General features: G+C 46.9%; 3 protein-coding genes across 20 annotated transcripts in view; all 3 read right to left on the bottom strand.

Moving 5' to 3' along the window:
• Window positions 1-3,925: 3,925 nt before the first annotated feature.
• Window positions 3,926-31,146, bottom strand: F10 (coagulation factor X). The gene is made up of 9 exons (XM_029553692.1): window positions 31,125-31,146; window positions 28,822-29,142; window positions 24,116-24,276; window positions 18,948-18,972; window positions 11,932-12,045; window positions 9,805-9,936; window positions 7,022-7,257; window positions 5,902-6,019; window positions 3,926-4,546 (listed from the first exon to the last, which is right to left on the bottom strand). Exons 1-9 carry the CDS (start codon window positions 31,144-31,146, stop codon window positions 3,957-3,959), a joined length of 1,719 nt encoding a protein of 572 aa, XP_029409552.1. The 3' UTR covers window positions 3,926-3,956.
• A 940-nt stretch (window positions 31,147-32,086) lies between these two features.
• F7 (coagulation factor VII) lies at window positions 32,087-42,673 on the bottom strand. Its single transcript, XM_008848419.3, has 8 exons — window positions 42,586-42,673; window positions 39,007-39,167; window positions 37,264-37,288; window positions 37,074-37,187; window positions 35,513-35,653; window positions 34,239-34,348; window positions 33,653-33,776; window positions 32,087-33,166 (listed from the first exon to the last, which is right to left on the bottom strand). The coding sequence occupies exons 1-8, from the start codon at window positions 42,656-42,658 to the stop codon at window positions 32,574-32,576; spliced, it is 1,341 nt and encodes a 446-aa protein (XP_008846641.1). The 5' UTR covers window positions 42,659-42,673; the 3' UTR covers window positions 32,087-32,573.
• A 7,107-nt stretch (window positions 42,674-49,780) lies between these two features.
• Mcf2l (MCF.2 cell line derived transforming sequence like) overlaps window positions 49,781-64,548 on the bottom strand; it is a 173,613-nt gene continuing 158,845 nt past the window's right edge. For 11 of the 18 annotated variants that reach the window (XM_008848407.2, XM_029553699.1, XM_008848414.2 and 8 more), the window contains 16 exons: window positions 64,384-64,499; window positions 63,399-63,468; window positions 61,939-62,031; window positions 61,750-61,842; window positions 60,991-61,116; window positions 59,922-60,143; window positions 59,603-59,695; window positions 58,388-58,466; window positions 58,204-58,270; window positions 57,062-57,177; window positions 56,695-56,787; window positions 55,790-55,864; window positions 52,710-52,828; window positions 51,888-52,000; window positions 51,608-51,711; window positions 49,781-51,468 (listed from right to left, as the gene is read on the bottom strand). In XM_008848407.2, the coding sequence (XP_008846629.1) occupies window positions 51,383-51,468; window positions 51,608-51,711; window positions 51,888-52,000; window positions 52,710-52,828; window positions 55,790-55,864; window positions 56,695-56,787; window positions 57,062-57,177; window positions 58,204-58,270; window positions 58,388-58,466; window positions 59,603-59,695; window positions 59,922-60,143; window positions 60,991-61,116; window positions 61,750-61,842; window positions 61,939-62,031; window positions 63,399-63,468; window positions 64,384-64,499 (1,665 nt within the window). In that variant the 3' untranslated portion in view covers window positions 49,781-51,382. Of the gene's footprint in view, window positions 51,522-51,607; window positions 51,712-51,887; window positions 52,001-52,709; window positions 52,829-55,789; window positions 55,865-56,694; window positions 56,788-57,061; window positions 57,178-58,203; window positions 58,271-58,387; window positions 58,467-59,602; window positions 59,696-59,921; window positions 60,144-60,990; window positions 61,117-61,749; window positions 61,843-61,938; window positions 62,032-63,398; window positions 63,469-64,383; window positions 64,500-64,548 lie in introns of all 18 variants that reach the window. The other 7 variants (XM_008848416.2, XM_008848418.2, XM_029553706.1 and 4 more) reach the window with 4 other exon arrangements.

The raw sequence follows: 64,548 nt of genomic DNA, 5'->3' as shown, positions 1-64,548 counted from the left end.
TCTGAGTTGACCCTCCTCTTTGTAGACTGGACCCTGGTTCAAGTCCATCTTATGGGGTCTCCATGTCCTCCCTGAACAAGATGACAGGTGACTCACCATAGTTACAGGACAGTTTGACAGATGGTCCATAGTCCCCTGGAACTTAGTCGACCTTGGAGGGCAAGTGGCAAATACTGTCCTTTAAGTCCTTCTGACCACATTAGTATAGGCCTCAAACTATGGCTGTTAAACATCCAATAAGGTTAGTTCCACCAGTCTGGTACTTTTAATTATCATGTGCTATGTAGATAAGGCTTGGGTAAAAAATCAAATATTCACACATAAACTTTGACTAAATATATATTTTGTTCCTTAAACTAGTTGACTAAACTATGACAATGGAAAATTTAAGATTGTGTGTATATTATTTTTGTCTCATAACAAATCTAAACAGACCTTTATCACTTGCTTAGGCTTTCTCATTTTTTCTATTTTGGAAAATATCTCCATTCCCATATCCTTTTAACATCTTTTACATTCTCATTTTCTTTTTTTAAAAAAATAATTATGAGTCGTAATAGCATTAACAAATAAATTTTCCATCTGTTGTGAGACTTCTTTTCCTGGGGATGCTAAGCAATGCTGATTCCCGTTTAAGTTTCTAGTGTCAAGCCAATGTTTGATTAAAGTTTTACTGGGCAATAATGAATTTATTGAGCTTACTTACTGAGACAACTGAGGGGTTGCTGAGGTGTATGTATGGCCTGAGGGTATGCACACTGGAGAGCCTTTAGCCAGCATGGGTCATGCCATCTCTTCCTAGCCTTCCCCAGATTGTGTGCTTTAGCCCTCCCCAAATGGTTAGTGTTTTATCCCAGTGAGAGAAACCACTGTTTCTGATTTCCTGGTTCACCCAGGCCTGGGCACCTCCCCTGATGCTGCTCTGAGGACTGGTGAACAACAACACTTCCATCTATGTTCAGCTCCCCGAGTCCACCCAGGATATGAGAAGACACTGAGGACATCTAGGGCCAACTTTCTACAGCACTGGGAGAGGCACGGCCTCTGTGAAAGCTGCCATCTGGAAGAAAGGCCTTTTCTCCCTCTGCCACCTTGGTAGGTCTTATCCTTAGATCAAGAAGGCTTCTTCAGGAACAGAGTCAAATGAGGACTTCGCTCTTTTCTGCACTCAGTCTAGAAACTATCATCACCTGCCCATCACCAGCATCATGAGGAGTCCATGCTTTCATTACCAGCATCATAGGAAGCTTGGGTCCCAATGCCAACAAGAAGAAGAACTTGGGTCCCCATCCTCAGTTCCAGGGGGATCTGGGCCTCTATCAACAGCACCACGTGGAGCAGGGCCCCCATCCCTAGAACCATAGGGAGCCTGGGTCCCCAATCCTGGTGCCACAGGGAGTCTGGGTCCTCATCCCCAGTGTCATAAGGGGGAGATGCCTCACTGAGCTAGAGTTCCCCTTCTTGGTCCCTGACAGGTACTGGGTGCTGGCTTTTCTGTTTGTTTTGAGATTATTGGTGATTTTCTTTGTGTGTGTGTGTGTGTGTGTATTTTTAGATAGTCTCCCTGAAACTCCATTTGGCCTTGAACTCACAGAGATCTGCCTGCCTCTGCCTCCCAAGTTTGCCCCACCAATTTTAAAAATATTTATTATTTTTATTTTATGTATATGTGTGTATTGCCTGCATGTAGGTACGTGCACCTGTGTTGTGCAATGCCTGCGGAGGACAGAAGAGGCTGTTGGATCCCCTGGAACTGGAGTTACGGACAGTTGTTAGCTGCCATGTGGGTGCTGGGATTCGAACCTGGGTCTTCTGCAAGAATAGCCAGTGTTCTTAACTGCTGAGCCATCTCTCCAGCTCTGCCCCACCAAGTTTTAAAGTCTGTTCAGATTCCAGAACTGTGGGCTGCATGTGAACCCAAACAGACTCCATTTGTACTTGTTTTTCTGTTGGTACAGGGGCTTGTGTCAAAGCTGACCTTGTCCTATGCTTGTCGGAGACCAGGGACAGCCACAAAGTCCAGACAGAGAGGCAAGGGAGATCATGATTTTCCTACTCCTGACCCGCTGGCAGGGCCAGTAGGCCACTCTATGGAGAAGGCGTGTTCCAGTGTTCTTACCACTGACTCAGTTGTGGCTGCAGGGGTCAGCTCTCCTGTGGATCCCAGTCTCTATGGTCTTGGCCACCATGGTTCACACACTCCACAAGTAACTCTTACACACTCCCTCTGTGCCAAAGCCCTTGAAGATAGTGGACTCAGTGAAAAGGAGGCTCAGCGGGATAGGGATGCACTGCCTGTGCAGCACCGTGGTTGGGAATGATGGTCCCATTAGAATGGAGATGTGTCCTCAGCTAGGCAGGTCTTTTTTCCCATCACATCCTAGCCACACTGGCCTCCTGCTCACATCTACTCTGCCACACAGCCCCTCTGTAGGGACAGCTTACACCGTTTCTTCTGTGTCCGTTCTTCATCCACATGTGCACCCAGAACCTACGTAGCTGGGTCTTCCTACGGCATGGAGTACCACACGGCTGTGTTTAAACAGCCTCTGTCCTGCTTCAGACCTGTGTAGGACAAATCCCCTCAATGTTCTGGGAAATAGAATGTTGTTCATGTTGACTTTTCCTAATCTTACAAAATCTGTTTACAAAAGGTTCTGTCTAGTTCTTGATTTGGGGGAAATTTTGTACTAGAACTTTTAAACTTTGCTTAGGAAAGTTACGCAAAATGCAAACTATAGGTACTTTTGGGAAATAGGGTAGGCCCTGTTAGGAAAGTAAATATATTTGCTGAAAGTAGGCTTGGTTTCCACAAACATATAACTTGGGGTCTGGAGGTAGTGAAAGACTAGAAGGGAGAGACATGCCCCAAACCCTAGGCAGCTATATCATGTCACTGGCCACCTGCTTTGGTGGAAGAATTTCAGAAACTTCCAGGTCAAGCCCAGTCTAGAGACTTAGAATTTAATAACTGAGATAAGACCAGGACCTTGACTTTGTAAAGACCTATCTGGGGTCTTCTAATCAAAGCCAGAACTGAGACCCATGTGTTTGGGGTGGGGTCACTATCAGCACCTGGTGAGCAGATAACTTGCTCAGGAGGTAGGGCCTGGACATCCAATGTCCAGTCTAGCCTTGAGGAGACTGTGAACACTCACCAGGAAGCCCAGCACAGGGAGACTCCAGGCATACTTACCAGGCAACAAAGCTCAAGGAAACTGTACATCCACACCTCAGCTCAGCATAGGGAGAGTCCAATACACAGTCCCCAGACAGCCCAGCACAGGGAGAGTCCCATGCACATTCACCAGGCAGCACAGCTCAGGAGACACCTGTGCATGCTCAGCCCAACATAGAAGTGGTGCCTGACTTGGGTCTGTGGTTAAGGTCCCTTTGTTTAGATAGTACACATTAGAAGCTCTAACTAACCCTTTCTTCCCTGGATTCTCTATTTTCATAGGATGCCATCTCCAAGAAATAGTGCCAGCAATTCTGTGGCCTCCTCCTAGAGGAGAGTGAGCATTCCTAGGTGAGGCAGAGGAGTATTAGAGTCTGGGCCTCCCCATTTGCAGAGGGGTAATGTTCTTGCCCTGCACTGTGTGTGTGCCTAGGAGCTGTGAACAATTGCCCTCAAGGGAGTCAAGCACAGTCAGCTGAGGGGCAGTTTGACTACTCAAAAACAGAAACAGGCTGTGATGATGGGCAGAGATGACTCTAACCCAGTATGAGCAAAGGCCTCATCCCACAGAGTGAGCAAATCCCTGAGAGACTCCCAGTCTGGCTCAGGAAAAGGAAGCTTTGTTCTAGCGAAGGCTGATTTCTCACATCACTAAGTCAAGGGGAGATCACGTTGGGACCAAGAGATCACACTATTGCAGGTGAGCAGCCACCCTGGAAACATTAAACAACATTAAACAACACCAGATGTGACCCAGCGGGTCTGGAGAGCAATTGCTTTAATGTGGAGGATTTGCTGACCGTGGGGTCTCAGCTGTGGGCAGCCCCCTGGCTCTCATGGACCTCTCAATCCACTTGAGGAAGGCCGTGACCTTGGTGTACACCCCGTACTTCCCTTTCCTTGCACACCCTTCTCCCCAGCTGACAATACCAGTCACAAAGAAAGTGTCTTTAAACCTGGTGACGTGCGGGCCACCACTGTCCCCTTGGCAGGCATCCTCCATCTTGGTGTCATAACCCGCACAGAACATGTTCTGGGTGATGGTGAAGCTGCTGGAGAGCTTACAGGTGTTGCGGTCCACATAAGGCACCTGCAGCATCTTGAGGGTGCTGGATGCCCGGCCCTTCTCATGTGTGCGCCCAAACCCACTCACAATGCCTGTCTTCTGTGTCATCAGTGTAGCTTCGGCCCAGTCCTTCTGGGGCAGGCAGGCAGGGGCCACGTTCATGCGGAACGTGATCGGTGTTTTCAGCTTGAGCACTGCGATGTCAAAGTCATAGGTCTCTCTCACAAACTTGTTGTGTTTTATGACCACATCTACCTCATGTACCATCTCGTTGCCTTCCTCCTTTTCCGTGTTCCGATCCCCTGGAGTCAGAGCAGATGGCAGTTAGTTCCCTAAGGGCCAGGTGTTTATACATCAGATACTTTGAAAGAATGTTTTTAAAAAAATGGGGCCAGGCATGCTAGCACATGCTTTTAATCTCAGCATTTGGGAGGCAGAGCAGGCAGATCTCTGTGAGTTTGAGGCCAGCCTGGTCTACATAGTGAGTTCCAGGCCAGCTAGGGCTACAGGGAGACCCTGTCCCAAAAAGACCAAAAAAAAAAGGAAGCCACAGGGAGAGCCTGACTCAAAATACAAACAGCCATGCCAGGGAGGGTAAGTCTGTATTCCCAGCTCTCAGAAGGATGAGGCAGAAACTTTGCAAGTTCAAGATTAGTCTGTGCTCTGTTGTGAGACTTGTCTCACGGTATAAAAATAAAGATACCTAAAATGGCCTTCTGTCTCCCCCACCCCAGGGTGTGACCATCTGATCATATTTTTACATAAAAATTTAAGACTAGCTGGATGTGGTGGCACATGCCTTTAGTCCCAGCACTTGGGAGGCAGTCGGGCCTCTGTGAGTTCGAGGCCAGCTTGCTCTATATAGCGAGTTCTAGGCCAGCTGGGGCTACAGGGAGACCCTGTTTCAAAAAAAAAAAAAAATGATTTAGAACTTCGGTTCCTTCCAATTCCTCATGCTTTGGCAGAGGAATTATTCCCTGAGTGTGTCCTGTGAGCTGGGCCTGTCCAGACCTGGGCCGTGCCTCCAACCCCACAGGTGCTTGTGCACCGGGGCTGGGCCCACCTAAGCAGTGACATGCTAAAAGTGGAACTCTGCAGACTGTGAAAGGAGAATATGGGGTATCTCACTCACAACTGAAGCTTATTTTACACAATTACACATGGAAAACAAGGCTTTGGATAACAGCATGAAATGAGATATTGGAATTAACCTCATTGATTTATGCTGGTTAAATTTCAAATCACATATGTGACTTGCCCTGGATTTTCACTAGAAAGCTCTAGGGTCTTATAGAAACAGATTGAAATTAACTAAATGACCCACAAATGCAAATATGAGGTCTCAAGAGTGTTATAGAAGAGGGAGGCTGGCAAGGCTTCTGAGGACACTAAGAAACACAAGGGTCACATGAAGCATAGACACCTAAGACCCTGAAGAGGGAAACTTCTATGCGGAAGGGCCCAGTCCAGGGACCCATTGGCCCCCCTCCTTCTCTCTAGTCCTCTCCTCTGCTTCCTGACCCCCTTATGAGATGAACTCTGTTTCCAAACAGGGCTTCTCTAGTAGGTATCTCTAACAGATTCCATCGATTCCAGGGGTCCTGGAGAGGTTGGTGGTACATGTCCACTGGGCTTAGGAGGCAGGGGCGTCACTTACCTACCCTCACCTTGAATCGCTTGGCTTGGTGGAGACAGTGAGCTGCTGTGAGGATATAGAACTCATTCAGGATGGTACCCCCACAGAATCCTTCATTCTCTTCATTGATGAGCAGAGCCTGTGACCAGAATAGTGTGTCTATAAACCACCTATGGTTTGCATGTGGGCCATGCTGAGTGGACTGGGGTATGTGGGCTCTCTGAGGAGTTTAAAGAGCCTTTTCTAGGCGCTCTACACTCACTTCACTGACCAGAGTTTCTCACACCCACTGGCTTTCCAGGTCTAGCATCTCATATTTATACACAGTACACACTGGGCTCAGCATAGTGAATCCTCAGTCCATGTGTCCGAAGAATGGCACACACAGGCAAGGTGAAGGGGGCTCAGATGACTCCTGGGGGTTGCTGGTAGCTCTGGGATTTTTGCTTCTAGGACAGGTATTTTGTTTTTGGACATTGGAAACCTCAAGCCCTAAAGAAGATGAAAGATAAAAGTCGGAGCACCTAGTCAAGCTGGGATCAGAAATGGTAGATGAGCATGTCCCAGAAGCATTTGGCTTACATTATCAGGGAATTTGTTGTCTGTACAAGGCTCAAGTCTCACTGGGGGTGGGGTGGAGCTTGGGCTTTCTTTCCTAAGTCTGGCAGTGCTTGTCCAGACCAAAGTCCAAACCAAAGAATATTTTTAACTTAAGTGCCTTTCGTTTTCTCATTCTTTCTTTCTCTCTCTTTCTTTCTTTGTTTTGTATTTTTTTCTTTTGGAGACAGAGTCCTCCTGTAGCCCCAGCTGCCCTGGAACTTGTAGACCAGGCGGGCCTCAGTCTCACAGAAATCTGCCTCTCTCTGCCTCCTAGGAGCTGGGATTAAAGGTGTATACCACTATGCCCAGCCAAGGTGCTTTTCTTTAAGGCACTTTCTGCCTTGTAATATCATTTAGATGTTTTGATGATGATCAAAAGTGATCAAATCAGAAATGATGTAATGACAATCTTTCTCCTTCACCCACCACTGGGGAGGACCTTTGCTGGCTTGGGTTGCTGAGTCCCCAGAATTTGTTCCTCCGACTCTGTGTCATGAGAGGATTGTTCTAACTGCAACCAGTACCAGTTTAGGCCAGTTACCTGCCACGGACACTCCCCATCTTCGCAGTCCCGACCGCCCACAACCCGTACAACGTTTCTATTTTTCTCATTGGAGTCTGTCTGGTTGTGGTTGAGCAGGTCAGAAGGGCTCACAGTTGGAGACAGGACATCCCAGTCTAACATGAAGTCTTCAGGGACAGCCTCACTGCTGTTGGTGGCCTTGGTCACGGACCTCTTCCTGCGTCCCATAGTGGTTTTCCCACAGGGGAAGAGCTCTGAAAAAAAAAGAGACAGCAGTGGCCTCAGCATAGCCAGAAGCTCAATAGGCTCAGTGAGGCTTCCTGAAAGGCAAGGGTGTGATGGCTAATCCTGAATGTCAACTTGATTGAATCGAGACCCAAATGAGAGATTAGTAAAGCATACCTCCTGATGTACCTGTGGGGGACTTTCCAGAGAAGATTTAGAGCAGAAAACATGCCTGGAATATAAGCATCACTATCCCATAGTCTGGGGGCCCAAAGAATAAAAAGGAAAGAAGAAGAGATCTTGCTGGCATAGGTGTTTTCTTTCTCTGTTCCTTGGCTGCCATTAGGTGAGCTGCTCGGCCTTGCTTTCCTACAAAGATGGACTAATATCTCTGAAACCATGAGCCAAAGTAAATTCTTCCTTCCTAAAATTATTTATGTCAGGTTACAGTGACAGGAATTTTGACTAATATAGAAAATTTCTTTCTTTTTCTTTTTCTTTTTTTGGCTTTTTGAGGCAGGATCTCCCTGTAGGCCCAGCTGGCCCGGAACTCACTATGTAGACAGGCTGGCCTTGAACTCACATAGATCTGCCTGCCTCTGCCTCCTCAAATACTAGGATTAAAGGTGTGAACCACCATCCCTAGCTAAAATGTGTAGCCCAGGCTGGCCTTGAACTCATGATCCTACTGCCTCTGCCTCTTCAGCATATCCCATCGGCATGTGCCACTGCTGATTTCTGGCCTGACATAAATAAATTTCTGCCAGTGGTAGGGTTGTTGCTATGACTACCTGACCAAGTGGTTCAGAAGTCTTAGAACTGGTTTGTGGGAAGAATTTGAAAGAATTTATGGCTATTGAAAGAATGTGGGCTAGAGAAAGCCTGGAATTCTGTTGGCAGAGTTAAATGAGTGATTCCAGTGGGTCAGAATGCTGATGGGATGGTGGATAGGGAAGACTGTGATCTGAGATCTTTGAAGAGAACAAGCACTCTGTTGGGAACTGTACTGGAGACTATTTATGTTACACTGTGGCAAAGATCTTGTCTACATTTTGTCGATGCCCTGAGACGGTGGGAGGGAGAGTTTAAAAATGATAGATAAATTACTGTGGTAGCAGACATTTCAAGGCAACCCTGCACTCAGGCAGTGTTGTGGTTGTTGCTACTTTTAGCCAGGTTTATAATGAGAGCCAGGAACAAAAGGCAGAGCTAAAAAACTTAAAAGCTTTGGAGTTTTGCCAGAAAAGGAGCAGAAACCAAGAGAAGGAAAAGGACACAGTAGCCTCAGGCTGAGCATAGTGGCCTTTCTGTGCTGGTGCTGGTTTAATGTCATGTAGTTTCAATGTGGCCTTCACTTGTGTTCTCCAAGGTGTGACTGTGTCCTGAGCCAGTGAGAGGACCTGGGCATTCTGTTTCCTGGAGACATTAGTTTGTTAGGTCTGTGTTGAAAATTGTAGTCACAACCGTTTGAAAGTCTGAAGCATGCTAGGCAAGCTCTCTATCACTGAGCCACACCCTGGTCTTTTACTGTGTTTGCAGACATCAAACTTTATTTTGAATTGATTTGTAACTATTCCTGGAGTGAAAATACTTTGCTCACATATCAAGAAATAGCTTTAGTCAAAATTTTATGAACTAGCTTAAGCTTAAAATGTTACTGCCCACAGAAATAAAAACCTTGCTTTTTGGTTTTTAAGAGATTTCGTGCTGTATAATTGGACTCACCCTCGAAGGTTGTATTTGGAGTCACTGTTTTCTGGTTACTTAATTTCTAGAATAAACTGTTTTCAGTGAACAATGGAGGAGAGGAAAGGAGGAAGAAATAGCCTAGGGTGCTGGGTCCCTGATGGAACTCATCTGTGTGCTTGGATACTCAGGCTCTAGTGGATCTGAGACTCTCAGCCCCCACTAACCCACCTGGGGGATTCTATGGTGAGGTCAGGGCCCAGCTATTGACCAAGGGGCTGCATTCTTAGAGATGCTGGGTGAGCTCATCTGAGCTTCTCACATGTCTGACAGGGAGCTCATTCCCGAGCCCTTATATCCCTCATACCATCAGGTACTCACTGCCCTCTATGAGCCTTGTCTGGTGCTCCTTATTGGATTGAGCATGTCCAGCTCTCACCAAGGAAAAGGAAAATTGAACACAATCAACATGGGGCCAAGAAAATGAGGTCAGCACTGGCTCTTCTTCCCACCGGTGCACCCCCCGCCCAACTCTGGAGGGCCCTGCCCCTCACCTGCTCTTGGGACACTGTGATAAGTGTGGCTCCCAGGACCTCAGTATCTCTCAGGGCAGTGAAGCATGGGCTATCCTGCACAGAGATCATTGCTTGAGCCATGGGCAGGCCTAGCATGTTGGCACCTGGGTCACCTCTTTTCATCACCTGGTTTGTCCTAGTCTCTTCAAAGGAGGAAGCTGACAGCTGCCTCCCCCCAGATCTAATGAGTCTGGTTCCAAACCTGAAGCCTTTATGACTGAATCACCTGAGCCCAGAGCCCTGACTCTTGCTCTCTATCTCCTGACACCACTGTTGCCCACCAGCCCCACCCAGAACATGCCTACAGCCCCCTACCTGTGGGGATGCAGGACTTGCCATCGTCACTCAGGGTGTAACTCCTGGCACAGGAGCATACCACTGAGTTCTGCTCTTCGAGGCAGAATTGTTCACAGCCCCCATTGTCCAGGCTGCAGAGTTTCCTAGAAACTGTGAAGCAGAGGGCAGATGAGTCTTTCTTATAGGCACAGGATAATCTCAGACTGGTAGAGGGTACCTGATGACATCTGCCCAATCTCAGTCATACCCAGATGTAAGGGAGCTAAGGGCCAGAGTCCCAGGAAGACACACATGGGTGGTTTGTATGTTAACAGAACAGGCAGCCAAACAAAATGCCAGCCCCATGTGAGCCCTACTCCCTGGTGCTGCCTCTCCAGGCCACTGGAGGGACACCTGGTGGCATATGCCCAGGTCATAGGAGGGACATTTGGTGTATGAACAGGCCATGAGAAGGACACCCAGCATCTTCACAGACTATGGAAGGGACATCCCAGATATGCACAGGGCTCTCCATTGACTCCAAGAAGCTCTGTAAGGGAGAGTGGCTCCATTATCTCTGTTGAGGGCTGTGTACATTCTGTTGGTCCAGGATGTTGCCCTTGGGTGGGGTGCTTCCCAGCTGCAACTTCCTTTTCTCACTCATTAACAATGAACAGTGTGTGAGCCCCCTACTCTGGCCCAATATTGCACCAGGCACCCTGCTGTGGGCATGCTGTATTTGCAGCTCTGAATTCCTGTGGGACTGGGCAGGAACCGTCATCTATCTCCCATGAGCGGTGTCTGACAGGAGGCTGGGGACCGGGTCTACTGTAGATGGAAGGAGAGGTGTCCTTTCAGCCCCGTAGCCTCAGTGTCTACACTGTTAAGTCATGGAGTTGAAGGTAATTCAGGCTACATGAAATTTGTGACAGAGTATCCACTTAATCCCTCAGCAACTGCTGACCTGCCCGTTGTGCCTCAGGTGCTGATCAAGTCCACCTGCCTCCATCTGCAGCGTCTTAGACCAGAGGAGCCCCTTCTGCTTCCAGCACAGACTGATTCAACCTGATAATAATCACACTAATAATGATGCCTGTAGCAATTTGTTTTACAGCCCTTCACTTGTACTTGGATGAAAAAATTATGAAACAATTATGGAGCAAAATCAACCTTAATGGAACTTTAGCTGCTGGGCATGTACTCTATACTGGGTCTGTTAGTCTGTTGGGTACAGGCAGCACCCAGGCTTCTGTGGAATGATTCATAATCAGTAGCCCCATTGGGGAAAATCCTGAGGCCGTTCAGAAAAAGATTTCACTCTATAGGGTAATTTAGCCCTGGACATTGTGGTATATGCCTGTCATCTAAGCACCTAGGAGACTGAGCAAAAGGATTGCAGGGAGTTCAAGTCTACGGTCTAGGGTGAACTACATAATGATTTCTTGGGCAATCTAGACTTTAGAATGAGAGCATTTCACAGGCCTTTAATCCAAGCACTGGGGAGGCAGAGGCAGGCACATCTATGTGAGATTGAGGTCAGCCTGGTCTATATAGTGAGTTCCAGGCCAACAAAGGCTACAGGGAAACCATGTCACAAATAAAAAAGAGAGAGAGAGAGAGAGAGAGAGAGAGAGAAAGAGAAAGAGAGAGAGAGGCTAAGCTTCCTTGTTAGGGAAAATTGGTCTGTTACTACCTAATTTTCTATTTTAAAAAATGAGCCATCCTAATAGTAATATTTCAGTGATGTTTTTCCATGTAGAATCAATTAAGTGCATCTAATATTTCAAACTGAGCAGTATTGAATGCTCCTCATTGGTGACTCATTGGTGTTTGGTGACTCAGAACCATTGTTCAAGAGTAGATGTAGCAGGAAAAGCAGAGTGAATGGTCCACCTTGAGTGACACAGGCTCTGGTTCATACAGCAATGGATTGCTTGTCTCATGGTGCCCTACAACAGCTCTGAGTATCAGAAATGCTGTCTCTCTTATCGCACCCCGCTGAGCAGCCTGGGGGGCACATTGGGCTGTGCATGGGGCATTAGTCCAGTGGTCAGTGAGGCAGAGCATAGACTATAAATTAAGAATGATTATGGTTGTCTTCCCTCTCCCCCACACTCTATCTGTGAGTATATCTGCTCTGAAGGTCCATCGAGCAGAGGGACTTACAGAATTCACAGTTTTTGCCTTCGTATCCCTCCAGGCAGGTGCATGTGTACTCCCCGAGGCCATCTCGGCACATGCCTTCATTCTGGCAAGGATTGTTTTCACACTGGTCTCCATCTGCAATGAGATGGTTTAGAAACCAAGGTTGAAGACACTTCCACCAACATGGAAACCACTGCTGCCTGACTTTTCATCTGCATTGCAGATATCTTGAGCTTGCTTCCTGCCCCCACCTCATGTGGCTATCTGTGTGTGATGCTCTTGCCCCCCTGGGTCATTGGCTGGGTCTCTATTTCTGCTTCGCTATATTATAATGTGTTTGTGGACAGGGTGAGGTGCTCTGGGCTGGTGGCCACATTGGTCAAAGGAAGAGGACAGTGGATAGCATGACACTTATTTCTGGACTGGGTGCTGATCATAAGAGAAGCTCTGAGACTTCTTCTTCCCAAGGGGTTTGGGGATGGAATGAGACTCTGAAAAAGGTCGCGTACCAGTGTGGGCTCCAGCTTTCTTGGAGGAGAGGCAAGTCCAATTATCATCTTGAAATTGTTACTGGGTAGTAACCATCAACATTGTCTCTAATGCTGTGAACAGTCATCAAGGTCACTCCCTTTAGGGAATCCAATATTTCAGACTACTTGATATAGTTGTCTTAAAAAGCTATCACGGGAGGGCTGGAGACATGGCTCAGTAGTTAATAGCATGAGCTACTCTTGTTGAGGACCCAGGTTTGGTTCCCAGAACCCACGTGGTTACTAACAACTATCTGTTACTCTAGTTCCAGAGACTCTGATGCCCTTTTTTGGCCTCTGTAGGTATTGCATGCATGTGGTACACTTAACACACATGCAGGCAAAACACTCGTACACATAAGATAAAAACAAATAAATATAAATTATCATGGAATTTGGTATCTTCAACTAGGATGAACTGATTTAAATCTGTATCTGAGCCAGACTTGATGGAGAACACCTGCAGTTCTGGCTACTCAAGAGCCTGAAGCAGGAGTTTTAGGCCAGTCCAGGCAATAGAGCAAGACCCCATTAAATACAAATCTGTAATAGAGTAAAAAACAAAGTGGAATCAATATAAAGTTGCTATACCATACTCTAAATAACATCCAGAGCGAAAAGGTGTTAAATGAATGCTCAAAGTAATACAGAGGACCAAAGATAGGAACAGGCTAATGGAATGAATCAAGAGAGAAAACCCATCTTTTTATTGTCTTTAAGAAGCTCACCTCACCTTCAAGGATAAGACACTACCTTAGGGTAAAAGTATGGGAAAAAATATTCCAATCAAATGGTTCTAAGAAGCAAGCAAGTGTTGCAATTCTAATATCTGACAAAAAAATAGAAACTAATCAGAAGAGATAAACAGGGTCATTTCATTCTAATCAAAGGAACAATTGATCAAGAAGATATTACAATCATGAATTATATACGTGCCAAACTCTGGTGCACCCAATTTCATAAAAACAGTACTACAGGACTATAAAACACAGATTAACCTCAACTCAGTAATAGTAGGTGACTTCAATACCCCATTGTCTCCAATAGATAGGTCAACTGGACAATGAATAAATATAGACTTCTGAATTAAATGACGTCTTACATCAAATGAACCTAACAGACATCTACAGAATATTCCACCCAAGCACCAAAGAATAGACTTTCTACTCAATAGCACGTGCAAGTTTTTCTAAAATTGAGCACATTCTGGGACACAAAACAAATCTCAAAAAATACAAAAAATTGAAATAATTCCATGTATTCTATCAGACCATAGTGCAATAAAGCTTATAATCAACAGCAAAAGAAGTGCTAGTAACTACTTGAGCTCATGGAGACTAAACAACACAGTCCTGAATGATGAATGGGTCAAAGAAGAAATTAAGAAGAAATAAAAGTATTCCCGGAATTAAATGAAAATGAGAATACAACACAACAAAACCTCTGGGACACTTTCAAAGCAGCCCTAAGAAGGACGTTTGTAGCTCTTAGTACCTACATTTAAAAAATCAGAAATAGCACATGTAAATAACTTAACAGTACATACAACACAAAACTCTGGAAAGGCAAGAACAAACCAAGCCCAAACCTAGTAGACAAGAAGAAATAACAAAAATCAGAACAGAAATGAATGAAATAATAACAAAGAAAACAATACAACCCCTCCCCCAAAAAATCAAAAAAAAAAACAATCAATCTAAAATCTGTTTCTTTGAAAAGTTAAACAAGATAGAGAAACCCTTATCTAGGTTAACAAAAAGAAAGAGAAAATTCAAATTAACAAAATCAGAGCCAAAAAGGGAAACATCATAACAGACACCAAAAAAAAAAAAAAATCCTGAACTTTGCAAGGGAATACTTTAAAAATCTATACTCCATTAAATTCAAAAATCTAAAAGAAATGGATGGATTTCTAAAGGTATGGACACCACCAATGTTAAACCAAGAAGAGACCAACAGCTTAAACAGACCCATCACAAATAAAGAAACTGAAACAGGAATACAAAACCTCCTGTCTAAATAAAGCCCAGACCCAGATAGATTCTCAGCAGAATTCTACCAGACATTCAAAGAAGATCTACAACCAGTACTGTGTAAATTATTCAAAAAGATAGAAACAGAGGGAGAACTCCTAAACTCCTATGAAGCCAGCATCACTCTAATACCAAAACCAGGTAAAGACACAACAAAAAAGAAAACTATAGACCCAGATCCTTAATGAACATAGATGCAAAGATACTCAACAAAATACTCATGAAGAATATTCAGACACATATCAAAAAGATCATCTACCACAATCAATTTGTCTTCTTTTCAGAGATGCAGGGATGGTTCAATGTATGTAAGTCAATAAATGTAATGAATCATATAAATGAACTTAAAGACAAAAATCACATGGTCATCTCAATAGATGCAGAAAAGGCCTTTGACAAAATCCAACATGCATCCATGTTAAAAGTCCTAGAAGTAATTGGTCTGGAGGGAACATACCTCAACATAGTTAAAGCTATAAACAACAAACCCACAGCCAACATCATTCTAAATGGAGAAAAACTGGAAGCATTCCCATTAAAATCAGGAATCAGACAAGGATATCCACTATCTCCACTCCTTTTCAATACAGTGCTTGAAACTCTTGCAAGAGCAATAAGACAAGAGAAGACAAATTATCACTATTTGCAGACAATATGATATACATAAGAAATCCCAAACATTCCACCAGAAAACTGTTAGAAATGATAAATACTTTCAGTAAAGTGGCAGTTTTACAAAATGAACTTAGAAAAGCCAGTAGCCTTCTATATATCAATAACAAGCAATCAGAAAAAGCATTCAAAGGAACCCTCCCATTCACAATAACCTTAAAAATATTTAGGAATCAACCTAATCAAAGACATTAAAGATATCTATAGTGAAAATTTTAAGTTTTTAAAGAAAGAAAGAGAGGAAGACTCTAGGAGATGGAAAGACCTACCATGCTCATGGACTGGTAGAATCAGTATTGTGAAAATGATCATCTTACCAAAAGTAATCTATAGATTCAAGCAATATCAATCAAAATACCCATAACATTTTTCATAGAGCTAGCAAAAAATCATCCTAAAATTCATACAGAACTCGCGAACGACCCCAGATAATCAAATGATCTTGGGCAAAAAGAATAATTCTGGGGGGCTCACCATACCAGATCTCAGATAATATTACAGAGCTATCATCATAAAAACAGCATGGTACCAGCACAAAATTGGTCATATAGATAAATGGAACACAAAAGATGACCCAGACATGAGTACATGCAATTTCAGCCACCTTATATTTGAAAAAGGTGCCAAGAACACACAATGAAAGAAAGACAGCATTTTCAAGAAATGGTGTTGGCAAAACTGGATCTCCACCTGTAGAGGAATGAAACTATATCCTTATCTTTCACCTTGCACAGAAGTCAATTCCAAATGTAACAAAGGCTTCAATATAAAGCCTGAAACTCTGAAGCTGCTAGAAGAAGACATAGGCAGCACCCTCCAAGATATAGGCGTAGGAAAGGACTTTCTAAATCGGACATCAGCTGCTCAGACATTAAGGTCATCAACCAATAAGTGGGACCTCATTAACCTACAAAGCTTCTGTACAGCAAAAGAAACAACTAAGGAAGTGAAGAAGAATCCCACTGAGTGGGAAAAAAAATCCTTACCAGCTACACATCTGACAGAGGATTAATATTTAGAATATACAAAGAACTCAAAAAATGAAGAAACAAGAAAATAAATGACACAATAAAAAGATGGGCGGTAGACCTGAACAGAGAGTTCTCAAATGAAGAAATAAAAATGGCTGAGAATACACCTTAAAAAGTGCTCAACATTATTAGTAATTAGAGAACTGTAGATAAAAACCACTTTAAGATTCTATCTTACCCCAGACTGGCTAACATCAAGAAAATGAAAAACACCAAATGCTGGAGAGGATGTAGAGAAAGGGGAAATGCTCATTTACTGCTGGTGGGATTGCCAACTTGTGCAACCACTATGGAAAGCAGTGTGGAGAACTCTCAAAAAACTAAAAATGAACCTACCATATGACCCAGTTATACCACTCCTTGGCATATGCCCAAAGGACTCATCCTACTGTAGAGATACCTGAACATCCATATTTGTTGCTGTTCTTCACAATAACTAAGAAATGGAAACAACCTAAATGTCCCTCAACTGATGAATAGATAATGAGAGTGTGATACATTTACACAATGGAGTTCTATTCAGCAGTAAGAAAAGATGAAATTTGCAGGTAAATGGATGGAACTAGAGACTGTTATACTAAGTGAAGTAACACAAATGCAGAAAAGCAAGCAAACTATGTTCTCCCTCATTTGTGACTTGTGGTACCAATCCCTTATATGTGAGTATATATCCTGATGTAACACCAGGAAAATGAAGAGGAAACACCGAAGTAAAGGAAAAGAAAGAACCTGAAAGAGGGGGATAGTAGGGAACAGATGTTACCAGGGGGAGGTGGGGAAAGTGGGAATGTGTGGTTGGGATGGGAGGAGGGATGGACATGCTGGGGGCCACAGTGGGGAGGAGGGACCTCCGGAGAGGAGGATGGGGGAAGCAGGTGTTATTGGGGGGAGGGAGGGAATAATGGGGACACTTGCACTGGGGTGGGAGGAGGGAGGTCGGATGAGGGGTAGAGATGAATGGATCTTGGGGGACTACAGAAACCAGAAGGGAATGTGTTTCCACCAACACCCCCCCCAGAAAAATACACATATGGTACCTGAACAATAGTGCATATGTACCTGGGGACTGCAGGGCAAGGGACACAGTGCTAGACAGGAGAGACCTTCGAGTGGTTGGTCAGAGTGATCCAAGAGACTCCCGAAATAACACAGGCTGTTGCCAGAGCTCTTGGTTATCTCCCAGAACCCTACTGCTGAAGATAGGACATACTTCAGACACAGAACTTGAAACAATGGAGCAGGAACTGAGCTAGAAGCCTTCTACTTGAAGACTAGCTCTCATAGTTCTGGAGGATACTATGCAAACTGCTAAGGGGAAAAAAAATCAAACAATGGTCCAACACAGACCTAAACCTAATAACCATAACAACTAGTAGAGCAAACTACCCCTACTAGTCAGTAGTAGCACTGATGTCTGGGGGTAATCAACAGCTATCTAATTGGACTTAAAGCCCTCTCAATGGGAGTGAACTCACAGGTGGCACTGTAAACATAGCCAAATACACATGACTGGAGAGGTCATAGATCCTAGAGAAAATCCTATTTCTGTCATATCTGTAGATAATGAAATTTCTTATCACATGCTAAATGTGGATCCTTATATTTACAGATAAGTATATCGTATACCACTCATTAAAGAAGCTTCTTTTTGAAACAGATAAAGGCTACTACAGAACCCCACAACTGGTCAGACACAGAGAATATACATCTGAGAGATGCCCAGTCTTGGGTAACATATCTTCAGTGGAACTTCTACATCTAAGACTCATGGAACATAGCAGAACAGGGGTTCAGGGGGTGGGGGGAGAAAACTAGTGCATCCCTCAACTCTCATCAGTGAAGCCTCCTTATACAACAGAGTGTGATGCACACAGAAGGCCACGACTGGCCAGCTTTTAAATAATAAGTGACTGTAGAGTGTGTGTCCCTGGATAGGACTCCTACATCAAACCTCTCCCACCCACGGCTCAGGGACCATTACGGAAGAGGGAGTAAGAAGATTGTAAGAGCCAGGGCTGGTTCAGCAGAGGTTTTCAGGCCACTGGAAACTTGCACATACGAACTTATAGAAATGGTGGCAATGAGTATAGGACCCGCGTCAACTCAATCAGACAAGGGCCCAGATTGGAGTGAGGGAAACAGGTGGAAGGTTGGCTCTAGTCTTGGAACTATTGGAGACGGATCACTACTGGGTAAGGAGAGTAGGCCTTACCAAAGATCTCTAGATAGGCTAACTAGACTCCAGTGGATGAATTTGCACTGATGGACATCTGAATACAAATGCTTGACTAGATAGGACTTAACATGTATAGCAGAAAACATGAGGTCCAGTGGTGGGGGGCATGGATGGGAGCAGGGGTCTAAATTTGACAAAGAACTGCTGTATGAAATGTAAAAAACCTCAATAAAAATAAATAAAACGAATAAAATTTGAACAGGGGCAGGAATGGAATTCAGAATGTGTTTTCAAAAGTCAATAGTTTCTCCTAATAGAAATATGCCAGTGAGCCTCTCTCATTTAAGATTGAAATAGAGGGGCTGGACAGCTGGCTCAACAGTTAAGAGCACTGGTTGCTTTTGCAGAAGACCTGTGTTCGATTCCCAGCACTCACATAGTAGCTAACAATCATCTGTAACTCCAGTTCCAGGGGATCCAACACCGTCTTCTGACTTCCACAGGCATTGCACAACACAGATGCATTTACGCACATGCAGGCAACACACTCATACGCTTACAATTAAAAAAAAGATGGAACTGGGAGAAATCTCACCTTTGTATTTGTTCCAGAATTCATTCTAAAACAACAAAAAATTAAAAACACATTAGAGAAAACAGACATTTCACACAACAGCAATCATTGTCCAGTAACCCACCCTGAGGAATGCTCCAGAACTGCTCCATCTGAAAGGGACAGCTGCCAGGATACCCTGCACCTGTGAAACCCTGCTTCCTATCCACTTCCACTGAAGTGGCCTTTGCTGAATATTGAAACTATATTTTCAAGAAACAGACTATAGTAAAAAACAAACAAACAACAACAAAAAAAAACACAAAAAACCCCAGCTCCATTCACTACCCACCAGCTGACTGATGTGTGAGGTTCAGTTAGATCTGGGCTAAAAATTCAGAAAAAAATCATGGGCTGCTGGCCATCATTATGTAAGCTGGAAAAAATGTGAATTGCTTATTAGGTTAAAACAGGTTAAAAGTCTGTATTACACTAATAGATGTTCACATTATATGCAGATGTAGCTAGTTTATTAGCACTTCCACCCCTCCATTCAGATCTACCTGGGACCTCAGATCTTTGTGGGTGTAATTAGAGTGAGGTCATCCAGGATTATCATAAGCTCTAAACCACTGAGAGTATCCCTTCCAAAGACAGAAAGGGATACCAGAAGCCAACAGAAGAGAAAGACCTGGAAGATGACAGAGGGGGCAGAGTGATGTCTGGATCCACAACAGCTGGAAAGAGGCCAGGAAAAGAGCTTCTGGCCCTCCAGGGCTCAACATTGGCCAGGTCCTGGTTTTGCACTCTGGCTTCCAGAACCTCAAGAGAAAAAAGCTTTTTTATTTCAAGCCACTCCCTTTGTTGGGCTTTGTAATGGTAGTCCTAGAATGTACTGTCTTTAAAATACTTTGGTTTAGGGGCAGGAGAGATGGCTCAGCATCAGTAACAAAGAGTAAAAGGAATTCTTGATTCCTTTTCTTTCTTGTGGTGGTGGAAATGAATGGTCATCTAGTGTCTGGCAACATGGGAATGTTCTTGCATACCAGGATCTCCGGAAATTCTAAGGCGTCTAGTCATGTGACCTGAACAGAGCTCACTCTGTGGGCCAACATGCAGTGGTGCTTCCTAGGATGCTCATCTATAATACTTTCCTCCTTATCATTGGCTTTCATGGCAGGAATCGGATATTCTTCCCTCATGTTATGGGATTCTTCCAGATACACATGACACAGTTGATGCCTGAGCTCTAAATGATTGTGGGATGGGCCTGTGAACATGGCCTTACCACCATTAATGGTCTCTGCTTGATTTTCAGAAAGCTGTCACTGCTGAGTTTAAGCACAGCATGCTCCCTTCATCTGTGATTTCAATGGGATCATGATAGACCGTATGGCCATGCAGAATGCAAAGGTGGTGAATTCAGGGTAAATTCTGTAATTATAAATTACAGATAAATAAATTCTGTAATCCCAGAATTGGTATTTAGTTAATGTCACTAACCAACTCCAAAAAACTTTTACATAGGGGATAGTCCTACTGTAGATAATGGATTTTTTCCTCAGAAAATCATTCGAGATTAAGTCTGAACGATTTTGATGACATCATGTTTTAACATCTTTGAGGCTGCTGTAAACATTGAGCTAGGAAACCATAGTGCAGCCTTGAGGATGGTACTCAGCTTATCTTCCTTCACTTTCTAGGATTTCCCTGACCTCAGTATGTCTCCCTGAGGCCTTTTGTTATTTGATGTGAATAAATAAATCCTCTTATCATTACTAGAGTTGACCCTGCCTTGTAGCTTGGTTTAAATATGAGGTCTCTTTCCTAGGCTTATGTATTGAATACTTGATTCCCAGGTGGTGGTGGTATTTGGGGAGGTTCCGGAAACTTTAGGTAGTGCTTAGCTGGAAAAAGAAGCTATGCTAGATAGCTAGATAGTGTCAACTGTCAACTTGACACGCCTGGGAAGAAAGAACCGTAACTGGGGAACTTCCTCTATGGGATTGGCCCGTGGGCATGCCTGTGAGGCATTTCCTTTATTGTTGAGTGCTTGGAGCTTAGTGAACTGTACTGTGGGAGGTTGGAAGATAATAATGTTGAGAGAGGTACAGATGATGGAAGCCTGGATTGTGAAGTTTCAGAAGGAAACAAAGACTCTATCAGGGCAGTTTGTATGGTGTATTTTAGATTAAGAATCTGTGGAAATGAAACCTTTTGTGCTTTACTGGGGTAATGAAGGTTGGATACCTGGGGCTAAAAACCTGCTGTGATCAATAAGCGACCAGCATCATTGAGATGAAATCTGCTGGGAAGCATTTCCTTAGGGTTAGCACACAGAAGCTGTGGTCCAGAGGGGACCAAGGCTGCATCGAAAGCTGAGCTTGATAATGTGAAAGAGTTCCCCATGTGGTACTAGTTTTGAAGGCCTGAGGGGGTCATGGAGAGAATCTGAGGTTTGGCACATTGTGAGACCAAGAGAGGCCACTGGTGAAGGTGTAGCCTCAATTGCAGTAGAGATCCCAGGATCAATGGGATCATGAAGAAACTCTGAGGCTTTGCACTGTGAGAGACCAGAAGGGGCCACTGGTTGCATTTTCAGTGAAGACCCCAGGGAGTAGAGATGTCAGGACCATGGGATGACCACCAAGGGCAGTGGTAGGTGTAGAGTGGCAGTGGTCTGAGTCTATGAGACAAGCTATGTGTGCTGTGGATGCAGAGTCAGAGAAGTGGCGCTTCCTAAGCCCTTGAGAGCCAGAAAATTATGACTGAGTCCCAGAAGAGATATACTGTTAGACTTTGGTTTTACTTAAGTGTGCCTGGTTCTTCCCTTTTGAAATAAGAAAGTATTAAACTTTTTTTTTTTATATAGGAGCCCACAGTTAAGAGACTGTATATTTTAATTAACTTTTTTTGGTCTTTTTGAGACAGGGTCTCCCTGTAGCCCCAGCTGGCCTTGAACTCACAGAGCTCCACCTGCCTCTGCTTCCTGAGTGCTGGGATTAAAGTTGTGCACTACCACACCTGGATCGAGTATTATAATTGTTAATATTTTATTTATTTATCTATCTATTTATTTATTTTTGGTCTTTTTGAGACAGGGTCTCCCTGTAGCCCCAGCTGGCCTGGAACTCACTATGTAGACCAGGCTGGCTGTGAACTCACAGAGTTCCACCTGCTTTTGCCTCCTGAGTGCTGGGACTAAAGGAATGGGCCACCATGCCCAGCGTTTTATTTATTATTTTTATTTTATGTGTATGAGTGTATTGCTTTCATGTGTGTAAGTGCACCCATGTTATGCAATGCCCAAGGAGGTGAGAAGAAGGTGTCGGATCCCCTAGAACTGGAGTTACAAATGAATGCTAGTCACAATATAGGTGCTGGGAATCGAACCTGGGTCGTCTGCAAGAGCAGTCAATACTCATAACTGCCAAGACATCTCTCCAGCCCCAAGTATTATAATTTATTTTTTTTTCATTTATTTGGACAGGGTCTCCCTGTAGCCCCAGCTGGCCTAAAACTTGCTGGAGACCAGGCTGGCCTGGATCTCATAGAAATCCACTTGCTTCTGCCTCCTGAGTGCTGGGATCAAAGGTGTGCACCACCACACCTGGCAAGTATTAGAATTTTTAAGGACTGTGAGACTTTTAAAGTTGTACTATGTTCGATATTGGGATATTAATAGTAACATGAGATCTTGGGGACAGGAAATGGAAAAGTTATTGTTTAATCATGATGGGAAGTTGACAAGGGGTCAATTGTGATGAATAGCTTCAGTTGTCAACTTGATAACACCTGGGAAGATGGAACCTCAGTTGGGGAATTTCTTCTATCTTATTGGCCTGTGGGTATATCTGTGTGGCATTTTCCTGACTGCAGAGTGATGTGGGAGGGCCTAGCCCACTGTGGGTGGTGCCATCCCTGGGCATGTGGTCCCGAGTTGTGTATGAAAGCAGGCTGAGCACAGGCCAGAGGAGCAAGCCAGTATGCAGCGTTCCTCAGTGATCTGTGCTTCAGCTCCTGCTTCCAGGTTCCTGCCCTGAGTTCCTTCCTTGGCTTTCTTTGGTGACGACAAAGTCAAATAAGTCAAATAAACCCTTTCCTCCCCATGGTGGTTCTGGTCAGGGCTTTATCACAGCAATAGAAAGTAACTAGGACAGTAGATTACTGGGGATCTTTGGAGGTGTTTTGTCTCTAGCTCCTTCCTGTCTCCCTCTGTGCTTCTGTCTGTCATGAGATTGAACATGTTGCCTCTGGCTGTTGTCATAGTGTTCTGCCCAGCTTAAGGAATGAAGTAATCACAGACCAAATGAACCCTTTGATAGTGAAAGCCGAAACATTTCCTCTCTTTAAGCTGTTTCCTCAGGTATTTAGTCATAGCTATAGGAAGGCAACCAATACAATTCCAGCATTCAGGGGTCACACTGGCCCGAACCCTCCTGGTGATCTTGGTCTGGTGGTCCTGGGCTTCGGGTGATCGTATTCCTAGATGGAGCCAGTGATGTGGCTACAGAAGTTGTGCAGTTCTCACTCTGTGGCCTTCAGTGGAGGCAGTGGATCTTGCAGTTTCCATATGGGTCTGACAGCTGCCTGGCATTACTTTTCCCATGAAGCCCTGGCTTGGCCCTCTTTGGTGGGGGAACTCTGCTCTTTAGCTTATTCTTGTTAGTTTGGGCGCATAGTTCCACTGGCAGACCCTCCTTTTCTGGGGAAAAGGGTGGGGTTCCCCCCTGCTTCTGCACAGGTGGTGGTACTGCAGACCTGTTGTATGTCTGCATGCTCTGCCTGCTCTTCCTAATCACAGAGCACCTCGCCTACTGGAGGGGGAGGGTGGCAGCCCCTGGTCCCTCTGTGTGCATTCAGCTGGAAGCACTGGCTAGGACCATGAGATTTTTCTTTAATAGCCATTTTGTTTGTGACTTGGTCACATTTGCAAGTTCTCAACACCCTTCTGTGATGTAACATGTTCCTTCCCCTGAGCTTTCCCATTCAAGAAGAGAGCCGGGAGGAGACCAGAATGAATGTCCTGTAGTCAATAGGCTAGGACGAGACTACTGCCTATCTAGCCCCTTAACTGCCCTCCCTGGCTACCCTTCGCAAAGGCCCAAAGCTGGGCCAGCCTGGTACTCTGTAACAGCCCAGCCTCCAGTCAGTAAGAAGCTGGGATGACCCAGCTCCAGCATCCTCCATGTGGATCTGGCCTGACTCACCGTCTTCTCATTGTCCTCAAAAACTTCTCTGGCCTCTTCATAAGAGCAAGTTTCTTCCAGACACTCTCTTTCTAGGTTTCCTTTCTTCATTTCTTCAAAAAGTGAGTTTGCCCTCCGAGTCCTTACCAGGATATTGTTGGCACGTTCCCGGTTAATGAACACTAGAAGACAGGGAAAGACCTGGGTGAAAGGGCCTCATCAGTTACCAGGTGTCTTCCAACAGCATGTCTCAAAAGACTGAAGACTATTTATAGGCTCTGAGGGATTGTGGGGACTACTGGCTCCCTTCCCTTGTCCTAAGGCACCCATAGATCTTCTCTGGAGAGAAACATGCCAGTCAGCTCACTTGTCTCCTGTAGGCCACCCACTGTTCATTTCACTAAGCAACCCCCTGCACATCTGCTAGCCTCAGGTGGCCACCCAAACCCTCCTCTGAATCCTCTCTGATCTCTGATCTAAGGGCATCCAGGCCCCTGTGACCACCTCAGGTCACTCTGTGCTCCATACCTCCCATACTCTGCCCTGATACCACCTGCCTTCAAGGCATCTGCTCTTGGTTGAATTGGAAATTATGCTGTTATTTTGATGATTATTTGTAAAACGTACAATTTATATCAAGTCCCAGAGCTCAAAGACTTAAAATGTTATAAGAAATAGTTCATTCCCTACGAAATATGGCCACAGGTCTTTCAGCTTAATCCTATTATTTTATTAAAGCAATGCCAAATTGATTTCAGGACTCACTGATATCTGATGATTTCAATACCTTAGGCCAGTATTTCAGATCTGTGTGTTGCTCCCACAGTGTGTGTTGGGGTGCTGTACTCCTCAGCCTATGACTTATTGTCTCCCACCCTTCCTCTCTTCACTGTGGCAATTGTCTGCTTTCTGTCTTCCACGTTGTACTGTCTTCCATTGAAGGATTTTGAACCTTACTGTGAGGCTGACTCTCACAGCTGACATTCCAGCTGGACCTCTGTCCCAGGCTCTTGCTTTCCCTCTCTCATAGAGACAGATGTCTCTACATCTTTGAACTCCAAGCTTCTCGTGTTCAGAATTAAAAAGCAGGACTGCAGAATCAAGCAACCTTATGCAAATCTTAGTCACATGATACCTATTGCTGCTTCTGAGTTTGGAATCTATGATTCCTGCTTCTTAGAGCTGTATTAGAGTTTGGTATACAGCAAGTGCTCGATCAATGTGAGCTTCATTCTTAACCTTAAGTCCCTTTCTTCCCAAAATTCTCCATTTTTCTTAGTGATATCTACATTATGCCTTAAATGCCATGCTCAGTCCCTCCCATCACTCTGCAATAACCACCCCCAACCCCAGTCAGGCACATACTTTGGAACATAGCTCACACTGGCAGAAGTCTGTCCACACTGTTGTCCCCAGGCCATAGTATCCTGCAACCACCACCCCAGAGAAGGCTAACTGCTCATTCCTCAGTCACAGAAGAAGCTGAGGGAGGCCCATCCTCATATCATCTCCTGTTCTCCTATGGGGTATCCACAGCCTCAGATTTAATCTCCAAGCCTTGTCCAGAGTTTCCCAAATTGTGACCTGTGGACCTCCCTCATTCTAGGTGGGGCTTGACTTTAATCTGCTCCCTGGTGTTCTCATGTATGCATATCTGAACACTGATCTGGGGTCCCTCCTTCCTTCCATGAAGCGTGCTTCATCGCCAGATGAATGTACTGTTTGGTTTTCTCTCTGCTGTCACAGAGACGCAGACCTGCTGCAAAGGTGAGTCCTCACTCAATAACCACACTCTCTTTCCCTCTTGTCCCTTAGACCATCTTGAACTTCATGATATTGCGCTATATCTCTTTCCTTGGCATCTGTCCCTGAATGTCCCTCAGTGTCATGGTTAGCTTCAGTTGTCAATTTGACACATCGAGGAAGAGGGAACCTCAATTGAGGAATTTCCTCCATATGATTGGCCATGTTTGTGGGGGCATTTTCTTGTGGCTAATTGGTAGGGTAAGCCCCAGCCCACCATGGGAAGGGCCATCCCTAGGTAGGTGGCCCTGGGATATATAATAAAGGTAGCTGAGCAACCCAGAGAAGACAAGCCAGTAAGCAGCATTCCTACATGGTCTGTACTTCTTTCTGTTCCTGCCTCCAGCTTAAGAGCCTGCCATGGCTTCCTTCAGTGATGGACTGTGGCCTTGGAGGTGTAAGCTAAATAAACCCTTTTCTCCCCAAGTTGGTTTTGGTCAGTGTTTTATCACAGCAACAGACAGCAAACTAATCCAGGGCAGCATTATCACGCCACATTACAGTTAATACCTGAATTAAACAGCCTGACTCTTAACTTTGATTTTTAAGAGTGGGCCCAAATTCAGAAGATACTTATGGAATTACACGTAGAAATATGTCCTACAACTGTGCTCTGGAGTCAGGCCTCACCCATAATTTTATTCAAAACCGTTGCAGTTTCAGTTGGGGAACTACAAATTTAGATCCACCCTTATCTTATCAGACAATCTTGCCTTTTCATGCCTAGACCTGAAGCATCTCATACACACAATGTCAAGTATTCTTCTCAATCTTCATCATTTTTAATGAAGATATACTGTCTTTCAGCACTTTGGTATGTTAATTATCAAGTATACCCACATTCATTAATTATCCTGGGGTGGAGTAGCAAATTATGAATCAAAGTCAGGTATCCAAGTCATAAGAGCACATGGTTAAGAAAGTTCACCAAGGTTAATTGAAAGTCATTAGTCCAGAGTCTGTCCATTTTATAAAAGTCATTTCTACAACTTGGGATGTTCCACTACTCAGCATTCACTCTTCCCTTCTTGCCTCTTTCTGAAAACCCACTTTCCCCTCTTCCCTACTGGTAGGGAAGAAAGGTGCCTACTGGTAGTGGTAGAAAGGTGCCTGGAGCTGGACCTCCAATGGGATAAGAAGTGTAGGGGACAAGACCAGGGTAGAAGAGGATGATGCTAAGAAGGCACTGTCTGGGACTAGAACCTGAGGCCTTCTATTTCCAAGACTGGCCTCTCAGGCTTCCTCCTTTCACCTCTCCCTTGAGTTACCACACTGGCCCTCTTACTGCTTGAACTAGGCCCTCTCTCCCCAAGGGCCTTTGCATCTGCCTTCTTCCCTGTCTGGAATATGTTCACCAGTGTGATGATTAATCTTTATTGTCCACCTAGGAGATTGAGACACACCTCTGGGTACATCCGTGAGGGTTTTTCCAGAGAGGACTGAGGTGGGGAAGATGCACCCTGAATGTGGGCAGTACCACCCTATGGGCTAGGAGCCCATACAGAATAAAAGAGGAGAAACAAAAGTCCAGAAGACCATAGAATTCCCCTTCCCTTGCTTCCTGACTGTCATGATGCAAGCTGCTCCCCATCTCCCTGCCACCGAGGACTGAACCTTCTGATAACATGAGCCCAAATAAATCCTTCCTCCCGTAAGTTGTCTAGGCCAGATATTTTGGTCACAGTGATGCTAAAGGAATTTATTTGCCCATATATCTGGATGGCTCACCCCACTGCTTGATCCTTCAAGAGATGTCCTCAACACCCCAGTCCAATGTCGTCCCCTCCTCCCATATCTCTCTGACCCTCTTGCCATGTGCTGTTTCTTGTCACCATAGGTAGATGATCTCTGATGTTACTTATCTCCTGGTCTGCTGCTGCCCCCTGGATAAGAATGTGGCCCCTGCAAACAGCCTGTCCGCCTAATAGCTGTGTACCCACCTGGAAAGAGCAGCTGCTTACTAAGTCCCTGTTCAATGAATGAAGGAGAGGGGGCTGGGCAACTGGCCAGGTCTCCAGGCCCTGCCGTCTTGACCCAATTTTAGTCACCACAGATGGCTCTGTTGGAGACTCACACTTGCTCTCCCGCCAGCCACACAGACCCACCCTGCCCAAGCCAGACTTTCTGATTTGAATAAAAACAAGATTGGCAGTTTGAGATTAAAACATGGTAAGGCTGTGAACATTTGTCTGTGGAAATCAGCAAAGACTCCAAAGCCCTGATTACAGTGTCTTGCTGCTTGTGTTTTGTTGATTGTGTCCTTTGAATTTCCAGTTTCCCCACATTGCCCTCTCAAACATGGGGCTGTCTCTGTGTCATTACAGACATTGATCCGTCGATCTGGGTTAGCAAGGTTTGCCAGCAATTCTTTTCCTCAATGAGGGCAAAGTGTGCAAAGAGTGGATCTGAGCTCTCCAAGTGGAGAAGTGGGAAACTGAAGCCTTGTAGCCAAGACCGTTTCTTCTACTGGTACAAGACCAGACCTGCGTGAGTGGGGCCTGCTCTGAGTTAACTAAAATAAACTCTTCTTCTGGGCAGGCCTGGGGTCTGCCTGTTGCCTACCTGTAAAGTCTCGCCTTGTGCTATCCCTGGCCCAGCGGAGCCACCAAGTGTGGGGGCCCTGGCTCCTGTCTCTCCCAAGCCTGGAGTGGCTCTGTCTCTGTCTCTCTGTTTTTCTCTCCTTATCTTTGCCCTGCTCTCTCCATATCTCTGTCTCTTTCTTCGTATATTTTCCTCTCTCTCACTGTCTGTCTATCATTCCCTCTCCTTCTCTCTCTGGCTTCCTTTTTTTGTGCTATACCTCCTTATTCACTGCACCTTTGGTTGGGAAGCCAGCCTGTGACTGGGCCAATGCACCCACCATGCCACCCTCCAACTACCCATCCTTGCCCCCTTCTCCTGGGCCAGTCTGCTCAGGCACTCACCGCCTCTTCCAGGCAGCAGGAGGCTGGCCAGGGCAATGTAGAGCAGGCTGAGTCGCAGCAGGCTCTCCATGGTGTGGTCAAGGACAGCAGCTGCTGTGATGGGTGTGGAGCAAGGTTCACTCACCCTGGGCCCCAGGTGGCCATCGGTCTTTCTGCTTATCTCAGCCTCCTGATTGGAGCCTGGGCCAGCGGTGAGGTCAGGGGACTGGGGACTGTGGTCACTGGCCCCAGCCTTCCCCAGGCAGAGTGGGCAGCTGGGAGATGGCAGCCAGGCTGTCCTTGCTAGAAACTGCCTTTCAGGGCCTGCTTTGGGTGGGCAGTCTGAGAGTAGCAATGCTGTTTTCTACATGTCCTCTCGTCTTTAGATGGTCATCCAGCTCCTGCTAGTTCTTATACTTGATGAAAGTCTCACTTCCCCATCATTTTTTTCAGAAACAGAAGCTGAGGTGTGGGGGCAATTGAAGCAAAGCATGGTCTCCAGGACAGATGTGGGATTTGCACCCAAGCTGCCAGGCTCTGAAAAGGGGTGGCCATTTTTCCTCCTTATGAATAGATGGCCCTGGAAGAGGAGGCCAGGGAAAGGCAGTCATCTCAAGCCTGTGACTGAGGAAATAGCTCTTCTCCCATGCTGTGGTCATGTGATTCTGCTGGGATTATATGTGTGTAGAATTGGGAGTACAGGCCAGGTGGTGGGGCTTCCCCTGAGTCCAGAAATCTCCCTCATAATGTTAGGCCCATGGCCAGTCACCAGAAGGCGCCACTAGAGTTTCTGTTCCAGAGTCTGTGGACATAAAACCCTAAAATTTGGCCTGTGATAGGATAGTGGCCATCCTGTCCCCACTTTCTCCAAGTGGGGGGCCCTGTGGGGGGTCATGCCCACATAGTACTCCTTAGAAGCCTTGTGTAGCAGATGCTATTCTTGAGCCTAGGGAGCATGCACACTGTCAGCACTTTAGTGGACAGGAGTATGGCTCCTGACACCCACTGTACTGGCCACTGCTTATGTTACACAGGGGCCAAATAGTGAAACTGGTTTTGTTTGGGGGGGGGGTCTGTCTTCTGCCCCCATCCTTTTTCTGGCACCACTCCCAGGCATGCTGATCCATAAGAAAGCATATCTCGTACTAAGCACATTGGTCTTTAGGGGGCCAGACCCTCAATGAGACCTCTCAAGGACACTTGGAGCCATGTCAGGATGGTTCTATGGGTTGGGCACCTGTGCTTCCTACTGGTGACTGGAGAAATGAGGCTGGCCTGGCACTCTATCAGGTCCTTCCAGCCTCCTCTTGTTTTGCCATCAACCCACCTTCCCTTTCTTCTTCCCAGGAGGAGTAGCCTTGCCAATGTTCATCTCCATGGAACCACAGCAGCTTGCAGAGACCAGGTTGGGTAGGGGCTGAGGAGTCCTTGTGTTCTGGCTATGGAATCTTCCTAGGCCACTGCTGCCTCAGTATGGTTGCAATGTTTTTACTGTATTCTGTAGCAGGTACAGGCCTCCCAGGTAAGGGAGGTCTACATGCACTGATCCCATCCTCACAATACACGTGGAAGCAAGCTCCTGTTTCACATGGAGGGGAAAGAGCAGATCTGGGAAGTCTGGCTGCATGTGGCTTGGGAGAGGTTAAGAAGTGGTTGAACAAGAAGTGGTTGTCCCTAGGCCAACTTGATTGGATTAAGAAATACCTAGTGGATTAGGAAGGCACACCTTTGGGTGTGTTTCTGAGGGCATTTTCAGAGAGGATTAACTGAGGGGAAGACATCCCTGAATGTAGCAGCACCATACCGTGGGCTGGGGTCTTGTACTGAATCAAAAAGGAAAAAGGAAAGCTGGGCACGGTGGTACATGTCTTTAATCTCAGCACTTGGGAGGCAGAGGTAGGCAAATTTCTGAGATTGAGGCCAGCCTGGTCTATATGGTTCCAGGTCAGCTAGGGCTACAGGGAGATCCTGAATCAAAAAACAAAAAACAGGAAAAGGAGGAGCTGGAGAGATGGCTCAGCTAAGATAAGAGCCTCCTCTCAGATAAGAGCACCTGCTGCTCTTGTAGAGGACCTGGGTTCTGTTCCCAGCATCCACATGACACTAACAACCATCTAAAATTCCAGTTCTAGGAGATCTGACACCCTCTTATGGCCTCTGCAGGCATTGCATGTGTGTGGTGCACTTACATACATGCAGGCAAAACACTCATACACAGTAAACTAAAATACTAAAAACAGATCAAAAAGAAAGGAGAAAGTAAATTGAACACCAGCATTCATCTCTCTCTGCTTCTTGACTGCTGACCCAGTGTGACCCTTCACCGTACTCATACTGCCCCACCATGATGGACTGAATCCCTTAAAATGTGAGCCAAAATTAGCTCTTCCTCTCTGCAGTTGGTTTTGACAGGTATTTCCTCACAGCAATGAGAAATTAATTATCACACAGACTTTGTAGGTCAGATATCTTTTCCATGGTTGGTCTCTATCCAGCCACTCCACAGATAATAGACCAATGGGTTATTCATATTCAACTGTTTGCAAATGCAAGTTACTTGGGTTTGGTCCTTGACCATAGTTTGCCAACCCCTGGGCTACTCTAGAGTAAATTTCCTAGACATCACCAAGATCCATTTCTGGTGCTGCCCATTGTTAGCACCTTGGCTCCAGGATGCCTCAAAATGTCAATTCAGAGAGGCAAGTGCTCCCCAAGTCTGTTCTCTAAGCCACACATTTGAATCTAAGTGAGCCCAATTCATTAACCTCCTCGTTCTTTGTCACAGTTTCTCATCCTTCCTCAGCTGGTGGTCTTAGGCTCAGTGGTCCTGGGGGCCATGTCAGAATGGAATCCCCAGGCTCCTTCCCTACCTGATCTCGTGAATCTGGGCAGAACTTGGGAACCTGCATATTTTGATGTATCTTTGGTGGTCCCTGGTGAGGTACTCTCTGGACCTGTGAGAAACCTCACTGACAAGGCCCTGGAGGGGAGAGGATTCTGCACCTGGTGTTTGGGGAATGGCAGCCTCAACACTAGGAACTCCTACTCCTAAGGATCACCTCCACCTAAGAGTTCATTTCAGTGACATTGAAAGAAAACAGGTTGACATCAGGGGCTCCACTCGGGGAATTACAGCTAACCCAGGAGACAAGCAGGCAATCCTCAAGGTGAGCTGAGTGAGAGCAGCTGCCCACTGTCAGGTGGGAAACCGTGAAGTCCATAGTAGGGACACCCACTTTACCTCAAAAACACTCATGCGGGAAACCTGGAAGGATGAGCCAAAATGCACAGGTGATGCCTCTCATTTAATTAAAATGAGGATGGAACGTTCATACAAAAAAGGAAGGAATGTAAGTGAACAGCAGCTGGAGGTTGTGTGTACTGTGTGTGTGTTATGTGCATCTGTGCATACCTACTGTCTCCAGCTCTGCAGGCTGAGCACATGCAGGAAGCAGGGGATTGTAGGTTGACAGTAGCGAAGGCTGGGCCTCAGCCTCGTGCATGACCACCCTTGGGCTGTCTGCCTATGGCTTGGCTCCTTAGGCCCTCTGAGTGTCTTTGTTAGTCTCTAAATCTGAATCTCTCCCTCTGCTTTTCTCTCTTTCAGCCTCCCTTCTATATCGCCCTCTCTGCTTCCTTCAGTCTTTCTGTATCTCTGTCCCTCCTTCTCTACCCACACCCTAAGAACTACAGGAGAATTGATAGGATTTGATGCAAGGCAGCTCCATGTAGTAACAGCCTCCTCCCTGGGAAGGGCTGGGCTATTCAAGGAGCTAGTGTAGCTGGGCGTGTATAAGCCCATGCCGAAGCTTGGAGCCCATGAGTCTGATCAGCCATTCAGTGTATCGGGAGATCCTGGTGTACACCCCAACGTGGCCCACAGCTGCGCAGCCCTCACCCCAGCTGACTATACCTGTCAGGTACCATGTACCTTGGTAATGTGTGGCATGTGGGCCCCCGCTGTCCCCCTTGCAGGCATCCTTGCTGCCATCCGTGTAGCCGGCACAGAACATGTTTTCTGTGATCACTGGGGTGCCAGGATTGCGCTGGGATTTCTCCAGGCAGTCCTGGGTCATCAATCGGGGTACTTGGATGGCCATGAGCTCCAGTGCTGTGGCACCACGGTCTAGCAGCTGGCCCCAACCACTGACCCTCGAGAAGCGGACTCTGGATAGTACGTTCTCAGAGAAGATCCTCTCTGGCAGACACAGGGGTACCACATAATCAGTGAAGACCACAGGCTGGTGCAGGCGCAGCAGGACAATGTCATGGTCAATCTTGCCTCGGATGTACTTGTCAGGGAAAATGAGTTGCACCACCTGCCGCACCTGCTCAGTCCCATCCTTCTCGCTGAGGTCATGCTCACCTGGGAGGAAGCCACATCATTCACGGCCATGTCCTACCATGTCTGGCCACATCCTCACCCAGAATTCTTGCTTGCCTTGTTCCTTTGGCCTAGAATATATGTGAATGAGGCTGCGGCCAGTTCTCCCTCTGGGGTCCTATCCAGGGTCATGGGCAGAGCCTGCCCTAGGGCTGCTGTAGCTATGGAGGGAAGGCTGTGAGTGGGTTGAACCTGGGGCATGGATGTTGAGGGTGAGTGAGGAGTAGATGGGTCTCGGCACCTCCTATGAGTGGGGGCAGGGTAGGCAGAGCAGCCCCAAGTCTCCTTATATCCCTGAGGGGAGGGAAGGGCTAAGAGAACAAAGTGGGTCTGCTCCAGTGCTGCTCTCCCTGGAAATGTCATCTGGACAGGGAGACTGATGAAGCCATGAAGCTGAATTCAGCCCCCTGAGCTACTGGTAGTCAGAAAATGTCCTCAGGTCAGGGGTCAGGGATGGGCCATACCTACCCAACACCACCGATATGTTCCTCCAGTTCCTGATGTCATCAAAACAGTGGGCTGCAGACACTACCCAGTTGGTGTCCAGTAGGATGGCCCCACACAAAAGCAACCCTTTGGTCATCAGCACAGCCTGGGTAGGGGCACACAGACACAGAAAGCCACACTGCTGTCATGGCCCCCTTGCTCTCAGGGAAGCAGCTGGCTTGACAGGATTCCTGTCTGAAATCTAGGGCCTCTAGGGATCCCTCCCAGCAGAGTGGGTTAGACCTGATTGGCAGCCATGCTTTTGGGGGGCTGGCTTGACAACAGGGATGCTGGATAGTAGGGTGCACCTGTAGGTCCCCAGGTGACCTATCTGTGATAGCAGTGGACCTTGCATGGTTCTCTGCATAAAATGGGCCTCAGTATCTGTTTTCTTCCCCCTCCCCTGCAGGGAGGGGTACCTCTGGCTGGGGTAAGGTGGGAGCTGGCCTAGATTCCCTGTGTGTGTGTAAGATCTCAAGTCTAAACTTCCAAGCCCTGGAGTGGGAACTCTGGAGCCAGGAAAGCCATGGCTGGAGAACTGAGGTCTGCATAAAACAGGGATCCTTACCTGCCATGGACATTCCCCTCTGGGGCACATCCTGCCCCCTACAATCCGGCCTTCGGGACTGCTAGCATTTCTTTTTTCCAGAACGGGTATTTTCCCACATGGGTACTCAACTGTATGAAACAGAAGTTAGGAAGAGGGGGACACAGAGGTGAAGGTGCTTGTTAGGGTAGAGGTTCAAAAGAAGCCTGCCCCTACCTCAGCTCCTGCTGGGGCCAGTGGGAGGCCTCAGGGTGGAGGAGGTGCGCACCTTCCTCTGGGGTGGGCAGGATGGGCCTGGGAGAGGAGACAGGCATTGGTTTGGGGGAAACTGAGGCCCTGCTGGGGGCCTCAGTTAGCTAGAGCAGGGCTCTACTAGCTCTTCACAGGGAAGAAGATGTATAGCTTGGGTTTGCTAGAAAGCAAGAGATGATCTGTGTAAAAGTGAATCTCCGGAATGAAAAACTCATGTTATTTTGACCTCATGTTTTGACCTGCACTGCAAAGTCCTCGGTAAAGAAAGAACATTTAACCGTAGCCTGCTGAGCTTCAGGTTTTGTGGATCAGGCTGAGCCCATCCTTAGCTGAGGAGATGCAGTAGTTTGGGATGGCTTCAGCCTTTGGTAGTGCAGCCTCATTAGCCCGAGATCAGTGAAGAGATTTGTTTTCCTCAGAGCACACACCTTTAAGAAATCTAGGACTGGGCTGGAGAGATGGCTCAGCAGTTAAGAGCACTGGCTGCTCTTGCGAAGGACCTAGGTTCAGTTCCCAGCATCCATATGGCAGCTAACAACTGTACCACCAGTTCCAGGGATCCGACACCCTCTTCTGACCTCCATGGGCATTGTATACATAGGTGCACTTACATACATGCAGACATTATACTCATATACACAAAATTTTAAAAAATTATTTAAAAAGAAGTCTAGGACTGTGTGGAAGTGGGCACAGATGCCAGGCATGTCTACAGGGGCTCATGAGTCCCTAGAGGTCCCAAATAGGGCATTAGAGGAGAGGCAGAGCCTCATCCCACCCCTGGCCTGCTTTCAATGGTCTGGGTGCCAAAGACAGGGCAGGGTGGTAGCCTAGGGTGCCATGCTGGGCACTGTTCTCTGGCAATTCTCAGACAGGGTAGACTTTCAGCTCTCATTTCCCCCACCTCACAGGCAGTCACCATTTGGCAGATACTCAGCAGGTATCTGGCCTTGTTACCCATCTTTAGGCTGATAACTTGCCACAGACCAGCCACAGTGACTGGTTTTTCAGAGACCACACCACTAGCTCCTGGAGCCTGTTACCTGTTGGTGTACAAGACACTCCATCCGGCAGTAGTGCATAACCCTTGTGACAGTGGCAGGTGCGCTTGGTCCCTGGATTGTCAGTGCAGTACTGTTCACAACCACCATTTTCATTCACACAGATAAGATCATCGTTCTTATCTGAGGACAGAAGAGGACAACCTGAGATGGGTCTTTGTGGGACCAGTAAGTTCACCCAGATGGTAGCTGTTCCTGTTTCCTTGGAAGGTGGTGTATAGCTGGAGGCTTCTGAGACTGGACTTAGCACCACTTGCCCTGTGGACTGATCCAGAGGGTTGAGACTCAGAGCTAGGAAGTCACATATCTGAGCAACCTTGACAGCTGGGGAGCACGTAGCCTCAATGGCATTTGGAGTATGGAGGCTCTCCTTCCAGGAGTCTGGTAGGAAGTTGGAAAAGGCCCTGAAGGGAAGCAAAAATTCCCTGGGGATAGTAAAAGTTCATAGGGAGGCCTGACCTATGGAAGAACCAAAGGGAGAAACTATTCTAGTGGCAACTTTCCTGCCCCATGTGAGTTAGGCAGGCCCTTGATCCTAACATGGGCCATGAGCCCAGATGGAAGAGTGGGAATGTTTGGTCCATTTTTGCAGGACTTGGACATGTGAGCCCAGGACTCCAGCAAGAAGCCTATATTATGACTCACAATCGGTGCTCACCAAGCTACATAGGCCTCCCAGGGCCCGTGACCATCAGGGACTTTTCTTTCTCTGACCCCAATTCTGCTGAAAGCAGAAGTCGGCTGTGGCCCAGAAGAGGTCACTTGATATCAACACATGCAGTTGGGCAGCAAAGAACCCCTGGCCCAAAGAGAGGATACTTTGGCCCCGGTCCAGGAGGTGACCTTGGGAGATCCTGACCACCAGGAATTTTGCTACTTGTCTGGGGTTTTGGGCCATGTCAGATGGCTACCTAATGATGTGACTGATGGTGGACCTCTGGAGGGGTTGGAGAGCAGGTCTGACATATCTTCATGACTGCCCATTAGGCTTAGGGTGAGGGGCTTCTTTGGTTGGTGATACCCCATAGGACTTGTCACATCCCATTCCGGAAGAACTGAGGACTGTGTATGAGAGGGATACTGGAAGCCTTTGTCAGCCCTTTGCAGGTTTTGGTCTAATAAGCTAACTGTGGTGATAACTATTTTGAATGAATTCTACAAGGCCTTCCAGTGAAGCGCTGAGCCCAGAGTGGTCTGGGGGCCTCTAGGCTTTGCAATACTTTGACATTTAAAAGCTAAAGAAATGCCTCACACATTTACACTAGCAGAGAAGATGGAGTAGACTTACCTGGTTAGGGGCCCTTCCCATCCCTCTCTCAAGACCATAAGAATTTCTATGCACAGGGAGCCTAAGGGGACATTGAATTTGAGACCCAGAATCCTAGACCCCTAGATAAAAGACCCTCAGTTTGGAAAGAGCACTCAGTGCCCCACTAGATCAACTTTCCATGGGGGCTGGGGCCAGGTTGGACACCAGCCCTGGATCATATAACTCCCCCTGAGCTCTGCTCATCTGTAGGCTGTGGCAGGAAGCTGGCCTCACTCTTTTCACAGTTCCGGCCCTCGAAGTCTTCCAGGCACAAGCAGATGTAGGATTGGAGCTGGTCCTGACAGGAGCCCCCATTCTGGCATGGATTCGAGGCACACTGGTTCCCATCTGTGGGTGAATTGGTGTTAGTGTGTTGAAGAGAAGGGTTGTGGGGAAGAACACAGATGGCCTTTCACCTACTTACCATTGTAAGTAATCCAGAACTGCTTCTGAGGGGGGAGAAGAAGCCACATGAGGTGTGTTCATGAGAAGCAGCAGTTAGCATCCAAGGAAGGTGCTTGGGAGCTGGGGGTGGGGCTCCTGACCTCTGCCTCTGTGAGGGGCTTCAGAAGTCAGTTTTCCTCTGGAGGTGAGGTGGGCTTCTTTGAGGGGGAATTTTTATCCTCTCCCAGGACATCTAAGGTTACCACATAGTTTTTTCTCCTACGTCAGAACACCTTAGTTCTGGCCTCAACTCTGCCTCCCCCAGTTGTGACCTGGGACAGAATACACATTCTCTGAACTTCCATTTCCTGATGGGTGGTCATTCTACATGGAGCTGACACAAGGAGACAGGTAACAGATTCAAAAACACTCCACAAACTGCAAAAATCTTCAGTGATCAATTGGTGCCTGAAGAAACTTTTGGCCAGTTGAACTTAAACTCAGGGCTGTTGTGAGATTAGAACAGATGAGAAATGTTGAAAAACTTCTGTAAGCTAAATAGGACAGAGCTAAGAAATGTTATGGGTCCCTGCTTGCCTGAAGAGCATCATGCTAGCCTCTAACCCAACTGCTGACATTCTGGTAAGTGTGAAATGAGGCTTCCTATGAGTGTGCATGTGAGTGTGCGTGTGAGTGTGAGTCTTGAGGTTTCCTATGAGTATGATTCCCCTGGCACTGGAGTTATGGACATTTGTTTACGGCCATGTGGGTGCTGAGATTCAAACCTGGGTCCTCTGCAAGAGCAGCCAGTGCTCTTAACCGCTGAGCCATCTCTCCAGCACCATTAATTCCTTTTTTAAACCCAGAGATGATGGCACAATGAAACATTATGAACATCCTGATCTCAAAGCCTTATCTCTTTATCATATCCCAACACACACACACTTCCTGGTAAAAAATGTTCAAAGGGAAATTTCTAACCAGAAAGGTAAATGCTTGACAATGACAAAATATGTATCTTTTAGAAAATGAAACTACATCCAGGTATGATGGCACATGTCTTTAATCCCAGCACTTGGGAGGTGGATGTCTGTGAGATCAAGGCCAGCCAGGTCTACATAGCGAGTTCTAGGCTAGCTGGAGCTAAGGGAGACCCTGTCTTAAAAAGAACATGAAACCACAGGGTCAGGCATGGTGACATGCTTTGGTTCCAACTATTGAGAAACAGAAGCTGAAGAATGGAGAGTTGGAGACCATTCTGGGCTATATAGTAAGACCTTGTCTCAAACTAAAACCAACAAACCAGACAATCAAATCAGAAATGAAGACAAATCTGTGCATATGGTTACGTTTGGTGAAAGGAGTTACGTTTCCTACGTGTTCCTCACACATTCCCAGAAGAGGTGGCCACTGCTGGTGCAGCAGTGGGGGTAATATTTGTGTCCAGTCCTACCCAGGGGGTAATTCTTCTTTCAGAAGACAACTTCTTGGGCAGCCCTGGATCCTTAGGGAACAAGGAATTTTCCTCTGGATGAACATATCTAATATGCTTTAGGAGTTACATTTCCTAATGTAAAAAATTTACATATGATGTAGCAGTGAGTGTGTGTCTGTGACAGCCAGGGTTGCTGTGCACCCATGTGTATTAAGTGCTAACCACCACAATAATGGAGAGACAGACTCTAAGACACAAGTGTGGCCTTCACAATCCCCAGCTCATTTCCTTCCTATAGCCTCTGCATGCCTACACATCAAGATGGCACTCAGGGTGAGGGGTACTCACAGTCCTCTCAGTGGTCTGGAAGATCTCTCGGGCTTCCTCAAAGGAACACTGTTCCTCCTTGCACTCCCTCTCCAGGGAGCCCAACCACAGTTCCTCCAGGAATGAGTTGGCACGCCTTTGCCTGTACAAGACACTGTGTGCTTCCTTCTGGGTTATAAAGACTGAGAAACAGAAGGTCCCATGAAATACTGGCAACTTTCCTCAACAAGCTGCACTGAAACCACCCACACTGGATCATCCCATTCAGTGATGGAAACACCCACACTGGATCATCTCAATGAGTGACAGAAACCACACGGGATCATCTCATCGAAGCCACCTACACTGGATTACACCCTTCCCTCATTGATGCTGGATTATCCTAATTAGCAAAGGAAACCACACTGGATCATCTCATTGAAGATACCTATACTGAATCACACCCCTCAGTGATGGAAACACTTACATTGGTCATCTCATTCAGTGACAGAAATCACTCACACTAGTGGTCTCTTAAAGACTGTCCACACTGGATTGTCACAGTCATGGAAACCACTCACACAAAATCATCTCATCCAGTGATGGAAACACCCACACTGGATCATCTTATGGAAACAACTACACTTGATCACATCCCTCCCATAGTGATAGAAACCTCCCATGCCCAACTCACTCAGCAGTGAAACAATCTACCTGTATTAGTCTTCTTCCATTCAGGAATGGAAATCAAAGGGTTCTGCCCATCACAAGTGATGGAAGGTACACAGGCCTTTTGCCTCAGTAGCTTACCCTGTCCTGTAGGCTGAGGGTCACAAAGAATGACAGCCCAGGTTTGATTGAATTTAAAATTGGGTGTGTAGGGGCTAGAGAGATGGCTCAGTGGTTAAGAACACTGGTTGTTCTTGCAGAAGACCCAGGTTCGAATCCCAGCACCCACATGGCAGCTAATAACTGTCCGTAACTCCAGTCCCAGGGGATCTAACAGCCTCTTCTGTCCTCCGTGGGCATTGTACAACATGGGTGCACTTACCCACATGCAGGCAATATACGCATACACATAAAATAAAAATAAATATTTTCCAAAAAAAATTGGGTGTGTTTTTCACTGATGGCTGATGACAGGTAACATGACACAAACTTATGTGGAAGTATAAGGTGATATGTTCATTAAGTGAAATTAAAATTTAATATATTCATCTGGTTTTGATCTGGTTATCATCCCTTTTAGGAATGTATCCTGAGGATGTACAAAAATTTCACAAAGTGATACATTGGTAGTAACACTCCAAAACTACCAAATGATAGTCTCTTACAACACCATTAAATACAAAGCCTAAGATGTGACACTGAACAAAGAGGAAGACTAAAACACACGTTGTACAATTCATTTCTTGGGTTGTATACATAAATAAACATACATGAACATACATCTAAATTCTTCATCTATTCCCCCATCCATACCTTCCGTCCTGTGCCCTGGTGACCAGCACCTACTTGACTCTCAAACCACATTGCCCCAGGGCATCAGATTTTCTAGTAAAAGCTCATCAATCAGCCTTGGGCATCCTGGCCACACCTGCCTCACCTGGGGTTTCCAGCCATATGATCCACCATGTTGGAGATGGTCTCTGTCAGGTCCCAGAACCAGAACCAGTCCCTCCCACATACCTCTTCTTCTCAGTGATCCTGACAGAAATAAGGATGTGACTAATGTCTCCACTTTGGTTCAGAAGAAAGTGTGGTTGGTGAGACTTAGAGTTCACCTAGGTCATCTCAGATTTGGTGGAGGCAGCTACAACAGTTTGAACATGCTGAATTTGAGGATTCTTTGGGACATCCTAATAGACACGTGGTCTGAATCCTAGGTGAGAGCATGGACATGAAGATGAGGATGTTCAAATTACCTAAAATTTTTCAGAGGTTGGGGCTGGAGAGATGGCTCAGTGGTTAAGAGCACTGGCAGCTCTTGCAGAGGACCCATGGTCGATTCCCAGCTCCTGCATGGTGGCTAACAACTGTCCATAACTCTAATTCCAGGGGAATCTGACCTTCTCTTCTGACCTCCTTGGGTACTGAATGACATGGGTACACTCACATGCAGGCAATACACTCATACATATAAAATAAAAGTATATTTTAAAGTTAGTCAGGAGGGGAAACTGAGAATGCAAATGAGGCCCTGAAAGTGCCCACAGGCCAACTATGCTGCATGAACTGTGTGCCTAGGATGTCCGTGGACAGGAAGATGTGAGACTGGGGTAGGAAGGGGGTGAATGGGAAGAAAAGCTGTTAGGGAAGATGCAGAAGCAGCCAATGTGTACAAGAAAAGCTCCAAAGGAGACAGGGTAGACAGGCTTAGCCTAGGCAGAAGAGTCATATTCAAAGTAGGAAAACCCAAATGGGCCTTGATTGGGGGGAGTGGCCTGAGATGGGGTTAAAAAGGTGACTCTGGCCACTAAGGAAATGTTGGTATGCTCAGCAGGAGGACCTCTGGAAGAAAAAGAATGAAAGTCAGATGAGTCATTTTGGAAAGGGACAGAGCATGGTGAGTACTAGGCCACATAGAGCTAAGGAACACCACATCCTTTTCTTTCAAATTAGATGCTCTTCACACACTTGTGTTTATAAGGGATTCAGTCTGGTTTGGAAGGAGAGAATGGGAGGCATTGTCAAACAGGGCCAATTGAGGACCTGCCATGGGCAGAAGGAAATTATGGGGAAAGACCCACATATCACCAGTCACCAAGTCACATACACCTCTCCAGTGGCTAACTGGAGTGGAGTGGTGGCCCTTTGGGAGAAGGCAAGTTTGCTTTGCGAAAGCTCCCAGAGATCCAAGGCAAACCTGATAGCAAATTCCTTCACACTGCTGCAGAAATTTTGGATAAGCAGAAAAGAACAGAGCTAAAGCTATCTGCTGTCTATTTATTATTCAGTTCTGTAGGGGACTAATCCACTAAGACTCTTTGGAGAACACAGAGCCACAAAGTTGGAAGGTGTACAGGATCCTTGCCATGGGCTTTGAAAGGGGATATCACACCAATTGTGAAGGACAGTGCTGGATGTATCACAGCTGGTACCAGGCATTAGGACACCCACAGAAGCCCCAACTAGTAGTCAGTGAGGCTCTGCAACTTCCACTACACCTCCCAAGCTTTTTCCTTTCAGGAATCGGTGCCATTGAGAGTGAGGGGCAGGCTATGGCTATTGTCATAGATCCAAGGTGGTGAGCAAGTCCTACAGCCCAGTGTTCCATGGTTGCTCCAACCTATCTGACCCTGGGCCATAGAGCTCTGCTCTGCTCTAAGTGATCCTAGGGTCTCTGAGCTTGTCCAACTTCACAGGCAGGTGCCCTCCCTACTTCCAAAAGTTCTTTGAAAACAACAGCCAAAGCTCCTCTCACCCATGAATAGCTTATGTTTGTCGTAGCAAGTGACCAGACACTGTTTGCTTTTGGCAAGGGCTAGCATCAAATGGCGCCTTTTATAAGGATTCCCAGTGACCTGCAATGTTCCAGCTTGGGCCAACTCTTAGAAACTTCTGCAAACAGCCTGGCTGCCCAACTCACCCAGCCCTCCCTGGATGGATGGACTTACATACCTGAAGCCCCTAGGGGTCCCTGAAGCCAGAGCAGAAAGCAGAGAAGCACCAGCCCACATGCCTCGGGAGCCATGATGGGGTTGCTGCTCTCTACTGGGATCTGTCCAGATAGGAACAACAGGGCAAAGGGCAGGAGGGGTGGGGGAGGGGCAGAAAAGGCCGGAACACTGGCTGAAAGCCACGTAAGGCTGGTTGGAGGCTAATTGTCCTGTATCTGGTAGTCACACACTCAGGGAAAGAGGAAAGGTGTGGTAGGTAAAGATGATGCAATCTTTCAAGTGCAATCTTGGGTCTCAGCACTCTGAGGACACAGACTAGAGGTGAGGAAACAGATATTAACGGAAGATGGAATCACACACTTAGAGTGATGACACTATACACAAGAGGATGCTGGGTATATGCCTGGGAAAGAGCCATAGGAAGATCAGGGTTGTCTAGCCCTCATTGTATGCAGGTCTGGCTCTGGGGAGCTTTTCTGCCCCTCACCGGAGATGCATCTCCCAGCGGGTGGCTTATGACTTGCTCTTCCATGCTCTTTGACCCAGGTACCTAGTGGGGCCTCTAGATACCGGGTTGCCTGGGATTGAGGAAGTTTCTCAGGATGTGGGACTTTCTGTGCAAAAACTGGGTTTAACCAGGAACACTGGGTTAATGGTCATGCAGCCTCCTTAGCCACACTATGGGCTTAGGTTAGGGCCCTCTACAGACAGATGTCCTTCAGGGACAGGTATAAGGCTGACCATTTTGGGGGGAGCCAGGTGTCACCTGGGGAGGTATCTTCTACTTTGTACCATCACAGTCTGCCTCAGAGGCATCTCTGACTCCTGGGGTCACTTTGGAATCAGGAAGTGCTTCCTCTGATCTAGCTCAACTCTCATCAAGCAAAAACTTAACCACTTCACCACAAGGTGAATCTAAGGACATGGGAGGAGGCAGTAACAGTTCACCCCAGCCTTCTCACTTAAGTGGAGGCTAGTGTCTCCACTTCCATTTTGGGGCTCTAGGTTAAGGGTATTCAGCTTTTGGAGTGGTAAAACAACCCGAGGAGCCTCAGAGAACAGGAGCTGAGCCCATCTGGGTCTCAGAGTCTGAGTGAGGTCCTTCAGCAAATGGTGGTCCCCTGGGGGCATGTCCCTGTGTTGGCTCCTGGGTCTCAAGGTTTCAGGGGTTCTACCTAGACCTGCCAAGACCTTGCCCACTTGGTCTCCCTTCTATGCATTTCCATTTGCATTGTGCTTGGTCCTGACACAAAGAGGGGCAGGTGTGAGGGCCATTACCTGCCTCTCAGACCCCCATTTGCTTACTCAGGGAGGATAAGCAGGCTTCCCTGGGATCCCAGCCTCCCCTTCATGTGTGTACTGAGGTACCATCTTCCCCTATCCTGGACAGGGGATGCCAAGCTTCACTGGTCACTAGCTTCCCTCTTCTCTAGGGCAATGTCCATTGACCTGTTAACTGCCCATGTGCACTCCCTGCAGCCTGCAGAGCAAGGCTGGGTTCCTCTGCACACCATCACACATCAGTCTCTCCGATTTGCACCTGACACAGGGGAGCTGCTCAGAAGAGTGAATGTGTGCCACCTGGGGGCACACATGCACTGTGCTCACACTTACACATACACTTGCACACACACATCTGCACACAATTATTTGCTATTCTCACATCTACATTACACTATATCCGTGCACATCCCATGTACATTTATGTTGTGCTCACACGTACAGCCATGCTACACTCACACACCTGTACACACATGACACCTACAGAATTAGAGGCTCCTTCACCTTAAGAGGAGTGAGAATTTCAGGGGTGGTCCTGAGAATAGGTACAGGGGATGGGGAGAGTTCTGATGCTGTGAAGTTTGGGAATCAATGGTGATGATGTTAATAATTTGAAGTTTAAGAAATAGAGTGCTGACCTGAGAACTAAAGGTTATAATTGCGAACATCACTTTTATTTTCCTCTGGATTTTTGTCTTGCTTTGTGGATTAGTCTTGAGGACTCCATTGCTAATAATGAGTGGATTCTCCTGGATTTCCTAGTCATGAAACGTTACTTTTCACCTTCCTGTGCTTCCTTTCCCTTTCCTGTGCGCTATCCACTAGCACTTGTAGTAAATTATCTGAATAGTGGGACACCCCCATGTTTGTCCTCTCTGATATGAGGACCATTGCCCACTTGGATCTGGATACTAAACATATCTATATACTTGAAACTTTTGCTTTGAAGATTGTTAGACACACGATCATGTTAAAAATGTTTTTTCTACCTTTGGTGGGATAACCATAAATAAATGATAAATAGAAATGGAAAGAGTTTTGTACATCACTGGAGCTGCTGACTTCCATGACTAAGTTTAACATGATGAATTATAGCAGTATTTTTCTGATATCTCACCATCCTTGCTTTACGGACAACTTTAGTTGGTTGAAATGTGTCTCTGTGTTTTGTTTTGTTTTTTCCCCAACACAGACTAGTGCTATTCTCTTGGTTGCCCACCATAACTAGATGGTTGTTGAAGATACAACATGCTTTGTTTGTAGCACATAGAGAAATTAAGATGGATGTGACCTGGAAATTTTCCTCCTGCTGGTTAGCTTTCTGGTGCTAAAAGTGCTATGCAGCCCACTGGGTGAGAAAAGTCATCACTTGACTTACCCAGCAGTGGACCCCGCATGCTACAGTACCAACCTGCCAAGAAAGGTGTGCCCATGAGTGCAAAAGTGGCATGACTGTTTGGGGGGTAACCAACTGCTTTCTTATTGGATTTGAGGCCTGCTCCCAGGAGGGAATTCACGCCTGAGGTGTGCCCATGAGTGCAAAAGTGGCATGACTGTTTGGGGGGTAACCAACTACTTTCTTATTGGATTTGAGGCCTGCTCCCAGGAGGGAATTCACACCTGGTACTGAACCTGGTCAAAAGCCCATGGCTGGAGAGATCATTGGTGTGTGTGTGTGTGTGTGTGTGTGTGTGATTTACTACTGTTGTTTTGATGTTTTGCTAAACATGCATGTTGTCAAACTGCCTTGTAAATATTTATGGTTATACTCATAGATTAATGCTGATTTAAACCTTGGTTTATCTAAGCAATCAATGCCAGGACTTATAATTTGCCAAAGTTCTGAGGATAAGTGACATTTTAGTTGCCTTAAATGAGACATCTATATCAACCCCTACAAGGCTCAGGAAATTTTGGGGAGAGAGGGCAAGAACAAAGTAAGAGCCAAAGGTTGGGGAGGAATGCAGGGAAGGTTTGTCTTCTGGATGTGACATGGTTGTTGCACTCATGAATGCAAACTGTACAAGACCTGGAAAAGATCAAGCCAATCAACAATTCCAACATGGATTGGGGAGGGGATGATGAGGCTGAACCCTTAAGCTGAGGAGCTATTGGCAATTGATGGCTGCTGTGTGTGTGTGAGCGTTCATTTTTCTTTGGAAGAGTGGCTGCTGGTAGGTTGCTCACGCCCATACAGGCAGCACTAATTGGACTTGGTGAGTTATTGAAATAAAAAACAAGAAGACATGAAGGTGGGAGGGACATTTGATAGACGGAAGTCTGGAGGGAATGAGGGGAAAGTTGGTGATGGATTTGATCAAGATACATTGTATATATGTGTACAACTGTCAAAGAATAAACAGAAATATTGTTTTAAAATGTGGATTATTTTGTTTCTTCCGTCCCTTTTGTAGTGGGTACTAGAGCCCAGGACTGTAGTATACTAAACAAATGCTCTCTCCATCAAGCCTCCAGCCTGTATTTTATTTATGACATGTAGTTGAATTTTAGAATTTTCATATCTTTAAAGATTTATTTTATTTGTAGTTATGTGTGTCTGTATGTCTGTGTGTGTCTGTGTGTGGGTATGTGCACATGAAGGTGCCTGAAGAGGCCAGAAGTGTCAACCCCCTGGAGCTAGAGTTCCAGGTGTTTGTGAACCTCTCAACATGAGTGCTGAGAACCGAACTTAGGTCTTCTGGAAGAGTTAATCACTGGGCTATTTCTCCAGACCCTAAAACTTTATTTTTATTTTCTTATTGATTGTGGATAATTCCTTTTAAAACTTTTTATTGAATTTTTGTGCATTTTATATAATACATCTTGATCATATTTAGATCCCGTTCCCTATCTGCACCCCCATATCCTCCCCACTGGATTTCATATATTCTGTCATATATTTTAAGGCTTCACAAGTCAAGTTTTGTGTCCCCAAATGTCCCCCAGTGTGAGTCCATCCACTGGAGCCTGGTTAGCCTATCTAGTGACACTCCCTTAAAGAAGACCAACTCTTCCTCACACAGCAGTGATCAGTTTCTAATAGTTCCTCAGCAAAGGTTGGAGCTTCTTACCCACCAAAACTTTATTTTTATGGATATAATCTTTGTCAGGTTTGAATATCAAGATTAATCTTGATTCATAAGCTTATTGGGTTGCTTTTTCCCTTTTTTGTTCTTTGAATGACTTTGTGTAACTATTTTTAGAGGTCTAGTTTATTTGGGGTTAAATTTTTATTTATTTTTATTTGATGTTTATGAATGTTTTGCCTGCATGTATGTAAGTGAACCAGTGTCATGCAAAGCCCGAAGAGGCCAGAGGAAGGCATTGGACACTGTCCTAGTTACTTTCTTTTGCCACAATAAAACCACTGACCAAACTAACTTGGGGAGCAAAGGGTTTAGTTTACCTTACATCTCCCAGGTCATCATTCATCACTGAGGGAAGTCAGGGCAGGAAGTCAGGGCAGGAACCTGGAGGCAGGAGCTGAGCACAGACCATGGAGGAATGCTGCTTATTGGCTTGCTCCCCTAGCTTGTGCTCAGCCTGCTTTCTTATACAACACATGTCCACCTGCCCAGGAGTGGTACCATCCACAGTGGGCTGGTGGTGCCCATAGCGCTTAACAATCAAGAAAATGCTCCACTGGAGCCAATCCAATGGAGGAAATTCTTCAATTGATGCTCCCTCTACCCAGGTGTGTCAAGTTGACAAATGAAGTTATCCAGCACAGATACCCTAGTACTGGAGTTTTGAACAGTTGTTAGCTGCCATGTGGGTGTTGGGAAGAACAATGTTCTTAAAAGCTGAGCCATCTCTCCAGTTGCTGAGTTTTTTTTTAATTGCAATTTAATTTCTTTATTATCTAGTCATCAACTCAATTATTTTTAATTAAATGAAATTCATCATTATTGTTGTGTGTATGATGCATGTGTGGCGGTCAGAGGACAACTTTTGGCAGTTCATTCTTTCCTTTCACTATGGAATCTTGGGATCCAACTCAAAAAATTAGTCAAACCAAGTATTTTGTTTTTACCGGTTCAATTTTTAAAAAATTCTTTTTTTTGTTTAGAAACAGGATGGCCTCAAACTTGCCATGTAGCTTAGGATGATTCCGCACTTCTAGTCTTCGTTGATTTTGTTGTGTAAGGCTAAGTGCGGTGGGGGCTGCAAGCCTCCGTCTCAGCTGTGTTTCAGCTGCAGCTCTGACAGGTATCTGTCCAGCTCCAGGGAGCAGGGTCTCAATGACATTGCCTTTCTAACATGGGTCTTAGAAACATGATTTAGACTTCCAAGTATCTTTACAAACTGTCTTTTTCATTACTTTGTAAATATTTTGTGTATGTTCCATGTGTGATGAAAATGGTATTTTATTTTTCTTTTTGCTTGTTTGTTTTTGAGACAAGGTTTCCCTGTAGGCCCAGCTGACCTGGAACTCACTTTGTAGACCAGGCTGGCCTTGATCTCATAGAGATCCACCTGCCTCTACCCTCTGAGAGTTGGGATTAAAGGCATGCACCATCATGCCTGGCATTTTTTTTTTCTTTTTGAAACGATAAATAGGCACCAATTTCTGTGACAGTAAACATCTGACCCTGACTGCCAAGGCATTTTCTCTAAATTTTTTTGTTCTGTTTTGTTTTTTGAGACAGGGTCTTACTATGTAGTCCTGGCTGGCTTGGAACGCATAGAGATCTGCCTGCCTCTGCCTCTGCTGGAGCCTATTCCCTCCATTTTGAGCCTTATTATTGGTTGCTTACAAGTTTGTTATTGCTACATAGTTCCTTATACTTTTAACTGCCCTAAATTTAATTTTGCATGTTATTAGTATTGGTATGCCTACTTTATTCAGTGTTTATTTAGGGCAATATTTTATTTTTATTTCATTTTATTTTTTTGCCTATCCAATTTGGTGCTCTCAACATTAGTCAGAATTGTGAGGCAGACATGTCTGGATTCATCTTTTCACTATATATTTTTTTCTGCTCCCTGTTCCTCCTTTCTCCACCCTCTACTTCTCATAGATCAATAAGCTCCCTCTAATCTCTGCTTTTTGGTGAGAAGCTGCCCTGTGCTGTTAACAGTCTGGCACAGTTCTGTCACAGTTCTGCTGCATGTCTCTGGTTAGCTTCACATTTCTACAAGAGTATCCTGTTACTGTTTCATCATTATCACTGTATGACAGAATAAAACATATAACATTATAAGAGGCTCGGTGCATGCACCTCCCCTGGGGCCTGGTCTTTTTGAGACAGGGTCTCCCTGTAGTCCCAGCTGGCCTGGAACTCACTATGTAGACCAGGTTAGCCTTGAACTCCCAGAGATCCTCCTGCCTCTACCTCCCAAGTGCTGAAATTAAAGGCATGTGCCACCATGCCCAGCCTGCTTCATTTCTTGTACCTGTCACACTGGGCATTCATGACCATCACAAGGTGCTATCCTGCCGGAAGTCCAGCATGTGCCACCATGCCCAGCCTGCTTCATTTCTTGTACCTGTCACACTGGGTATTTATTCATGACCATCACAAGGTGCTATCCTGCCGGAAGTCCTGTGTCTTCATCTAGATGACAGACAGCAGGAGTTGGTGACCTTTAAATTTTTTAAAATTTATTTTTATTTTATGTGTCTGAGTGTTTCGCATGAGTGTGTGTATACCTGTGTTGTGCAATGCTTGCAGAGACCAGAAGACAACACCAGATCCCTGGAACTGGAGTTACAGATGGCTGTTAGCTACCATGTGGGTGCTGGGAACCAAAGCTGGGTCCTCTGCAAGAGCAGCCAGTGCTCTTCCACTGAGCCATATCTTCAGCTCTAAGTTGCTGATCTTTATTGAAACCTGAGCCACACAATAAAGACTTCTGACTTTATATTTTCATTTATATCAGCAGTAGAAAGAAAAAGCAACGTGACATGAATGTGACATTTTAAAGTGCCTTTATGATGAAGAGAACACAAAAGAGGGTGGCCAAACCCCTATGGAGATGGAGGAAACGGCGACTAAACAGCAGGCTAGGCAGATTATGTTCCACAGTATTTCCCAAATAATGTATACACCGGAACAGCTACAGAATCTTTGCACGTTTTCTATTTTATTACCATTCTCTGAAGGTGTGGCCAGTGATGGCTCTGCAAGCCATAGGGCCGGGGAGGTGGGCGCTTTTTACCTGGGACGTACAGTGGGGAACGAGCCGCGGTGGCCTCCCATGGCAGCAGGGCGAGGAGACAGGGAGGGACCGTAAAGTGACAGATGTTCAGCAGCGTGAGACCATAAATACATCTTTTACATCCAGACCATATGTACAAATGTGAACATATATACAAACACATACAAAAATATCTGCCTTACTAGGTAAAGAAAGTTTCCAAGGAACAGAATTTGTTTCTGAAACACACACAGAAAGGAGAAAAACAACTTTCATTGCAGTTCTGCTTTGACTTGAAATTAGGCTGCAGACCCCCTCCTCCCGTGTGCTCAGCTGCAGATGCTCTGCTGCAGGGCAGGAGGCAGGTAGTGCTGGGGAGAGGAAGCGGGGCCTACCCTGATGCTGGGTTGCAGCCAGTGTCTGTGTTGCTGAGGATGGCTGTCAGCATGGATCTTTACATTTTCTTTAAAAATAATAAAAATATCCTAGTTTAATGAAGTTCTTTAAAAAATGGAGAGTCCCCTTTTTATTGTAGAAAAGAAGGTTAATATTTTAAATTATACTTTGCATTTCTTGTGAAAATGAAACCTATGTAGATGAAGGAATTTCAGTGGTTTCCAACCGCTTTTGGTCATGGAGACACCACCTGACTTAGCAGGTTTTCGTTCACCTGTGACAGATGTGCTCCAGGGGGTGCCAGGTCTCAGTGAGAACGCCCCAGAAATCACTTAGTGGTATAAACAACGTGCTTCAATGTAAACCCCAGTAACAAAAAATAGTTTTATATCAAATACAGTATCAAATTGTCATTTCATGTAAACACAGTGATTCTTGGTAAAGATTTGAGGCCAGAGTACCACAAAAAAATGGCCATGGGATTAATCCCTGTTTAAAAAAAAAAATCAAAAACTTATAAAAGACAAGAGGACAAGAGTCCCCCGACCCCTCCTTAGGCTGTTGGTAGCAAACTGTTCACTCCTGTTGGAAGCGGCTTCCTTAGGATGGCATTCCCGCAGAAAGCACCACATCAGAGAGGTCAGGACAGTGTGGAGAGGCTGCATAGCAGAGGCTGTTGGCTGCCCCCCACCTTTCTGCACGGGGTTTTCTGACCCATAGCCCCTCCTCCGTCCACTCTGGGTTTTCTGCAGAAGCTTTGGTGGACTGTTGTCTCCTGGCCTCTGCACATGCAGTGGAGTCTTGGCGTCAAGGCCCAGTGTCCTCTGAAGCCCATGGGTTGATAAAGTCCTCCTGCTTTCAGATGTCTTGGAGCACCATCCCCTCCCAAACTAAGCAAGCCCAAGCAAAAGAAAACTTAGAGATTTGCATGCTGGTCTACTGCACGGTGGCCTCGAGCATCCACCACGAAGGCCTGGCCACTACCCCTGGAGGTCGGAGAAGGGAGTGGGGCAGCCCTCGCTGCAGCTGGAGGAGTTGCTCAGCACGGCTGACCCTGGGCTGGAGTCTGCGGGAAACCAGTGGAGACAGGCTTCGGCTCTGGCTCTTTCCTCTGCACACCTAGAAACCCCTCTGCTTTTAAACAGGCTCTGGGTTGAGAACCTTGGGAGGCTCAGGGCACAGCTGACGCGCACGGTGGGTCTTACCTGAGCTGCTCAGACACTGGGCTGAACTGGATTTGCCCAGGAGGGTGGAAAGGCTGCTGGCTGGCACCCATCCCTCCTTGCTGCTGGTCAGGTCCCGGACATACCTGAAAGGGGAAGTCAGTGGCTGTACCATGTGCCCACAGTCTGAAGTTGGGCACATCTGAGGTGGGAACACATAGAGGTGAGTCTGACGTGTGGGCACACAGGGTGTGTCTGAGGTGGAAACACAGAAGGTGTCTGAGGTATGAACACACAGGGTATGTCTGAGGTGCCATCTTACCAGAGCCCCTCTGCGCCCTCTTCCACCACCTCTACCATGTCCCCGCTCCTCACAGCAAGGGTGTCAAGGCCCCCTTTCTCATCGTCCATCACCACTGTGTATTTACCAGGAACCTGAGGGGGACAAAGGGACAAAGCTGAGGTTCCAGCTTGTCAGCACTTGCTTCCTGTCAGCACCAGCAAGCAAACAACACACTAGTGCTCTCTGCCCTGTGCAGTTCCAGCCACAGACCAGCAGGAGTGACCACACCCAGAGTAGGCTTCCAATTGTCAGCAGCAAGGGGAAGACCAGTGCTGTGTTAGGGTCCTGCCATTTGTGGGGGTTCTGGTGAGATTTCTGGCTTAAATGGAAAAGAGTCCTAGTCTTGGAGAGATGGTACACCTCACATTGTGACCATGTTAAAAGTGAAAATGGATGTACCAATGTATCCTCAATACTATATGCCCTCATGCGCTGGCCATGAGTCGCTCCTTGCTAATTTCCAAGCCAGTACGGGTAGAACTTGTTGGAAATCTTGTTTAGAATATTCTCCTGGAAATCTTGTTTAGAATATTCTCCTGATGTGGAGGTAAGCCTGAGTGTGGACAGTCTCCTTAAGAAGGGGTCTACCATGCCATGCCTAGACTCTAGAAGACACAGGTGAGTATACAGTTACATGGTATTATGGGCAGCAGACTGTGACCCAAGTGAGTAATGTATGTCTCTGGATGAGAAGCTGTAACCAAAAGGAGGATCCAGGCCAAGGTGGATTGTCTACAATGTTCCTTTATCACGGGCATTCAAAAGCACCCACCCTGAGCCACCCACAGGGACCAAGGTTACCAGCTTCTTGGGGCCCACTCCATCTTCCTCTGCATCAGATGAATTGACAAGCTCCTCAGCACTGGACCAACCTCCGTCCTCCTCAGGGGCTTCCAGGGAGTGGGATGTTTTGCTCCAGCCTAGGGGAAGCAGTTTCCTGTGAGGGCCACACCCATGATGCAGTCACCATTCCCCAACTGGGTTCCACATGAGTCTCATAGCCCCCCTGGAATGTGTAGCTGTAGGACCCCAAGCTGAGGCTGTCATCTGATGTTCATCTGATGTTCATGACCTGTGTTGTAGGTGATAGCCCTCTGTCCTTGTTTGGAACCACCTGTCCAGGTTCCCCACTGGCTTCCTCCACACCCTTCCAAAATGCTTGGTACATTCTGCTAAGAGGGAGGTGGGGTGAAAGAGTATCTAGTTCTGTCTTCCAGGCCACTCTGAGGGGGTAAGTTGAGGCCAAGACCTGCCCTGGATATCTGTACCCTCTTCAAGTTCCAGGCCCTACCAAACCCACCTGCCTGGCCTGTGTTATATAGCAAACTCTCTGAAGGGAAGGTATCGTCAGTTAAAACTGTGATGGTCAACGCCTACTCTGGCAGGGAAAACGGTTTCTTGCAAAAATGACCAAGTAAATTCCTGACCTGTGAGCTATACAGGGCTGTGGTTCTTATGAGGCAGATAACAACCAGGAAGATTCCAGGCCATGAGTAAGCAACCCCAGCAACTTAGAGCTCCAGCCCTGCCATCTGGCAAAGCCATTAGGTCAGCCAGTAGGGACCCAAAATTGTGCCTATTACTTTGCTCCTGTTTCTCCTGCTGTGTGCCCTGAAGGGTAGCAGCAGTATTTCCCATCTGCAAAGATGTAGGTGGCAAATTCCTGCTGATTAAATCCTGCAGGGATAGGAATAGGGTAAGGAGATTACACTGCACTCTATGGTATGAGACAGTTACCCCATGATATTGGAGCAGACATCAACAAAAGACACAGCAGTAAAACAAGCAAGTCTGCCCTCTGGATCCTAGCCTGGGCACATCTGGTGCCACATTCTACTTGGTGCAGATGCAAACGTGCTTCCTCCTCCATGAAAGAATGCCACAGTATGAAGGAATAATAGAAGAACCCCCATAAGGGGGCATGTTATCTCTGCAGCCAGCTCCCTCATGGCTGAGCATGCCATGCCCACAGCTGCTGATGAAAAACTTCTGTTCAGAAGCACTGGGAAGCTATCTCCTGTTTTCCTATGAAATAGCTGCTAGATGTGCAGCTTAGGCCCCAACCCCATTGGGGCAGGTGGAACTGGAGACACTCTGAACTCTACCTTTCTGGGGTTAGGCTGCATGGCCTGGGGACAGCTGTGTACTTGGTTCTAGGGAATGTCACACCAGGCTTGCATCTATGTAAGAACTTGGTTCTTAGGGTGGAAGGGGTTGTTTAGCTACAATTGTCTATCCTTTCTGCTCCAAGCACATGTGTAGGCCAGGGCAGAGAGACCAGGCAGCCTGGCTCAGATAGTCTCTTCCTCTCTAGCCACCTTATTTCTATGAAGCTTATGTGGGGGCTTCTGGCCAAACATAACCAAACTCTAAGGACAGTAGATGAACGCTGCTGTGTGTGGTACCACCCTTCAGCATAGACAGCCATACACCTGGTCACAGAAGGTACGCAGAAACCTTTGCCTTACTCAGTATGTCTACGAGAGACTTTAAGCAGCTTACCCTGTGGCAGTACCACAGCTCAGAATTGTCTGTGGAGCCAGAGTAGCACCAGGCCATGCTTCTGTCTATAGACACTGGACAGTCTCTTATGAGGTTCAAGTAGTATCCCTGTGTTAGAAAGCATGCAAAGAAGCCCAGCATGCTGGTCAGGCAGCGTTCAGGTGCCAGATGTGGGACAAAGACATATAAGAATTTGGAAGTATGATGATCTCAAGTTAGGTGTCATCACTTTCTTTGAAGACACTGGGAGACGCTTCATAAGAATTAAGCCAAGGTGGTTTGTGTGTCTGTCACCTCTATTTTCTGTAAAATTGTCCTTGATGTTATTGGTTAATGCAGCCAATCACCTGCTGGGCCGATAACCTTTCAGGAAGCAAGCGCTTTGACAGGGCAGATCCAGGAAGTGTGGGCTGCATGTGTGCTGCAGAAGGTAGGCAGGAGAGAAAAGATCGGCCCTAACACACTACCTGGCTGCCTTCCCTGCAACCCACAAGGCTGCATTCTCTTTGCTCATACTCAAGGAAAGGGAAACTGGCAGAGGCAAAGCCACTTGGATGGAACAAGCTGGAAACAGCATTTGGCACAGCCACAGCCCTGTCTGCCAGTCCTACCTCTCTATCCACACAACATATCCCAAAGGGGAATGGCTTGGAGCCTGGGTCACAAGTAGAAAGTGCTTAAAGGACAAAAGCAAACCTTAAGAGGGGAACCTCAAACTGGGAAGGGACTCACTGAATGCTAGGCAGATGCTGGCTTCCTAGGACTGCAGTGGGTGTTTGGGCTTAGCGCTTGTTGGGTACAGAATGAGCCTGTTGGTATGGTGATGTCCCTGGAAACCTTTGCAATGTTTGGAAGACTCTGGAAGATCAAAATAATGAAACCATTTCCTAAAACTTGAGATCCTAAGGGAACAAGGATGGCCTTGAATTTCCCAGGAAGCAGAAAATAGAGGCTGAAATCCAGTGTGGAGCTTAATTCCTGTGGCCTATAGGAGTGGCTGTCTGCCTTGTGCAGGTACCTGATCCTATAGCCTGTTTCAAGCCAGAATGGTTGGGCCAGCTGGTGACCCAGAGAAGGATGTTGGTACTGTGGGCCCTTGAAGTGCACCTTCAACCTATACCACTGAGTGACAGAACCCAGTGGAAATACTGGTCAGATGGTGGTGGCAGCAAACTATGCCTAAAGGGCAGTGGGTACCCCTGCCAACTCTGGGTTGAGGAGCTGGTGGGAAGTGGCATCCTCCAGCATCTGTCACCAGGAACCAAGCTGTGAGCCACAGCGACTGCTCCTGGCTTATCTGACTTATTCGATTCCATCCTAGGTGCCCTGTGCAGCCACAGACAGACAGCCTGGTTGGGGTTCAGGGGCTGCCGCTCTACCTCGCAAACCAAAGGGAGTCGGGTCGCTCTTTACTTCGTGCCGCTTAGCTTTTTTGTCAGGACTGGTCGGAGAGGCTGCAGGAAGAGGAAGAGGCAAAAATACAACAGTAGAGACAGAGCTGAGGAAGCGCTGAGCAAGTGAAGGAGGCAGGTGAAATGTTTGTGAAATGAGATGGCTGAGGGGTCTCACGGGGAAGGGGAGAGGCCCAGAGAGCAGGAGGAGATGAGGTGATAGACAATGGCTTTGGCCGTCAGTCATCCTCTTAGGGGCCGCCCTCAGCTCTGCGGAAAGGATGCAGGACCAGAACAAGTGTTTGTATCCTGTTAATTTGAAGCCAACTTAAAAGTATTTTATAGATTGGGACAACCCTCTAATTCTCTGAACCATTGCCTGTTACTTGGGGAAAGCCTGGAGTTTTAGAAGGAAGCCCCATGCAGACCTGAGGCATACCAGGGTTATCCCAAGTATCAGCCACCAAGGAGCATGCCAGGTGACAAAGCTGTTTCTGATCTCAGTTGAAAGATATTTTTACCACTGTGCAGTAGAAACAAAACAAAACAAAACAAAAAAACCAATCTACAAGACACTGGCCACAGCACTCAGCACTCAAGTCACTGTAACAAGAAATCCCTGCCGAATCAACAGGAAATGCAAGGTGAGGCAGTTGGCGAAGAGGACAGTGAGGTCAGGACAGAAAAATGGCTAATAGCTCCAGTTTTGAGCAGGCTGCTCTTGCAAAGCTGGTGTTCTCTGTTTCCAAAAGGCACCCCTAAAAGATAACATCAGGCATGTGTGTCCACATAGTGTCAGTTGCCAAGAAGGATGGGGTTGGAGATGTGCTTGTGTGACTGTGTGTGGCACTCAAGGCCGCCATGTGAAGACGGTATGGGCGCTTCCTCTTTACCTTTCTGACCTTTGAGGTTAGCCAAGCCCTGCAGCGTGAAGCGCTTTCTGGAAAGCGCAGAGCTTTCAGAGGTAGAACTAGGGACCGCATCGTCTAGGAGGGAGGAGAGACAGAATGCAGAGACCGCATCTGGGAGGGAAGGTGACAGAATGCAGAGGGCACTGGCCATGGCCCCATGCTCGGGGTGGGCAGGCAGAGAGTGGTCATACATTCTCGGGTATGCCAGATGAAGGCACATGGCAATCCTGAGCGAGAGGGGTTCTACCATGAGGTCCAGTGTGCTAGAGGGGCCCTAAGCTCTCCCACACTAGCTGGGGGACACTTCATGAGCATCACATATGTGGGTCACACTGTGGTAGACACCTACCTTTGCCTTTCTCAGGGGGCTTCGGCAACGATGAGCTCACATATCCTTCCAGGCTCAGGGGGTCCGTTTTTCTTTCTTCTGACTTCTTGACATTCCTTGTGTTCCCTTTTGAGGGGCTGAGGGCATCAGCAGCAATAAAGAAACAGTATGTTGGAGGTTAATTTCTCAGGTCTCCAAGGACTATAGGCATTGGGACATCTTGGCAGCCAGACCACCCCCTAGACAGCCCAAGGTACTGCCCCAGCACTGAGTGTTCCCCATTTAGAGCCTGAGAAGCCGCCCATCTTCCCACTGGGAAGTGGGTGGTATCTGGTGAGTTTCTCTTTTAGAACAACTGTTCAACAGTTTATTATTTAGACCTCATCCCATCTCATGAATGATCAAGGGTAATATGACAAACAGTAAAGGCAAGTAAGAAAATAAGTAAATGAACAAAATAACAAAGGGGAAATGAGGGCAACAAAGACACACTGAAGTGGTCAAGGCCATGTTTGGAACGCTCATCAGGCTGGTGCCAGACCTCAAGTCTAGTTTGTACCTTTAGTGCCCAACATCTGTCCTAGGCACCATCCTATACCCAATGTTGATGACTAATGTCACCTGGCTATACTCCTGGCATGTGCAGACTGTAGTGAGAAATAATCCATAAACATAAAGTCAATGAGGCAGGGGACCAGTTCTGTGGAGAGTAGGGCCGGAGACAATGCCTTTGGGGCTGATACTCTGGGACAAGCCACCATCATGTAATTCCCAAATGACACTGAAGGGGCCTTGGGCAGACTCATCTCAGTGACAGATGGGAGTAAACTCTGTGGTGTGTGCAGAAGCCCTACTTGTTTTTTCTTCTCTTTCCTTTCTTTCCTTTTTTCCCCTTCCTTCCTTCCTTCCTTCCTTCCTTCCTTCCTTCCTTCCTTCCTTCCTTCCTTCCTTCCTTCCTCCCTCCCTTCTCTCTCTGTCTCTCTGTCTCTGTCTCTCTCTATCTCTCTCCCTTTCTTTCTTTTCCTGAGACAGAGTCTCACTACAAGTCCTAGGCAGATTCTCTTGCTTCAGTGTCCCAAGGACTATGAGTATAGGCATGTACCACTATGCCCAGTTAGAAACTCTGCTTTCTAGGCTCCTGATGGACACACTATGGTACTCACCTGGTGTTGGATGGTGTGGGCAAAGGCAGGCTGTGGGACTGCTCCAGGGCCCTGTGCTGGCTGGCTTCTGTTGGGGGAAATGACATATGGCATTTATCAGTGGGAGCTGAGCACCATCTTTCATACAGTTGACAAGTTTCATACAGTTTACACAAGAGAAAACAAGAACCAATGGCAGCCTCACCCCGGCAGGCCTGCAGCTGGCTGGTCAGCACCTTCCGAATCTCACTCACCCATGCTGCTTTAATCTCAGGGGTTGGTGCCTGTTCCCAAAGAGAGCTGGGAGTCAGTGCTCACACCCACATGAAACATGCTACATTTCCCCCTTGATACTCCCAAGAACAATCCTAGGACCTTAGACAGACTCCTGTGCATAGGGACAGAGGGGCAGATGTTAGGAATGCCCTTTGGCTGTGGGACTCTTCACCTTGTAGCACAGGATTGGTTGGAAAAGTCTGTGGGGCCATGCAGGTGGCTAGATCATGGCAAAGGGGACCAGGGACAAGTGGGGAGGCTAGCACTTGCTGGGCTAATTGTATGTGTGGCATGGCCTACAGAGCTGGTCTCCTGAGAGAGGTCTTGCCTTGGCATATTTTAGGTGATAAGCACAAGAGCAAATCTCAGACCCACAGTAAGACACTAACTAGCCAAGTGGATGTGACCAGGCCAAGAGCATCACCTGACATCAAGACTGCTGTGCTGCCTCTGTTATAAAGCCTAAGGCCCAGCCTGAGTATTATCTCCATGACAGCAGCTGGGCCCTGAGGTTGCTGAGCCCAGCAGCTGAAGTACCACCTGGGGCTACCACAGGGCCCTGCTCTTGATTTAGCTCTGTGTAGCCTGCAAGGCTAGATACAGGACTAGAGGGCAAACTGGGACTGCGATGCCACCATGGCCTCTGTGTGCTGGCCTGTGCCAAGTATCTCATGTGTTTGAAATTTGAGGGTAACTAGAAGGCCCAGGTATGTGGGCTAGGTCCTTCACCACTTAGGTTCTTGTCAGGGGTCATGGAGAGGCGCTATTCTCTGAGTCCATGTCTAGCTCTGGTCTCTGTCTCCCTTGTGGATATAGTGAGGACAGGTGTGGCCACATACTCCCTGTCAGAGAAATTAGGTTGTGTGGACAAAGTTCTCCTGGGCTAATGAGGGATACAAGACCCAGAGCCATTGCTGGCAGTGCCCTCCTAACACTCTATCTGCACTTGATCCCAACTTCCCAACTGGGTCCCAATGCAGGCTAAAGAAGCTAAGAAGGCCTGGGGCAGTGTCCTAGCATGAAGTCTGACAGCTCCTGCTTCTGCAGAATGAACCTCATAAAGATTCCAGACACATTTCTCATTGGAAGTCCTTCCTTCATTGGCTATCCTGAAGAGGTCTACAAAGCAGGTGAGTGGCCCTACCTGGATGATGTAAACCTCCTCTCTTGCGTTGTACCAGATCTCGAACTTCTTGGCATCACCCTTCACATTCTCTGTGATGCCAACAGCAGTCATCTGGCAAGCCCAAAACCGGACAGGCATCAGTGTACAGAGTGGAGCCACCCATCTCATCCAGAAATGATGCGAATTAATGGGGTATTTGGGGGTGCCAGGGGTTAAGAATGGTGGGAACCCCAACTCCCACATGTGTGGAGAGGAGCTGGGTGCCTGCTGACCCATAGCACCAGACCAAGGTCTGTTAAACAGGATGTGATTGCTGTTTGCTGGCTGAGTTACTCACATTCAATGACTGCTTGTAGCTGTAGGAAGGGGCCTTCTCATACCCCTCCCCATTCTCCTCCCTCTTCTTGCAGAACAGCACAGCCTTCTCATGCAGGAAAAGGTGCCGCTGCATGGGCTTGAATCTGGCCAGCTCCTTGACCTTGGTGTGGCCCTTCTTGTGGTCTGTCCATACACTGAAGGAACCTTGCATCAGCAGCTTCCCCAGATCACCCAGGTTACCCTGGAATACAGGACACATGTTGGGTCATGTAAGGCAGATGAATTTGTGAGGGCCAGGGCTCCCAGTTCATATAGGAAAGATTCCCCTATGTGGCATATTCTGGAAGGGGCAAATCCAGGGATGCAGCAAAAGATCATTAGCTGCAGGGATTAAGATAAGGGAGGCGGCAGAGCATGAAGAATCCTCAGGACAGAAGGACATCTGTGTGACACTATAGTAGTGCAGAAATGAAGGTACCCAGAGCCCCAATGCACTGGAGGCCTCAGTTAATGACATATCCCCACTGGCCCATCAGGTGTAATAGATGTAATAAAAAAGCATCAACACAAGAGTTAACAGTAGGGGAGACTCAGGCAGGGACGGGGGCTTAAGGAAGCTGGACTTTACATTCAATTTTTATAAACCTAAAACTGCTAAAAATAATTCAAATATATTAATTTAAAAAGCCCCAAGAATGACTGCTGGATGGACAAACAGAGGCCAAAACCTCCTGTGCCAACTTGAGGTGAGTCTATAAAGAAAGAAATTAACCCCTTGCTGGTCACTTGTCATTAGTCACCAGACTACACACTGAATCACAGAAACAGAGGGTTCCACCTGCTGTCCAGGGAGTAGACAGCAAGGAAGAGGCTTGGAGCGCATCCCCCTTGGAGAAGTCGCACTCTGCCAGGGGAGAAGTCTTAGTCTGCTCCCCGATGTGGGCAAGCTCCTGACTCAGAACCTGGACCGGCCCCAGGCCCTGGGCTGTGTGTATTCACTTAAAGACTCAAGAAACTTGAAAGTGTTGATGGGATCATCCCTACCAAGCTGCTCATGAGACCCCCATCCTCAGCACCATAATCCTTACGTCGTAGCCAGTGATGGCGATGAGGTGCATGGAGTCATTCACTGCCTTGAGGATGCCCAGGATGGAGCTCAGTGCCTCCTGTAGGTCCTCTGCCCCCTCACAGTTCTTGCTGTATTTCAACATTTCCTGATGGGTTGGGGGGAGGGACGCAAGAAGACACAGTTTTATATATATACCAAAACCTTCCTGCAATTCCCTCAGGAGCAGCTGACTATCCCACAGATGCAGACAATGGGCCAGCCCTGAAGATGGTCCCTGGGAAGCTTGGTGTGGTCCCTGGTCAGACACCTGCACACCAGCTACCAGGTTCCTGCTGCTCTTCACGAAGCTGCCCTGCCTGCCTCCCTATAGCCAGGCTGATGGATGGACACCTGGTTTCTGAAGACAAGGAGCTACCTGGCTGGAAAAGTGCACACTCATTACACTTGCCTCCCTCTCATGTCGTGGTCCTGCTAAAAGCACGGTGCTAAAAACCCTTTCCTACCTTGCTGCACACTCCAAGATGGAAACTCCTACTCCCCCGACTGTGCTGGGAGTGTGTCCCTGGCACTCTACAATGTCTAGCACACAGTAGGCCCACATAAACAGTTGAATGAGCCAGGACCATAGAAAGGTTGGGCAAGTGGCTCAGAGAGGTACCCCTGGGCCTGGAGCCAGGGCTTGGTGGGGAAAAGTCCTGGGCTTAGGCCTAGCCTACAGATACCTGGCAACTAGGCAGGGAGGTATGGCAAACCCAGGGCAGGTGCCCTGGAGGCTCACCTTAAGCAGCAACTGGTACTTAGTTATTCTCTGCACTGGCTTCAGCAGGTAGGAATCAAGGCTCAGTTTGTGGTCCAACTTCTTCTGGCACTCCTGGAACCGCCAAACATTCAGTCAGGCAAGGCCATGGCTCTGTCCCAGGCCATTAGGGAAGGAAGTACTAAGATGGGGAAGGGTCTCAAGACGCACCTGGAAGAAGGGACAGTCAGAGCACTGTCTCCACAGGCTCTCAGATCGTGGCTTGTTCTGACAGTACTTCTCGTAGATCTGGAACTCCTCCATCTGCAGCCCGGAGGGACAAAGACATTATGTCTGCTTCCTGGTCACAGTGAGGGGGCCCCTCATCCGAGAGCTGCTCCCAGATCGACTTCTCCAGCACCCCGGCCCTGCTAATCTTCCACAGCACAAGGCATATGGAGATGGAGCTCTTTCATCCCTCCCTTCAAAGGCAGTATATAGTATAATGGTTATTTACATGAAATTTCAGGATCTTATTGGGCAGTTTTGCAAATTCTACAAGTTATTTAAAAAAAAACACAACTGAACATTGTGTGAAATGAAACTTCCCCTGGGTACCTCAGGGGACAGACACAGATGCTTCTTGGGTGCAGATGGTTCTAGAATAGAGAGCTCTGGGGAGGCAGATCATTTTACATACTGCATGGGAAAATTCTGTCAGCTTCCAGGGGGTACTGGTGCTATTGTTCTGGGACTACTGACCTACAAAATGATGACCACCTCAGGTCTGAAGGCTCTGAGAGATACACCAATAGCCAGGCTGAGCCAAGACAAATACAGTTTCTTCTTCCCACCTATCTCTTAGTAGTGACTCACTAGAGCCTCAGTGTGTAGTTCCTACGTATGTGCGTGAGTGCATGCGTGTGTGTGTGTGTGTGTGTGTGTGTGTGTGTGTATGTGATGTTGGGGATGGAACTGGTGACCCTGGTGTGTATTGGGCAAGCTCTACCACTGAGCTGAACTCCATCTCTTCCAGTTCTTTATTTTGTGACATTGCTTTGTCTGCTGTCAGTGACCTCCCTTCCCTAGGACAAGGAGCTCATAGGTCACAATGCTCAACATGATGGGATCCCACAGGGGAAGTTACATCTGCATTCCATTCTTCCTGCTCAAACCATTTCCACCCACCCCTCTTTAAGTTCATCTCCCTAGCCCTATGATTCTGAAGAGCAGAAAATGGGTTCAGAGAGCCCCAGTGCCTTCTAGTATCAACCAGCAAGCAAGGGCAAGACCAAAATAAAGCAACCCATGAGGCAAGTTCAGCTGTGCATCCAAGTGGCATCAGGCCTCCGACACTATAATTTCAATGTCCACAAAGCCTTAAAGGCTCTTCTTTTTCTGAAGTATTATTAACTTTAAAAGCAAAACCCTATTCTTTTTTTTTTTTCTCCTCAAAAGTGCCACATCTTCCTGCCACACAGGAGACACTATGCTCTCTGGGTTTAGTTGGCTACAGTGGGATTTGAAGGCACCAGTGGTGAGTAGTTTTGAGGAGGCAGTCAGGGCCTCAAATATGGTTGAGGGTACAGATGTAGCAAGGGCCTTGCACACAGTTAGTGATATGTACTCAGGGTCCCCCCAGTGGTTAGAGATATGCACCCCTGGTGAGGCACTCAGTTAGAGATACGCACCCTCTCCAGAAAGCACCTCCCCACCAGTTCCGGGCAGTCTATGCAGCTCTCTAGCTCCCGCAGGAATATCCTATAGGGAGAGGTTTTCAGTGAGGCAGTAAACATAATCGAATCAGATGACACCATTTTCCAGAGACTGTTACTCTATCTCTGACAACCTCATCAACTGGGTGGCAATACATCCCCATTTAGCCTGGGAGCCTGTGGCTCAGTCCACAGCCTAGGTATGTCCCTCTGTTTCTGGTCTTATCATTCATACAAAATTGGTACTGCTTTTCTGGGGACAGAGGTGGGAAGAAGAGCAGAGACAGGGACTCAGAGGCTCCACAGACCCTATACACTGACCATGAACCTGTGGGCTTTCTGAAATGTACCAAGGCCCCATAGGCAATGGGATGCAGGTTCTGGGACTGGGTTTTCTGTCAAACACTGACTTGTACCTGTGCCCTAGGGAAGTCCTAGGAAGGGAAGTTTGCTTGGGGTCCACTGTTGACACTAGCAATATACTTTGGAGCCAACAGTGGCCTAGTTGAGGACCAGCCTCAGGGATATTAAAGGGAAGGTTCCACAGCCTCCTTAGAAAGGGACAGCTACAGGAGGATCAAGGGTGGGCCGTTTCCTGCATAAGCCTTGAAACCCTGCTAAGGGATGTGGCCTTTGGGGGCCTCAAGTCCTAAAGATGTACCTGGATCAGGAACAAAGAGCAAGGCATATAGGGCCAGAACCACAATCCTTCCTGCATGTGGCTAGCCTATCACTGTATCACCTTAGGTAGAGCTACCAGGACGAGGAGCCACAAAGGTGATAAGAGAATGTGTCCTGGGCACCTACCACATGCACTTGTGGCTCTCTGTGAGATCCCCCTGGAAATACTTGTCTACAGCCAAACACAACCTAGGGGCTGTGGGTCCCTGTTCCCCAAAGACAGCTGTGTTGGAAATGAGATACCACAAAGAGCACCTGTGTTGTGTCCAGAGGGCCCCACCTGTTATGAAAGTGATAAATCTCCTCCATGTTTCCAAACAGAATGTTCTTCTTGTTTTGCAGGCCTGCTGAAATGAGGTGTGCCATCAGGGGGTTGTCCATCTCTGCAGCATAGCCCTGTGAAGGAGGGGAGGACACAGACAGTCATCCAGGGGAGCCACATCTG

The sequence above is a fragment of the Nannospalax galili genome, unplaced genomic scaffold (assembly GCF_000622305.1).
Source record: "Nannospalax galili isolate Female #2095 unplaced genomic scaffold, S.galili_v1.0 scaffold744, whole genome shotgun sequence".
Classification (NCBI taxonomy): domain Eukaryota; kingdom Metazoa; phylum Chordata; class Mammalia; order Rodentia; family Spalacidae; genus Nannospalax; species Nannospalax galili.
The sequence above is the reverse complement of the archived record's forward strand: the minus strand, read 5'-3'. Positions and strand labels throughout refer to the sequence as shown.

Excerpts from the sequence above, each read along its gene's own strand:
- F10 (XM_029553692.1), bottom strand. The coding sequence starts at position 31,146 with ATGGTGGGGCAGTATGAGTACG. Across the intron at positions 18,973-24,115 it reads TTGAGGACAATGAGAAGACG|AATGAATTCTGGAACAAATA; the intron begins GTGAGTCAGGCC and ends TTGTTGTTTTAG. Across the intron at positions 9,937-11,931 it reads AGGCAAAAACTGTGAATTCT|TTTCTAGGAAACTCTGCAGC; the intron begins GTAAGTCCCTCT and ends TCTGCTTCACAG.
- F7 (XM_008848419.3), bottom strand. The coding sequence starts at position 42,658 with ATGGCTCCCGAGGCATGTGGGCTGGTGCTTCTCTGCTTTCTGCTCTGG. Across the intron at positions 35,654-37,073 it reads GGGCCGGAACTGTGAAAAGA|ATAAGAACGATGATCTTATC; the intron begins GTGAGGCCAGCT and ends TTCTGTCCTCAG. Across the intron at positions 33,167-33,652 it reads GAACATATCGGTGGTGTTGG|GTGAGCATGACCTCAGCGAG; the intron begins GTAGGTATGGCC and ends GCTTCCTCCCAG.